General features: G+C 45.0%; 1 protein-coding gene across 5 annotated transcripts; it reads right to left on the bottom strand.

The window, feature by feature from the left end:
• Positions 1 to 12,354: 12,354 nt before the first annotated feature.
• On the bottom strand, positions 12,355 to 55,972 carry LOC120491247 (cadherin-like protein 26). 5 transcript variants are annotated; one of them, XM_089124176.1, is made up of 17 exons: positions 55,874 to 55,972; positions 51,300 to 51,416; positions 51,042 to 51,188; positions 50,786 to 50,930; positions 48,396 to 48,574; positions 48,128 to 48,259; positions 46,027 to 46,209; positions 45,598 to 45,917; positions 45,346 to 45,488; positions 38,543 to 38,767; positions 34,425 to 34,646; positions 33,252 to 33,370; positions 20,875 to 20,988; positions 13,567 to 13,653; positions 13,446 to 13,481; positions 13,279 to 13,359; positions 12,355 to 13,097 (listed from the first exon to the last, which is right to left on the bottom strand). In XM_089124176.1, the coding sequence occupies exons 1-17, from the start codon at positions 55,907 to 55,909 to the stop codon at positions 12,900 to 12,902; spliced, it is 2,484 nt and encodes an 827-aa protein (XP_088980302.1). In that variant the 5' UTR covers positions 55,910 to 55,972; the 3' UTR covers positions 12,355 to 12,899. The 5 variants fall into 5 exon arrangements, with proteins under 5 accessions (XP_088980302.1, XP_088980303.1, XP_088980304.1 ...); XM_089124177.1 differs by having other exon boundaries at positions 13,279 to 13,356; XM_089124178.1 differs by lacking the exon at positions 20,875 to 20,988.
• Positions 55,973 to 72,089: the final 16,117 nt, after the last annotated feature.

Raw genomic sequence — 72,089 nt, 5'->3', positions numbered from 1 at the left:
CGTCGACACAACGACTACAGACTCCCGCTACACTTCTATTTGCAAAGGATTACTTACCTGCTAGCTGCAAGCCTCATCCGCTCCTCATCCGCTCCTCATCCGCTCCTGGTCCCCGGTCTTCTTCTGGTCATCTGTCCGCTGCCCCAGCTCTTCCATCTTCCATTCCTGCTCAAGATAAGAGAGACTGTTTCCCCGCTCCATTACTGAACTTTCTCTAATATACTCACCTGCTATTTGACCATATCTCCTGTCTCAATAAACCTGGCTTATACTCACCCATCAGTGTCCTTCTAGACTAGTCTGTGACAACAGTATGTTTTACATATACATAGAAACGTATTTTTTCAATGACCAAAATATCCTGCAAGTACAAACTAAAATCTTTAAAAGTACAAAGCAAAATTCTACAAGTACAAAGCAAAATTCTACAAGTACAAAACAGAATTCTACAAGTAATAAGAACTGTCACGTGACTTTTGGCACTATTTTTCTGCGTCCAGGCAGAATCAGATTTTCTCACAAATGCAGTTGAGCAACTTCCTCTAAGAATATAAGAATATTAGATGGCGCTAAGATAAGAGATCAATTTGCTCGCCTTTGCCCATGGGAAGATGAGCGGTGAACAGGTGTGTTTCTGTCTACTTTATCTATAATTAACCTTATTGAGGTTTTGGTAAATGTTTATTATATGGACAGAAATCCACATTAGCACTTAGTAGCACTATACTAATAAGGGAATAAAGGATAAGGGAATCTATAAGCTGAAAGCTCTGCCATCATGTTGCTTTTTACATTTTTGTAAAAATGTTTCATTTACTGAATGAGTTTATTTCTTTCGTTCTCCATAAATTAATGCGAACATTTCATTTAATTGAAAGGGTCCCACTTATTCATTAATTTAGTTGGAATTCAGTCAGCGTAACTGTTAATGTAATAAAATAATGAATGAACAAAACAAACAATATACAGTTGTTTCTTCCCTGTGACGTATTGCCCAAATTATTATTTTGGACAGACAAATGAAACCCTTCTTTCAATTAAATTAAATGTTTTCATTAATGTACTGAGAACGAAACGAAAGTAATAGATTCGTTCAGTGTACATAATCACTACTTTAGTCATTTCACACGCGTCTTATGTAGATTATTAATCCTGGCGCGTTCACTGCAAAAATCGCGAGTCAGCATTGTCAACTTCATGTTTTCAGCCGACACACTGACAAATAATACACTTGTTTATTAATAAACAATTAAAATATCTTCTTGCTATATTTTACATATGCACAATCTTTTGCCGGTTCTTTGTGACAGCTTTAAGGTGCTTTATTGGCAGTGACACCCTACATGTTACACGCGTCACCACCGCATCACCGCACCCACCAGAATAGGCCAGTTTAGTAAACAGGATTAGATGGCCACATTCCTACACTCATAAAAGGCAGTTCAATGTGGACGTAATCCCTCAGATTGAGTAATTTAATGGAATACGTTACAAATGACATTTTTGGGCATTTATGCTGTAACGAAATACGTTTTCCCAACACTATCTATACAGCTGAGGAAAATGAGCGGTGAACAGGTGTGTTTCTGTCTTACTTATTGAGGTTTTCTTTTGCAAAATGTTTATTATTTCTTGACAAAAATCCATATTACCGCTAGTAGGCTAGCTCTTCCCTCTAGGATAGGGGAATCTAAGCTGAAATCTATATCATATGTTGCTTTTAAAAAAATAATATTAATAATCTACATAAGACGCGTGTGAAATGACTAAATGTTCACTGAACGAATCTATTACTTTCATTCTCCATACATTAATGAGACCATTTAATTTAATTGAAAGGAGGGTTTCATTTGTCTGTCCAAAATAATAATTTGGGCAATACATCACAGGGAAGAAACAACTGTATATTGTTTGTTTTGTTCATTCATTATTTTATTACATTAACAGTTACGCTGACTGAATTCCAACTAAATTAATGAATAAGTGGGACCCTTTCAATGAAATGAAATGTTCTCATTAATTTATGGAGAACGAAAGAAATAGACTCATTCAGTAAATGAAACATTTTTGTAAAAAAAATGTAAAAAGCAACATGATGGCAGAGCTTTCAGCTTATACTGTAGATTCCCTTATTAGTATAGTGCTACTAAGTTACTACTAAGTGCTAATGTGGATTTCTGTCTATATAATAAACATTTACCAAAACCTCAATAAGGTTAATTATAGATAAAGTAGACAGAAACACACCTGTTCACCGCTCATCTTCCCATGGGCAAAGGCGAGTAAATTGATCTCTTATCTTAGCGCCATCCAACGCATTCTCATCCTTTAACGTCATATACAACGCTATATGACAAAACGGCGCTATACTACGCACATGGCACCCGTTATCGTTAATATAACGCGCTGTGAGGGCTAAGTTTAGGTGTGGGGTAGGCTGTGCGTGTCATATTCACGCTAAAGGATTTATAACGTCTTGGGTTTGCGTGTTATATTAACGATAAAGGGTGCCATGTGCGTAGTATAGCACTGTTCCCTTTCGTAGTCACTTCGAGTTACGTCAGAAGTGACGGAGATTGGGGGTTTCGCATAGAAAGCCAATCCTCTTCGAGTATTTAAAAACGAGCCAATGGCATGCAATGCCTTGGGGCTCCGGAATTTTGCATAGCGTACTCCGCCCTACTCCGTGAGTATAAAAGGAGGAAGTGAACGCAACCGCAGTATGTTTTCGCTTCGGAGCCAAGAGAACTCTTCACTCCTGAAAGCCATTCTCACTGTTCAAGACCCTTCGAGACGAGCGTCCTCTTCAGTGTTGGTGTGACGGCGGTACCCAGCGAGACTCTGCATTGCCTGCGATCTGAGCAGTGGTCTGCCAGACTTTGCGCTTCTCCCTGGTCGCCTCAGCGCTGAAAGAGTGAATTTCCTCCTCTCTTTAAGTGAAAGAGCTGCACGCGGCACGTCTTTTTAAATACGACTCGCCCGTGTTCTTCTGGGTGCGTTCGTCTCATGTCATTCTCTGATGGTCGCGATCGCTGCTCTGTGTGTGCCTGGGCTTCAGCATGCAGAGCAGCGTTCGTGGATGTTTCATGTTCCTTCTGAATGGGAACATGAGCATCTCTACACTGTGATCGAGACTCAATGATCTGATAGTGAGAGTCCCCGTGTCCGTTACTCGTTCTGCTTCTTAAAATAGAAGCTGTTCGACTCGCGGATAGGGTGATATGACGGTGAATGTGTGACAAAAAACCCCGACGTTAGTTTCTCGGGTCACACCCACCGCTCAGTGTTAGAGCCAGTGAGCGCTGTATCGCTTCAGACGTCTGCCTCTCTGAGGTACCGTCTGTTTCGCTCGGCGCTCCAGAGAATGATGCGATGACGATCGCAGCATCACAAGGCGGGCTTGACTCCTCGGGAAGTGAGGATGCGGCCGCGTTGCCTTCCCTCGGGAGCGTCGGCGTCGCCGTGTCTGATCCCGCGATGATGGCCGTGCTATCTCGGGCCTCCGTGAGCATCGGGTGGGGGTGGAACTCCGCCCTATCCCGATCTCTCGCGGCTGGATAATTGGTTTTTGGGTTTTGGCCCGCCTTACGGCCACGGCCAACCCCAATTTCCTTTTTTTTCCCCGAGTTGCATGCGGAACTGACACGCACTAAAAAATAAATAAATAAATAAATAAAAATAATTTTAAAAAAAAAAGCGTGCTTCAGTTCCCCGCCCTTCCTCCCCTCTGCGATGCGGCTGTCTGTGGGTACGCTGGGGCTCCCCCGGTCAACCGGCGGTTGCTCTCAGATGCCCCTCCAAAGCCTATGGGTTCTCGTCGTCTATGGCGGCGCGATTCTGTAGAGCGGCGGGACAGGCAGCCTCCGCCCTGCATATGATGAGCACCTACAAAGCTAGCTGCTCAGGAATGTGCACGAGGAGGTGACGGACCAAGCGAGCTGCGAGCCTGCCGCCTACCTTGTCCTTAAACGGGTCACGGAGGCGGTCGCTCGCTCCCTTGGTCAGGTGATGCCCACCGCTGTGGTCCAGGAGCATCATAATGTTCGGCGGTGCGGTCCAGGACTTTGCCCAGCACTTCTCGACCGCCTAGGAGCAGACGAAGGCGGTTTCTCTGCCCCGACGGCCAGCTGCTGCCTCCAACCAGCACCGTCTCGGACGCCTCCGCCAGCTCGCCGCCGAGGACGCCCCCCTGCGGCTCCCTTCCCTCCCACGCGGCCCCAGCAGCAGCCTTCAGCCGGTTCGCGTCGCGGAGGAGGCCACAGGTAAGCGTCCCCCCCCCCTCAGGCCGTGTGCCCCGCTAAACGCCAGGCGAAGCGATGTTCCTGAGGCGGGCCACTCAGTGATAGTGTCATGGTTTTTCTCAGGAGGCGGTGGCAGGGCCCCTCCTTCCCCGGTGGAGGGCCGGTGGAGAATCTTTTGTTCTAGCTAGCTCCCTGAGCTGGTTGAGGAAAAGCTGACACTGTCATTGAGCACACAGACTGGAATGAGCGCGCACGACGTCCAGTGCGTCGCCCCGTTCATTCCTCTCTGTCTCGGAGGGCGCGGAAGGGTGCGTGTGTCGTCCCCGGGCTACGCCAATCCCTTCCCCCTCTGTCGCCAGACCCCCGGCAGAACAGACCCCCGTGGAACGCTCTGCCTTCCCTGGTCTCTTCTGTCGGGGAGCGGGTTTCGACGGTGCATCCGGACGGGGTAACTCCTGCACGCATGCCAGTCGACCCGCCTCGCTGCCCCTCCGGGGGGACGTCTGGGGTTCGCATGACCCCGTTGGCTCACTTCCTGGAAGCCTGGCTAGCGCTTCCCGGGTATCCCGCTGGGTCATCAGAACGATCAGATTCGGCTACGCGATCCAGTTCGCACAGTCTCTTCCCCGCTTCAGGGGAGTTCGCTCCACGATGGTTGGTGGCAATGCCCCAGTCTTGAGAGCGGAGATTGCGACCCTGCTGGCGAAGGGTGCAATCGAGACGGTCCCTCCAGCCGAGGTGAGGTCCGGGCTTTACAGCCCCTACTTCATTGTCCCCAAAAAAGACCGGTGGGTTACGACCGATCCTGGACCTGCGCATTTTGAACCGTTCTCTCCATCGATTACCGTTCAAAATGCTCAAGGCCAAACGCATTTTCGAATGTGTTCGGTATCAGGATTGGTTTGCAGGGATCAACCTGAAGGACGCGTACTTCCATGTCTCCATTCTCCCTCGACACAGACCGTTTCTTCGGTTTGCCTTCGAGGGCCAGGCATACCAGTACGCCGTTCTCCCATTCGGGTTAGCTCTGTCCCCTCGCGTCTTCACGAAGATCGTCGAGGCAGCCCTTGTTCCCCTTCGCGAACACGGGGTTCGCATCCTGAACTATCTCGACGACTGGCTGATACTAGCACACTCTCGAGCTCAGGTTTGCGAACACAGAGACCTGGTGCTACGGCACCTAGCCCGTCTGGGCCTTCGGGTCAACCGGGAAAAGAGCAAACTTTGCCCCGTGCAGAGGATCTCTTTTCTCGGCATGGAGATAGACTCGGTCGCCATGTCCGCGCAGCTCACGAACGAGCGCGCGCACTCACTGCTGGCTTGTCTTCGACAGTTCGAGGGCAAGAGTGCGGTTCCACTGAAACTATTTCAGGGGCTCCTGGGGCATATGGCATCCGCGGTACGCCGCTCGGTTTGTTCATATGAGACCGCTTCAAGCTGTGGCTTCGCGATCGAGTCCCGAGGTGGGCATGGCATCGCGGCTCGCTCCGAGTTCCAGTGACTCCGACGTGCCGCCGAACCTTCTTCCCGTGGTCGAACCTCAGCTTTTTACGGACAGGGGTCCCTATTCAGTGAGTTTTCAGGCATCTCGTTGTCTCCACGGATGCGTCTACCACGGGTTGGGGTGCCATGTGCAATGGGCATGCAGCCGTCGGTTCCTGGACAGGAGCCCAGCGCCTCATGCACATCAATTGCCTCGAGCTGTTGGCAGTACGGCTCGCCCTGCACCGCTTCCGAGCGTGCTCAAGGGCCAGCATGTGCTTGTCCGCTCAGACAACACTACGGCGGTAGCGTACATCAACCACCAGGGGGGGGTCTACGCTCGCGCCGGTTGTCGCAGCTCGCCCGCCACCTCTTGATATGGAGTCAGAAGCACCTGAGGTCCCTTCGTGCAGTTACATTCCTGGAGACCGGAACTGGGCAGCCGACGAGCATCTCCGGCGAATGGAGACTCCATCCCCAGTCGGTCCAGCTGATTTGGGACCAGTTCGGGGAGGCACAGATAGACCTGTTCGCCTCTCGGGACTCATCCCACTGCGCCCAGTTTATTCTCTGACCCGCGGCTCTCTCGGCTCGGATGCGCTGGTTCTCCGAACTCATGCTCCTCGCGACAGCACCTCCTTGGCCTATTCCTCTGAGACCGGACCTACTCTCTCAGAGACGGGGCATTCTGTGGCACCCTCGTCCCGATCTTTGGAGGCTGCACGTGTGGCTCCTGGACGAGACGAGGCAGGTTTGAGTTCGCTGCCACCTGTGGTGGCGGCAACCATCACTTCCGCAAGAGCGTCGTCCACGAGACACCTTTATGCGTTGAAGTGGAACCTCTTCGTCAATTGGTGTTCTTCTCGCTGAGAAGACCCCCGGAGATGTTCGATCGGAGTCGTGCTTCCTTCCTGCAAGAGGGGTTGGAGCGTAGGCTGTCGCCCTCCACCCTTTGGATTTATGTCGCGGCCATTGCCGCGTCTCATGATGCAGTGAAAGGTAAGTCTATGGGAAGCATGACCTGGTCATCAGGTTCCTGAGGGGAGCGAGGGGGCTAAATCCGCCTCCCTCCCCTCCTGCCCTCTGGGGACCTCTCAGTAGACCTGGGTGCTCTGCAGAGGCCTCCCCTGGAGCCTTTGCAGTCGGTGAGTTTTTGCCCTGTCCTATGTAGACAGCACTCCTGATTGCATTGGTCTCCATCAGGAGAGTAAGGGACCTGCACGCACTCTCTGTTGACGAAGTGTGCCTGGAGTTCGGGCCGGCTTACTCTCACGTATTCCTGAGACCCCTGCCTGGATATATGCCCAAGGTTCCTACCACTCCCCTCCGGGACCTGGTGGTGAACCTGCAAGCGCTGCCCCTGGAGGAGGCAGACCCAGCCTTGGCTCTGTCCGGTACGTGCTCTCCGCACATATGTCGACAGAACGCAGTGTTTCAGGACCTCAGACCAGCTCTTTGTCTGTCATGGGGGGAGCCAGAAGGGAAGGGCTCTCTCAAAGCAACGGCTGTCCCACTGAAAGAGTGGACGCCATCGCTTTGTCTTACCAGCAGCTAGGCCGGCCGTGCCCCCTTGGTGTGACGGTCCATTCCACTCGGAGTGTGGCCTCCTCTTGGGCTCTAGCGCACGGCGCCTCGCTAACAGACATCTGCAGAGCTGCAGGCTGGGCGACACCCAACACCTTCGCCAGATTCTATAATCTGCGAATTGAGCCGGTATCCTCTCACATACTCGTTCGGCCAGTTCTGGATCCGCTCAGATGTCTTCGCTTGCTCGCCACTCCACTCCCCGGACTGGATAAGTGCGATATCTCCTCAGTTCTTCCATTGAAGTCTTGAGTCCTCCAGCACCGACGATGCGGGCACCACTGCTGTTGCTCTGGATGCTGGCTAGGTGCCTCCATGCGTACGGTTCCCCTTGGTAACCGTCTCATGTGTATTATCCACTGTAAGCCTCTCTGAACATGTGTCTTCCCTTGGCAAGCCATCTGCCACCCCTGGAGTTGAATTTTAGTAGCCACCTGCGGTTGGTGCTCCAGTGTTTCCATATGCGTTCCTATGTGGCCATATGTGTATTCGTAAGTCCTCCCTTCGGTCGGCAGCTGGTAGCATGTCCCTCCCGGGATATGTTTCCCAGTGTACCTTGGTAATCCTGTGTCAAAGTGGGATCCCCAAAAAAAAAAAAAAAAGGTAAGGCAGGGGTCCAGACTTTCGCAGGGCACTGGAAGACAGCTTGAAGATGGCGTGATGGCACAGACCCCCAATCTCCGTCACTTCTGACGTAACTCGAAGTGACTACGAAAGGGAACGTCTCGGTTACGTATGTAACCCTCGTTCCCTGAGTAGGGAACGGAGACGTTACGTCTCTCTGCCACTTCTGCTGTATCGCTGGGTAGACGCCGAGTTCAGTCTTGGCTCCTCAGCGAAGACATACTGCGGTTGCGTTCACTTCCTCCTTTTATACTCACGGAGTAGGGCGGAGTACGCTATGCAAAATTCCGCAGCCCCAAGGCATTGCATGCCATTGGCTCGTTTTTAAATACTCGAAGAGGATTGGCTTTCTATGCGAAACCCCCAATCTCCGTCACTTCTGACGTAACGTCTCCGTTCCCTACTCAGGGAACGAGGGTTACATACGTAACCGAGACGTTTTTGCATATAGCGTTCTATATGACGTTAAAGGATGAGAACGGGCTGCGCCATCTACTGTTCTAGAAGAGGAAGTTGCTTAACTGCATTTGTGAGAAAATCTGATTCTGCCTGGATGCGGAAAAATAGTGCCAAAAGTCACGTGACAGTTTTTCAGAATTTTGTTTTGTACTTGTATACAGTAGCGGTTCTAGGCACGGGCGAACCGGGCAGTCGCCCGGGGCGGCATTTTTTCACGTCACATGGGGGGCGGCACGAGCAGTTAAAAAAAATCCTCTGTGCCGCGAAGTTTTTCTATTTTTTTATCATTTCGATTCAATTATTGGCAATGGCGCCCTGCTTGCTGAGAAGGTGCCGTGCGCAGAAGCGATGTCAAGGGGATCTCCTGATTAGTTCACGTATCGCGTCTTTTGCGCGCTCGAGGTTGTTATTTCAAATCCTCTATGTTTCAAATAGGCGCACGGGAAGCGCGCTCATTATGCGCTCACTGGAAGCGCGCTCATAAACTTTAGAGTATGGACGTGCACCCAAACACTTGGGTGTTTTTTCTCTTCTCCGTAAATAAATCTTTCAGCAGAGCTACAGCAAGCGTTTTTCTGTGGTGGAAATACATTAGCTACTAAAACGTCATTGTGGAGAGCGCAGGGTAATGAGTGCATGGTTCTATTGAAACGACAGCCATGGGAAAATCGGTACGAATTTTACTCTTAAAAGAAAAGCTATACTGTGCATTATAAATGTCAGGAATGTTATTGACTCATTCTTTTTATAGAGATGATTTAAATGCTGAAATATGAGGTTGATCTTTTTATAAAACCTTTTTGTTAACCTTTTTTTAAGTTTAGTAGGTAAGATAAAAGACACTCCTTAAAAACAAATCTTTAATGTTATTAACTTGGTGAATTGATTTCACTGTGTATTAGGCTTTTTGAACAAGATTCTCTGTATGTGATCATTTTGGTCACTATATTATCTAATAATTGTCATAATGATCAACTAAAATCAACTTTAATTATGTGTTTTTACAGTAGCCTATAATATGCAATTTTTTTTATTTGGGGGGGAGGGGGGGGGGGGGCGCTCGAAGGGGGTCTCGCCCTGGGTGTAATTCAAAGTAGAACCGCCACTGCTTGTATAATTTTGTTTTGCACTTGTAGAATTTTGTTTTGTACTTTTAAAGATTTTAGTTTGTACTTGCAGGATATTTTTGTCATTGAAGAAATACGTTTATGTATATGTAAAACATACTGTATTTGTTTGATAGGTACGTTTTTTATTTGCAGAACAATATGCATTAGTTTGTGAATGATGTTTTGTATTTACAAACCACACTGAGTTTGTTTGTGAATCATTGGGTGTGAGTAAAACACGTTTTGTTTGTGTGTGAGGTTTCGGCACATAATTCGCTCCATATATATAGCCTGCCCTACATACAGTTAGGGTGAAATACATGACTTAAAATGTGATATTGCCTGCACAGCTCTTGCGGTTCGTTTGGTCATGCACCACAAGGTGTCACTGTGGCCTCAAAGCTTCAGAACTGCCACTCTGAGCTCGATTGCTGAGGTCTGAGTTAAAACACGCCCCCCTCATTAACATACGGAGAAAGAAATGTTGGAATAAATAAATGTGGAAATGATGAAATGTGGAAATAAATAAATATAGAAATAAAGAAATGTGAAAATAAAGAAATGTAGACATAAAAACAAATACTGAAATAAATGTGGAAATAAATAAAAGTTGAAATAAATAAATGAATTAATGTATAAATTAATAAATAAATAAATGTTTAAAAAAATACAATTATGAATAAATATGGAAATAAAAGTATAAATACTCATTTATTAAAGTCTATGCCAGGGTACTGGAGAGGAGAATACGGCCGATAGTGGAACCTCGGATTCAGGAGGAACAGTGCGGTTTTCGTCCAGGACGTGGAACACTGGACCAACTCTATATTCTCTACAGGGTGCTGGAGGGTTCATGGGAGTTTTCCCAACCAGTCCACATGTGTTTTGTGGATTTGGAGAAGGCATTCGACTGTGTTCCCCGAGGCGGCCTGTGGAGGGTGCTCCGGGAATATGGGATCCGGGGTCCTTTGCTAAGGGCTGTCCGGTCCCTGTATGACCGAAGCAGGAGCTTGGTTCGCATTGCCGGTAGTAAGTCAGACTTCTTCCCGGTGCATGTTGGACTCCGGCAGGGCTGCCCTTTGTCGCCAGTTCTGTTCATAATTTTTATGGACAGAATTTCTAGGCACAGCCAGGGGCCGGAGGGTGTCAGGTTTAGGGACCACACGATTTCGTCTATGCTCTTCGCGGATGATGTTGTCGTGTTGGCCCCTTCATACCAGGACCTTCAGCATGCACTGGATGGTTTGCAGCCGACTGTGAAGCGGCTGGGGTGAAAATCAGCACCTCCAAATCCGAGGCCATGGTCCTCAGCCGGAAAAGGGTGGCTTGCCCACTTCAGGTTGGTGGAGAGATCCTTCCTCAAGTGGAGGAGTTTAAGTATCTTGGGGTTTTGTTCACGAGTGAGGGAAGGATGGAACGGGAGATTGACAGACGGATCGGTGCAGCTTCAGCAGTAATGCGGTCGATGTACCGGTCTGTTGTGATGAAGAAGGAGCTGAGCCGTAAGGCAAAGCTCTCGATTTACCGGTCAATCTACGTTCCTACTCTCACCTATGGTCATGAGCTTTGGGTCATGACCGAAAGGACAAGATCCCGGATACAGGCGGCCGAAATGAGCTTTCTCCGCATGGTGGCTGGGCGATCCCTTAGAGATAGGGTGAGAAGCTTGGTCACTCGGGAGGAGCTCAGAGTAGAGCCGCTGATCCTCCACATCGAGAAGGGTCAGCTGTGGAGGGCTCGGGCATCGGTTCCGGATGCCTCCTGGACGCCTCCCTGGGGAGGTGTTCCGGGCACGTCCCACTGGGCGGAGGCCCCGGGGAAGACCTAGGACACGCTGGAGAGACTATGTCTCCCGGCTGGCCTGGGAACGCCTCGGTATCCCCCCAGAAGAGCTGGAGGAAGTGTCTAGGGAGAGGGAAGTTTTGGCATCTCTGCTTAGACTGCTGCCCCCGCGACCCGGCCCCGGATGAGCGGAAGAAGATGGTATGGTATGGTATGGTATACTCATTTATTTGCACTTTTTTTTACATTTCTTTGTATATTTATTTATGTATTTATTCCTATTTTTGCTTTTTTACATTTCTTCGTACATTTATTTATGTATTTATTTATTTTTAATTTAGTCAGCTTTAGCATTCCATACTGGGACTGCTGTATATTCTTAGGTTTCCAGAAATCAATTTTTTCTAGTACCAATCAGCGAAAAGAGGGAGTGGCTGAGAACGATCACGTTGATGTAGCGCGTCAGTTTGAGTTCAGTAATGGCAGTGGAGAAAGACGTGAGAAAAGTTATTCGCTCCGTTGTTGGATAAGAAACTGCCGAATATACAGAATTTAAAGCCGGATTGTTGTCGTCTCACCTCTTGTTGCACAATGGAGGACCACGTGAAGGAGGCAGAAAGGTTGGAAGTTTGTGCTGGGCAGCTCGGTGCGCACGATGACCGTGACATTTTGGACGGACGCTTTAACCTGGTGTTCGGAAGCCCCAAGTCCTGGCTGCTAGTATTGTTGAAGATCCGCTCAGGAGTCATTTCAGTAGCTCATATTCCCAACAGTAAATTTACTGATTCTTGTGATGAATAGGACATTTTGAGCCCCTTTTTGTACTTGTGCAGGAGGTTGTTGTGTCAGTTTTACATTGTAAATCATACAAATTGGTTGTGATTTTTTTTTTTTTTTTTTAATAATTGTCATAAATAAAAATGTGAAAACCCATACTTTGAAGACCATAATTTGATTTTCAGTTGTAGATGTCAATGGTTAATTTGTTTTAATAAAAGAAAAATGCTATATAAAAATGTACAAACATACTTTGAAGACCATAATTAAGGTAATTAAAAAACAATAAGACGTAATATGAAAAATTGTTGTTTATTACGATAGAGACAGATCATTCAGCATTTGCAGCAGATCAGAAAACGACCACAGTGGCGTATTTGTAATGATTAGACACAGCTTTGACTGTTGAATAAATACATCACTGTCCTTCGTGTCAAATATACATTTTGAATTAATAATTGTTCCTAGATTAACAAAACCTGCAGCTCTCGGTGACTGAAATCCTATTGTAAACATAATCCTCTGATCATTCGGACTTGTTGTTTCCAGCCGTTTCGGCGCATGACATACGTCATGACCACACGTTAGCGATTAGCTATGGCAGATCCTGAGTGACTTTGGGCAGATCCAATAGTTTTGAACTTTAATAGTGAATCCGCCTACAAGGAAGTAAACGTTTCTCAAAGGAGGCCAGACTCTATGTACAAATGAAATGTACTAGAGTCTGGTTGAACCAGGCTATTATCTTCCAATATTCTGTATCAATATTTTTGATTTCATGTTTTCATTGAGTATCTTGTTTTCAAAAGATCTGCTACACTTCTTGAGATAACTGTTAACTTTACATTAGGTCAGGTCTGGACATTTTTGCTAGTTGAATGAACCTGTTGTCCAGATTAAGCATCTCTGGATGAAATTCATTCTCTGGAATAGAGAGGGCATCCAGTTCGGCATTTTCCATAGCTTGTCCTTCATCTGCGTAGCAGTGCGGCTCATAAACAACAAACTTCTCATCACGGGTTTGGAGGGCAAGTAGTTTCTAAAGAGAAGAAGCGGGGAAGGAAAGCGCAATGAAAATGGTTGACCATCCTGTCAAACATTTGGACATGTTTCTTATGCTCTAAAGTTTCTAAATGCTTCTAAATTATTAATGAAAAAGAATGAGTAGATTTATCCAATCCTCTGATTTGTAGTGTATGTTTAAAGAAGCATAAAATCACCTTGTTGATCACAACAACAAGGTTGTTGCTCAGGGAAGCCACATTGCCGTAAAAAGCCCTTGATTTGATACTCGATCGCTGCTTAAAAAAAACACAGATTATGATGTAAGAAAGGCTGAGCTGATTTTTGCATATGGTATTAATTATTACTGTCACTTAATTCTTACATTGAAATTTTCCCTGTATGAACTTCTTGTGGAACTCTAGAAAACAGACATAGCAGAAACAGTCCATCACAAAACCAATGACATGACCAAAACTTTGGAAACTTGTGGTTGTAATACTCACTCTATGTATTGAACGTCTGAACATCTGGTCGGTGAAGACTGGCTGGGTAGCCACCTGTTTTTTATGTATCACCTGGATATTTTGAAGCTGATGTAAAAGATCATTAAAAAAAAGTTACATCTCCTGTATAATAGCAAACAGCATGTAAAATTTAACTTTAAAGGAGTAGAAATAAAATTGAACTGCATTTAATTGTATTTTGGATTGAATATTTCAGTTTGAACTACTCATGAACAAATAATTGTCAGGGGCTGGTTGAAGCAGGCAAGGAAGCAGGATCGACATGCAGCAATTTTATTAAACAAATGTAGAGAATCAAGGCGAATCAAACACAACTTAATCAAATTAATCTCTCATGGGATTAATTCACATGGCTTCAACACTCCAAGTTCAGGAGCCCACATTCCAGAGTCACAGAACGGCGCCGAGGGTTTGCTTTAGGGGATAATAAAACCCCCTCAGGAGACTTTTTATTGCCCTGCAGGCCCGAGAGATGGGCACTAATTTTGATTTGAATTTGATTTTAAAGAACAAGAAATTGCAAAATTGAGATTCTACCTTTCTAAACAGATCATTTCTAATGATTTCTAGATTTATTTTTGTAATAATTCTGATTGCATAATTTTCATAATTTCTACATTTCTCTTTGAGATCTAATCACTTTATGTGAATGAGTCTTTGAAATTGGAGAACTCTGAAAGTAGAAATTTGAAAGTTATTATCCCTTTTGCAAAAATAGTGTTAGACTCAGATTTGCTCATTATTGTCATTGCGTTTTATACTTTCTTCTTGTTGGTTATAAACTTAACCACTATATTGGAATAATTCATTTGCGTGACGCTTCAATAGGAGACATTACCATCTCCATACGAGTTTCAAATAAACCAGAGACAACCGTCTTTTACAAAGTTTATTTGGGTGTTTAGTTGTTCATCAACTATCAATTCTATACTCGTAGTAGATCTAAAGGTAGCGGGATCCAACCTCCTTGCTTCATTTCCTCCTCATCACGTCTTTCCTGTTCTGTCCTGCTTTATTCCATCTAATTTTGCACATCGGGAACAAACCTGGAAGAACCATCAACCAACTCTAAAAAGAGACAAAGATAATCTTTCCCAACAAATAGATTATTAGGTATTTGATTTTTAATCAAACCCTCTTGTGTTCTTCTCACTCTCCCTGCATTTGTAAACGCAATTTAAACTTTGACATCTTATCCAAGATTAATTAACAGAGACAAGTGTTGAGCAAACTCCGCCTTCAAAGCATCCCTGCTGTAAGCCCTGCTGTAAGCGGTCCAACCGAAGGTGTGTGTGTCAATCCTGTCAAACTCAGAAAAGAGGTATCAGCATTATTGTTGTATTATTTTTCATCGCAAACATAATCAAAAATATTGTTTACCTTTCTGGAAACAGATTGTCATTGATAGAAACATTTATGAGAAATTAATACTTTCCCTAGTTAATAATTTCCTTTTTGTTTCGTTTCTCTCTCATTTGAAATTGGTTGTTAACTTTTCTCTCTTCTTCTCTTACTCAGTTGAGCGAAGTCCTCACCTCACGAGTTGAAACCAGCTTTCCAGTGATAGAAAATATTCACAAAAAAATATTTTCTCCCATTGAAACAAAAAGCTTTTTCCATTTGAGATTTGTTTTAACCTCTTTCTTTTTCTTTCCTTTACCCAGTTGAGTGACGAGATCTTCACATCCCTAGCCTCACTGTGTACACTTAGACCAACATTTAGTCATCACGACACTTCACTATTGGTGCACACTTACTGAAACTACACTCAGCCGTGCAACCACATATAGGCTTATACCACACAGATCTGTGTCAGTCTCTTCACCAAGCGTGCCAACATGTCATGGACGACAAACCCCACTGCCCAACGGGAAGATGTGGACGCCTGGCTCAGAGGCATTACAGACTGCCTCACACCAAAGACAATTGAACTGTTATTATTTTTAATAATAATCATAATTCTGAGAAGATTCCTGACACATGATTCAAGCCAAAACCAAAACCATGTGGAACTAACCAAAATAACCTGTTCCCTAAGCAATGCCTTCACAGCCCAGCTAAAGCTAAGCTACAAGCACGTCACCAACCTTCAGGAGGAGCTGACGCGTGCCCAAAGCCGCATAGACAAGCTGGAAGTGAAAGTCCAGGACGACCTCAAGACCACCGAGTTCCTGAGAGAGCTGATGCACACTCAACACTGCAAAGACCAGCTCAAAGCGTCCGACGAAGCGGAGCATGAAACAAAGACCCAAGTTGACAAGCTCCAAGAAGCCCTTGCAGTCACTGAACGTAACAAACAAGAGTTAAAGACTGTCCAGAAGCACCTGGAAAACCAACTCCAGTCTGCTGAACATCAGCTAGAGAAAGCCAAAGCTGACATTGAAAGTAAGAACTCTAAACTCACTGCTCTGGAAGACCACCTGCAAAGGTGCAGTCCTGAAATTGACCATCTGACCCACAGCGAGACGACGCCAACGACGAGCTCTACGCGGTCAGAAATGAACTCCAACATGTCTTTACACAGAAACCAGAGCCAAGAAGGGAGAGACCTCCTCCAGCATCATCCCTGCTGAGCAGAACAGAGTCCTCCATCCAAGAACTGTCATCCTACGGAAGAAGTGAATGGCCACACCCCAAAACGTCACCGGCCTTCACCACAGAACTCTTCCCTGTCGGCCACAGCATCCAAGCCTACCTCCAAGATATCGACTTCCTCCTAGAGGTGAGACCCCATATGACTGACAAAGACATTTTATACCTCCTCAGATCCACATCCAGTCAAGAGGTACGAAGCGTCCTAGACCGACAACCTGCTCATGTCAAGTCAAACTACCAGCTGCTACGTGAGATCCTGATTAAAGAATTTACAAGTCCAGAGTCAGAACACGGTGTGTTAGTCGCCTTGGAAACCAAACAAGGTCGTCAAGAGACTCCCCAAGCCTATTATCACCGTTTCCGACAAGCCTACTTCGGTGCACATAGCAAACCTGAATCTGAAGAGGATCTGAACTTCAAAACCCTCTTCCTGAGAAACCTGCACCCAGGACTGAGTCGTCATCTCAGCATCATGGCCTGCCCAGTCACCATGACGCTTCAACAGCTACGTGACCTGACACACAAGGCCTACATCAAACAAAAGATGACTTCAAAGAAAGGTTTGAAAACATCCACAGTGTCAAACTCCAGCAGCCAAGACACAAGCCTTGCACTGGAAGACACCAGTGGCATAACAACTCCACAGTCCTTCATCAGGAGCACAGAGAATGCTACTCCCATGCCGATGACAGCTACCACTCCAACTACGTGGAAAAGTCACGGGACCAGCCACGCTTCTCAGAAGGAAACAACTGGAATCAACGAGTGCATCCAAAAGCATTCTATGTGGGTAAGCGACAACGAAACCCACCTCCACACCACACTGAGTGTGCTCAAGAACACGACAGTCTCCCCTCAGAAGACAAGGAGCAACTACTGAGTCGACTGCAACTGTTCTTCAAAGACAAGCTGAACACAGAAGACCAGTGATCACCTTGCACACCTTCCTGAGACATCCACCTGTTCTACAACAACACAGAACAAAGTGGCCTCTCACAGTCAACCACTGACAAACACCCAGAGGTACCAGAAAACACCATCCTGGTTACCCATCACACCACAAACTCCAAATTCAAGAACCATCTATGTGCTGCCGCAACACCAGTAAGCACAGAAGTCAGACTGTCTGTCACAACCAGAAGGCATCACAAGTGGAATGTAACAAGGAGACCACGTTTTGCACTACAGCTTCACGCATCCGTGCCAAACCACCTCCCAATGTCTGCCAGAGAACTTCCTGCCTTACTGGACTGACCCCCAGCAGATCACAGAAGATCCCTTTCCAAGGCAAAGATGTGACAAGCTCATCAAAGCTAAGCCATCAAGCAAAGGGGGGAGCAAAACAGACTGAGACAGATCGACTAGACCAATTCAGCTCAGTCAAGCCATCCGACTCGCCTTACTTTCATTTCTTTCCTTTTTCGTAAAAGTCTCGTTTCAAAGTTAAGTTTGCAACGCGCTTCGAATTGGAAAAGACTCTCATTCGCTTGCTAATCACACGTGACCAGCGGCGGAACTTCCATCCCTGCACTTCAAAGACAACCCGCCACGAGGACCCGGGGAACCGCCCTTCGACGCGACGCAGACAAAGGAAATTCCCTCAGCCACTACAAAGCGCAAGTACTCCAGGCTCTAACTGAACTGGTGCTTTAATGTTAATTGAATAACCTCTCTAAGAAATGAAGGTTCAAATTAATGCTTGGTGGTCCTTTCAGGTGATGTCTTACGTGCATATAGAAAGTTAAAACTTTCTCTCACTCTTTCCAACTCACTCTTTCCTTTTCGCGACTGTATGAATGTGTGTGTGTGCGTGATTAGGTTTAGACCTTAGTTTTGTGTTTAGAAGAGCTAATAAAGTCTTCCATATATTTGAAAAGATAAATCTTCTTGTGTCGTGTTTGCACATTTAATGTCTTGTACTGTTCGATCTAAAGTTACCTTGCTAAGACATAGTGTTTCACTATAGATTTGGTTATAATTACGGCCCGTTCAAATGAATTCTAAGCGAGACATTTGCTCGGTTCAGTGATTCGGTTCCATAGATTCATTGAAAATCAATGAATCATTTCCCTTTGAGCTAAATTGGCCTTCGGCCCCCTTAAATACATTTTATGTATATTATTAAATGTTGCATTTGCTACACAAACTAGAATAATCTTATCCACAAGTTTCCTACAGTGTTGGGCAAGTTACTTTTAAAAAGTAATTAGTTACAGTTACTAGCTTCTTCTTCCAAAAAGTAACTAAATTAGTAACTCAGTTACAAATTTTAAAAAGTAATTAGTTACCCACTTAACTGTCACCGTCCCACAGGTGGGACGTTTGCCACTATATTTTTAAAACAATAATATCTTAGTAAATACCTTAAATAATATTGACAAACTATATATCATTTGAAAGCTTACAATCTCTAGTTTCCATATTTGGTGACTGATTTTCAAAATATATTACAGAGGAGCCATAATTTATCAATATAAAACAAGAATATTTTCATACTCATAAGGCGTGTTCAGACCTTTATTTTAAAATAGCAGTAAACATGAAAAATCATGAAAAAATGGTAGATACCTCAGTTTGTTTTCATGCCAAAAGTTCAAACGATAGAATCCATTCAATTATTTTGGAAAAAAAAGGTCTGAAAAGTTTGAAATATCAAGAAAAAAATAATAAATTCACCATTTGTGACGCGGCAGCTAGCTACGACTTACATGCGTGTTCTTTGTATGTGTTTCTTAGAGGTTCAATTCATATCAAAATCTGCCAAACTTTCCATGCTAGTTCTGAATAGGATCTCTACTTCAGAAATTGTATGAAAATTGTGAAAATAATGGTTCATATCACTCAAAACACGAATGGAAATGCAGGCGCCCTTATATGGGCAGTAATGGAGTCTGATTGTGCCCTAGTGAAAAAGTTTGGTACTGCGCTCAAACAAAATCTCACTGAAAGCTCATTTTTTGATATATCAACCTAAAATTTGAAACACAACTTGTTCAGATTTTTGGCTTTGATCTTTCTGCCATTTTAGAGTAGCCCAGGTTTTGAAAATATATATTTTATTAAAAATATGAATAATTAATATTTTTACATTGTACATTTCCATAAACTTAAACTTCTATAACTTTTTTTCTGTTTCACTTTCTTAATTTTTTTCACTTCTACAAAAATCTGCCAAATGTCTTCTTTAAAACAAGACCAATCATATGTCTATATTCCAAAGCATTCTTGAATTACAACCATTTAAGTTCGAAATGTGCATTTTCATGTCTATTCAAAAAAGGGGGGGTGACAGTTAACAGGTTAAGAAATTAACTATTGCGTTACTTTCAAGTAAAATTAAATTTTAAATGCTCAAATGTGACCCCACCTCTACCCCTATTTAACAGAACTTAAAACACATGTGCATGTTTAATTATTTATGAAAAATCTTAATTTTATAATGAAATGGACACTTAATACAATACATTAACAGAAACATGAAACATTGTACACACATCTAAAAAAAATGTTACTGTGGGACAAAGAGAGACTAGCCTCCAATCAAATGCCATGTATGTAGATATTATGATTATATTGTGGATCAATGCAAACAACACAATAGATGTTTTGGAACTTTTGATATTTATTGCCCCTCAACAGGCCACAACTGGGCAAAATTAAATTAAGTTTGTTAAGCTGTTGAGTTATATGTTCTCATTAACTATATTCTTTTATGTTTCTTACTGTTTTTTTGTTTTTACTTTATGCTATTGACTGTTACTAAAAATGTGCAAGAGTTCATTGTGCGCATGTGTGAACAAATGGGGACTTTTATTTTGACTTGTGTTCCTTCCTTGAATGTCGTACTGCTGCTCCCTCGCTCACTGATGTTATCCCAGTGCATTGAGATGAAAACTAACAAATAAATAACACTGAGAAATTGTATCTGGATTGTTCTTTAGAGGATGGATGAACGCAACATTTTGTGTATGGACATGACGGACGGAAATGAAAACTTAACGTAAACAATATACCATTTAGAGAAGGCTACTTTTGGATTATTCGGGCTCGTCGGCATACCTGTCTCTCGTTGACTGACTGGCTTGTGTTATTCCTTGTGTGTCCTGTCCGACTATGCGTTATGATGGGTCTTTCGCAATTCATGAGCATTTAGCCGATAGTGATGATGGGTCGTTCACAGAGGAGTGTAAGTGATGATGGAACGACTCGTACACGAATGAGCTTACTCTTTTATTTGAACGTCGGGAGCTGGCTCGCATATCTGAAGAGCCGACTCTATTTTTAAAAATTTAGCCAGTGAAGAGACGACTCAACGCCTGCGATATGTTATGGCGCCGTTTTATACATAAACAATATTTATAATTAATATTTATTTATATAAACAATATGAATGTAAGCCAGAGGAGAACTGGCCTCCGACTGAGCCTGGGTTCTCCCAAGGTTTTTTCTCCATCCAATCTGATGGAGTTTTGGTTCCTTGCCACTGTCGCCTTGCTTTTGGCTTGCTTTTGGACTGCTTAGTTGGGGTTATTTAATATTTAACAATATTATTGATCTGTGTTGTACTACTTTCATGTTATCACTGTGAAGCTGCTTTGATACAATCTGTATTGTGAAAAGCGCTATATAAATAAATGTGACTTGACTTGACTTGACTCTAAGTCAAACATGAAGAGTTTTATTGTTACTCACGGTTTGTGATGTGACCGTCTGGCTTGAATTTACATTTGTAGACACGTTGGAATAATCTGTTTGCGGAATGCCTATGATGGAAGGAACCTTTATGAAGACATCCTGATGATTTAACTTAAAACAAGACAACAATGAATGAGTGTTAGATAAATATGAATTACACTTTTCAATACTTTACACTTTACAATAAGGTTTGCATAAAGTTAATTTGGTAACATTTTATTTTACAGTGCTTTTTACAAATCACGTTACTGTAATCATTTTCTTCAAATAACAAGAACTATGCATAATTTCACTCTTTTAAAAAAAAATGGCACATCAAGTATACACCATACAGTACTTTTCAAAAGTTTGAGGTTAATTTTAAAGAAACGTCTCGGTTACTTATGTAACCCTTGTTCCCTGAGTAGGGAACTGAGACGTTACGTCGGATGACAGAGAATGGGGGTTTCGCCTAGAAAGCCAATCCTCTTCGAGTATTAAAAAATGAGCCAATGGCAATAAAATGCCATGGGTCTGCGGAATTTGCATAGCGTAACTCCGCCTCACCTCGTGAGAATAAAAGGAGGAAGCAAACGCAACCGCAGTTTGTCTTTGCTGAGGAGCCGAGACTGAACTCAGGCGTCTACCCAGCGGTACAGTGGAAGTGGCAGGGAGACGTAACGTCTCCGTTCCCTACTCAGGGAACGAGGGTTACATACGTAACCGAGACGTTCCCTTTCGTAGTCACTCTGAGTTACGTCGGATGATGGAGGTCACCCGTGTAATCACGCCACCTTCACAGCTGCCCTGTGAAAGTATGATCCCCTGTCGTGAAAACTAGCACGGACGAGGAGTCCTACTTTACACAGGAATACCAAGGTACACTGGGGAGCATATCCCAGAGGAAATATGCCGCAGTACGCCTACCCGTAGGGAGGACATACAGTGCTGCCGCTCCCACCACGCGCATCACGCGCTGTGCGTAAGGCATCAAGTGCTGAGGGGGCACCAAAAATATCCAAATGAAAAATCAATCTTCAAACTTCTTGTTATAATCAGATTCAGCGCATTCTTCATCTTCAATCCGTAGCGGCGCCGAGCAGAGGGCATGTCAGAAACAGCTGACAGGCTGTGTGTGTGTGTTCAGAGCCTCATTGGTCTGTCACCGCTCGTCAATGTCAGAATATTTGAGATGGCCAATCAAATCAAAGTAGGCGGGCTTTATGTTCACAGACGCTGAGCGCGAATTTTAACAGTGCAACTCGACACTTCAGTGTACGGTCAAGTGCGAGATAAGATGTAAGTATATATTTGACAGTTTTTTTGGTCATAAATGTTAAACGAATGACAAAAAATAATTAGGCAAACTAATATAGTTTTGTCTAATTTCGCCATGTTGAACTGAAAATAGGCCTATGTAACATGTTGTGACGATCAGCAGCCGTGGTGCCCTCGAGAGCCACTAGAGGGCACCCTCTCCCCATGTTTGTTTCCCCTGGACTCTTTGTGTTTCATTATGTTCAGCTGTGTTTCATCATTGGTTATTGAGTTCCTTATTTAAGCCTGAGTTTTCCCTGTGTCCCTTGCGAAGTCTTGTTACCCTGTAAGCGTACAATTCCGAGCGTTATTCCCTGTTCTGTGTCTCCGTGTTTCCCTGGACTCTTGACCCTTGCCTGTTTCCTGGACTGCTCTCGAACCTGTGCTGCCTGCCTCGACCATTGCCTGTTTAGACCACGAGTTTCTGGATTGCCCCTTTGTTTAAGTGTTTGCCAGTTTTCATGTCTGCTTGTGTTAATAAAGTGCTGCACATGGATCCGACCGTCTCTGTCCGTACGTTACAGAAGACTTCGCCAAACGAGGATCCAGCAGACTTTCAGCATCTATCCGCCGTGGTCAAGACCCGAGCTTCAATGCTAGCCTCTCATAGTTCTCAGCTGGCGAGACTAACTTCTCTCCTCGAGGAACTAGCAAGCTCCGTGCAGTCATGGTCTCCGCAGAGCACAAGCACTAATCAAGCCCAAGCTCCCGCTGCACCTGTTCCACCGCAACCCTGTGTGAGTACCGCATGCAGTAATTCCAGTACGCCGTTTCCCGAAAAGTTTAATGGCTCACCTGGAGCGTGTGAAGGATTTCTTCAGCAGTGCAGTTTATATATGAAACATCAGCCCCAGTTATACGCCTCGGATACCGACCGCGTTTCTTTCATCTGCTCACTGTTGACTGGAAAGGCTCTGGAGTGGGCAGGCACGTTTTGGGAACCAGGTCGGATGTCGTTTCCTCCTTTCAACGTGTTTACCGCCCTGTTCAGAAAGGCTTTTGAACTCCCCGCAGAAAAGGAGGGTCTCGAGGAACTGCTCTTTTCCCTGCGCCGGGGAGGTTCGTATGCGGCGGATTTCTCTCACTCCGCACGCCGCATAAGCCTCAGCTCGCTAAACTGTTTGATCCTCCCTTAAGGACCGTCAGAGGCGCTTCTAAGCATATCGTTCCTGCCAAAACCACTCATCATGTCGGACCCCTCGAGCCCGTATCCCGCACTGGCCCTGTTAAAAGTGCTGTTTCTAAGACAGCGGAGGTGTCGCGGGTCGAACCGGAGTTTGAGCGCGTGCCAGCCGACTCGAGTGAGTCAAGTGCCGAGCTGAGTGAATCAAGTGAGTCAAATACCGAGCTGAGTGAATCGAGTGCCGAGTCAAGTGAGTCAAGTGCTGAGCCGAGTGAATCAAGTGTGTCCAGTGTTGAATTCAGTCTGTCCAGTGAGTCTTCAGTTCAAGTAATTGAATCTCCTCTTCAAGTGAGCGCTGAATCTCCTCTTCAAGTGAGCGCTGAATCTCCTCTTCAAGTGAGCGCTGAATCTCCTCTTCTAGTGAGCGCTGAATCTCCTCTTCTAGTGAGCGCTGAATCTCCTCTTCTAGTGAGCGCTGAATCTCCTCTTCTAGTGAGCGCTGAATCTCCTCTTCTAGTGAGCGCTGAATCTCCTCTGCAAGTGAGCGCTGAATCTCCTCTTCAAGTGAGCGCTGAATCTCCTCTTCAAGTGAGCACTGAATCTCCTCTTCAAGTGAGCGCTGAATCTCCTCTTCAAGTGAGCGCTGAATCTCCTCTTCAAGTGAGCGCTGCATCTCCTCTTCAAGTGAGCGCTGCATCTCCTCTTCAAGTGAGCGCTGCATCTCCTCTTCAAGTGAGCGCTGCATCTCCAGTTCAAGTGAGTGAGTTGTCCAGCCCAGCGAGTGTGTCTAGCCCTGTGACGCGCCGCCGCAGGAGGAGAAGGAGGACTCGTTTGGTTCGCCAGGCCCCGGTGAGCGTGCCCAGACTCCTCGCTCTGCCGGCCCCGCCTCTGCGCCTCGCCCTGCCGGCCCCGCCTCTGCGCCTCGCCCTGCCGGCCCCGCCTCTGCGCCTCGCCCTGCCGGCCCCGCCTCTGCGCCTCGCCCTGCCGGCCCCGCCTCTGCGCCTCGCTCTGCCGGCCCCGCCTCTGCGCCTCGCTCTGCCTGCACCCTTCAAGCTCCGGGAGGCCTTTCCTGTACCAGTTCACCACCCAGAGGCTCCTCCCGTGAATTTCCCCAAGTATTTTTTGGGGGGGGCAGTAGGTACTCTGTGGGGGCCATGGAGGTGATCCTGACATGGACCTCTGAGTCCGTGAGGGCCATGGAGGCGAGGCTGTCATGGACCTCGCCTGTGTCTGCTCCGCCCTGGCCGCCATCACGTCCTGCTCCTTCCTGGTCACCCACGCTCCACGGCCCCAGGCCTCTCCATGTGCCTGGCCTCCTGCCTCTCCATGGGCCTGGCCCTCCATCCCAGCCCCCGTCGACCTCCCCCCGGAGCTCTTAGGAGCGTCTGGAAGCCGCTCCTTAGAGGGGGGGTTATGTGACGATCAGCAGCCGTGGTGCCCTCGAGAGCCACTAGAGGGCACCCTCTCCCCATGTTTGTTTCCCCTGGACTCTTTGTGTTTCATTATGTTCAGCTGTGTTTCATCATTGGTTATTGAGTTCCTTATTTAAGCCTGAGTTTTCCCTGTGTCCCTTGCGAAGTCTTGTTACCCTGTAAGCGTACAATTCCGAGCGTTATTCCCTGTTCTGTGTCTCCGTGTTTCCCTGGACTCTTGACCCTTGCCTGTTTCCTGGACTGCTCTCGAACCTGTGCTGCCTGCCTCGACCATTGCCTGTTTAGACCACGAGTTTCTGGATTGCCCCTTTGTTTAAGTGTTTGCCAGTTTTCATGTCTGCTTGTGTTAATAAAGTGCTGCACATGGATCCGACCGTCTCTGTCCGTACGTTACACATGTAGCCTAGTGTAATAGTTTAGGCCACTGTCATTGTGACGGACAAGCAACATGAACAAAGCCTTTTTCATCATGTTAGGCACAGGATTAATAATGAATGTGTGTGTACATATTGAGAATAAAATACAAATTGTTGCCTTTAGTAAATTAAAAAAGCCAACTTTAGGAAGGGAAGAGACCGGACAAGATAAAAACAAGGAGAAAAAGAGTGTGATGCTGATGAGGAGAGAAAAATAATCAGCTGCCCACTGACATGGTGTTAAAGCTGTTGTTATCGATTATTTATTTATTTATTTTTTTTTTTGCCTTCACAACATCTTAAAATGCACATCTGTAGTTCAGGGAAATCCAAAATTTTCTCGGGGAAACCCCGAACCCTCAACCAACCTGCCTCAAATTCGGGACAATAGTGATTATAAAACCATGAAACCAATCAGGTAATGAAACTAGTTAATAGTAAGCATTAGACCCTAAACTAAAGTGTAACTTTTTGATTTTTGATTTTTTTTTTTATAAATCGTTCCCCCTAAATGAAAATCTTAAATGAAAATGTTTTTTTTTTATGCTTAGGGCACCAAAATTATGCTTAGAGCACCAAAATGGCTAGCAGCGGCACTAAGGACATAGGAATACACATACGGCCCAGGGGGCTTCGTATGGAGGAACACTAGAGTCACCAACCCGAAGGGTGGCTAGAGTCTTAACTCCAGGGGTGGCAAAGTGGCTTGCCGAGGGAAGACACATGCTCAGAGAGGCTTACAGTGGAAATACACATGTGGGGGTTACTAGCAGGAACAATGCACACGGAGACACCTCGCCGACGCCCAGGCAACAGACACTGGCGTCAGCATCAACAGTGCTGAAGGAACTCAGGGCTTCAATAGAAGGCTCAGCTGAGAAAAAATCGCACTTATCCAGTCATGGAGTGGAATGGCGAGCAAGCGAAGACACCTGAGCGGGTCCAGTACTGGCCGGGTGAGCAAGTACAAGAGAGGACACAGGCTCCACTCGGAGATTATAGAATCTAGCGAATGTGTTGGGTGTCGCCCAGCCTGCAGCTCTGCAGATGTCTCCTAGCGAGGCGTCATGCGCTAGAGCCCAAGAGGAAGCCACACACCGGGTGGAATGGGCTGTCGCACCAAGGGGGCACGGTCGACCTAGCTGCTGGTAAGCCAAAGCAATGGTGTCCACTATCCAGTGAGACAACCTCTGCTTTGAAAGAGCCCTTCCTTTCTGGCTCCCACCATAACAAACAAAGAGCTAGTCTGAGGTCCTGAAACACTGCGTCCTGTCTACGTAAGCACGGAGGGGTGTATTGGACAGAGCAGTGCCAAGGCTGGGTCTGCCTCCTCCAGGGGCAGTGCTAGCAGGTTCACCACCTGGTCCCGGAAGGGAGTGGTAGGAACCTTGGACACATATCCAGGCTGGTGTCTCAGGATCACGTGAGAGTAGGCCGGCCCGAATTCCAGGCACGCTTCGTCAACGGAGAATGCGTGCAGGTCCCCTACCCTCTTGATGGAGGCCAGTGCAACCAGGAGCGCTGTCTTAAGAGACAGGAACTTAATCTCGACTGATTGCAGAGGCTCAAAAGAAGGCCTCTGCAGGGCGCTTAAAACCATCTTAAAAGAGACAGGAACTTAATCTCGACTGATTGCAGAGGCTCAAAAGGAGGCCTCTGCAGGGCGCTTAAAACCATTGAGAGGTCCCAAGAGGGTACAATCAATCTCCTTGCTCCTCTCAGTAACCTGATGTTTAGGTCGTGCTTCCCCAGGGACTTACCTTCAACTGCTTCGTGATATGCGGCAATGGCAGCCACATACACCTTCAGGGTGGAGGGAGACAGCCTTCGCTCCAACCCCTTCTTGCAGGAAGGAAAGCACGACACTGATCGAGCACTGATCGGGGGTCTTCTCGGCGAGAAGAACACCAGTTGACAAAGAGGTTCCACTTCAACGCATAGACGTGTCTCGTGGGCGACGCTCTAGCGGAAGTGATAGTAGCCGCCACTGCAGGTGGCAGGGTACTCAAACCTGCCTCGACCTGTCCAGGAGCCACGCATGTAGCCTCCAGAGATCGGGGCGAGGGTGCCACAGGAAGTCCTTCCTCAGAGGAATTGGCCAAGGAGGTGCTGTCACGAGGAGTATCAGTTCGGAGAACCAGGTCTTGGTGGGCCAGTATGGGGCGACCAAAACGACCTGCTCCTCGTCCTCCTTGATCTTGCACAGGGTACGTGCGAGAAGGCTCACTGGGGGAAACGCATATTTGCGTAGGCCCCGCGGCCAGCTGTGCGCCAGTGCGTCTGTGCCGAGCGTGCCCAGAGAGTAATACAGGGCGCAATGGAATGAGTTGTGGGAGGCAAACAGATCTATCTGTGCATCCCCGAACTGGTCCCATATTAGCTGGACCGACTGGGGATGGAGTCGCCATTCGCCAGAGACTGGACGGAGCTGAGACAGCTCGTCGGCTGCACAGTTCTGCTCTCCTGAAATGTGGATAGCACGAAGGGACCTCAGGTGCCTCTGACTCCATAAGAGGAGGTGGCGTGCGAGTTGCGACATACGACGAGAGCGTAGACCCCCCTGGTGGTTGATGTACGCTACTGTCGCGGTATTGTCTGAACAGACTAGTACATGTTGACCCATGAGCAACGCATGGAAGCGGTGCAGGGCAAGGCGTACTGCCAGCAACTCTAGGAAATTGACATGCATGAGGCGCTGAGGTCCGGTCCAGGAGCCCGCGGCTGCATGCCCATTGCACATGGCGCCCCAACCCGTGGCAGAGGTAAAAAGACAAAGGAGACAAAAATATGGCTGGAAACTCGCCCTAGGGGAACACCAGCCCATAGAAAGCTGAGGTTCCTCCACGGGGTGAAGGTCTGACGACAGGTCGGAGTCACTGGAACTCTGAGCGTACCGTGATGCCATGCCCACCTCGGGACCAGTGTTGTGCATGAATGCGTTCAATGAACGACCACTGAACTTGTTCATATTTTCACCGAACGCTGAACTGAACGAATCACTTTTCATACAATGAATGTGAACGAGAGCGGCGCTCACTCCGTCAGGAATGAACGAGCAGCACGAGCAGTTCACGCTCATTTGAAAAGTCAGGTTTTACCTCCAAACCGTGTTTTGAGTCGCCGAATCCAACCCCCGACGGTATTGTGGTGGAGACTTTGTCTATTATCACTGGGTATGTTAGACGAGGTCGAAGTATTCATAGTACGGATAGGGGGTAACGTGAAGGCAGGGTGGGGAGTCGCAATAGTGTGCATACTTGGCGCGCGAGGCAGATCTGGCCGTGCTCGAGCTGCTCGTATCATCACTTATGATCTGCGCTTTTCCATAGCGAGTGATCTTTTGAACTAAACAAGACTTATCTACTTGTGTTTGTGTGTCATATGAATAATAAATGCCCCATACATGGAATCAGAGTGCTTACTGTATGTAGTAAGTTAAGTTGTTCAGCTGCTAGCTGTTCATTTTCTTTAGACAAATATAACCAGGAAGATTGTTTTATTATAAATGAATGTAAATGGCATTTTCATCGTTTACTCACTGTTTACTTCCTTTTGAAGGTGTGAAAATGTGTTGGTTGAGTATTGCACATTGAGCAGGGTAAGCCCAAGCTAATTTTACATTATACACGACTACTTTGGTCTGGTTTACATAATTACTGCCGTTCAGAATATGATGAATTTTTGTCAGTAGACTGATCTTTTCCCCATGAACCTGAATATACCTTTTTAAAGTCCTGGGTAATTTGGTTCATGCTGGCTAAATAAAAGTTTCACTAAACATACAGTATAGCCTACCTTGAATGCACCTTATATTTTCCAATTTCTACATATCATGATTACACATTATTAAAGGGGTAAATATGAAGAGTTTGGTTCCAAAACGCTATAAATCCATTTTGATGAATTTGATTAAAACTGTGTTTTCTTTAGCAAGAAAATGGGAAGATGAAAACCACTATTTTCGGTTTCAAATTTTCACATAGCATTTGTAGGTTATAATAACAATAAAAAATGAAATCCAGGTTTTGATTTCCAAAGATTTATTATAAAAACAGATCGTTTTCCCCCCAAAATGCAATACATCCAATAATTTTTTTTTTCAAAATGCAATTAATCAAAATAAAATTTTATACACATTGAATTTCTTGTGCATACTATAAATCCATTGCTTAAATATAACAATATTCGGTAACATTTTAAGGGTTCATGTCATGAATTATCATGAATTCATGGATAAATAAATTATGTTCATATTAAATCATTAATGTTCATTAATTCATATTAATATCATCAGGAACTAACAACGTTTTTTTTAACAGTTCAACGTTTTTCATTCATGAATTCATGGATGAACAAAACCTTAATTAAAACATTAACTAAGACGAGCACATCATCATGAATTATGATTTATTAAGCATGAACGTTATGCATATCGCTGTTGTCAACCTTGGGACGTCGCCGCTGAACTTTTTTGACGGCGATCAGCTGTAAACTGGCTTGGTCCTGCTCGGTTTTCGTTGACTTTGAATAAAACAACTGAAAGTTTTCCAAAAGATCCTCTGGGGTCAGTGTGTCAGCGTGACAGAAGTTTGATGCTGTCGTGTGAGAACAAGCAACAGCTGGCATTTCCTCCTCCCGAGTCCATCTTCTTTCTCACGTAAATGATTCGATTTCGATGTCACGTTTACCCATGCAGGATGCCTTACCCTCCGCAGGTTCACCAATGCTGTCAAAATTATTCATTTTTTTGTTTGTTTGTTGATTGAAAGGACAAAATAGAGAAAACCTAGGAAGCCGGGTTAGTTAAAGCGCTGCCGTTACTGTTTACATTGCGTGGAATGGTGCGTTGTGATTGGTTTAGCGGATATGTGGCATTTTGCAGAAAAGGGAGACTGGCGTTTGTCGCGGTTTGGAAAGAAAGGGAGAAAACATTACATAATAACACGGCGGATATCCCATTTTACGTAAAATTAAACATTGTTTTGTATCTGGTCGGTATTGAAAAGTCAGATTTTTGCAGTAACTCATTTTTTTTTTAAATGGCGTTTATCGCGTTTTGGAACCAAACTCTTCATATATTCTCTATCTCAACATTATTTTTCTCCTGGCAATAATAATTGTCTCTTGTTTATTGGTACAATAATTTTGATTAGTTTTGGAGTGGCAGTGATTTGCAGCTGGTAATGGAAGGTAAAGAGGTTCCATTGAGTACGATAGTGGCCTATCTTAAAAAGAATTTAACAAATGAACATGAACTAGTATAGTATATATATATATAGTTCATTTTTATATATGTGAACTTAGTTCATTTTAAAAAAAAATTAACTATGAACGTGAACTAGTTCATTATCATCTGTGTGAACTGAACTTTGAGCTAGTTCTTTTTAAGTATGAACTGGCGCAACACTGCTCGGGACTCGATTGAGAAGCCACGGCTGAAGCGATCTCATATGAAGCAATCCGAGTGGCGTTGCTGCGGCTGCAGATGCCATATGCCCCAGGAGCCTCTGAAAAAGTTTCAGTGGGACCGTACTCTTGCCCTCGAAACTGTCGAAGACAAGTCAGCAGTGAGTGTGCGCGCTCGCTCGTAAGCTACGCGGACATGGCGACCGAGTCTATCTCCATACCGAGAAAAGAGATCCTCTGCACGGGGCAAAGTTTGCTCTTCTCCCAGTTGACCCGAAGGCCCAGACGGGCTAGGTGCCGGAGCACAAGGTCTCTGTGTTCGCAGACCTGATCTCGAGAGTGTAATAGGATTATCCAGTCGTCGAGATAATTCAGGACGCGAACCCCTTGTTCGCGAAGGGGAACAAGGGCCGCCTCGATAATCTTCGTAAAGACGGGAGGAGACAGAGCCAGCCCGAATGGGAGAACCGCGTACTGATGTGCCTGCCCCTCGAAAGCAAACCGAAGAAACGGTCTGTGTCGAGATAAGATGGAGACATGAAAGTAAGCGTCCTTCAGGTCTATTGCTGCAAACAAATCCTGGGGCCGAACACATTCGAAAATGCGTTTGGCCATGAGCATCTTGAACAGCCAGTGAAGGGTGTGGTTCAAAACGTGTGGGTCCAGAATCGGTCGTAACCCACCGGTTTTCTTGGGAACAATGAAGTAGGGGCTGTAAAACCCTGACCTCATCTCGGCTGGAGGGACAGCCTTCGCCAGCATTGCCACCGACCATCATAAAGGGGACTCCCCTGAAGCGAGGAGGAGACCATGCAAACTGAATTGCATAGCCGAGCCTGATAGTTCGGGCGACCCAATGGGACAGATTGGGGAGCTCTAACCAGGCCCCCAAAAACTGATCCAGTGGAATCATCCAAGCCACAGGCGTCCCCCCGGAGGGGCAGCGGGGCGGAGAGATCGGCACAGGCGAGGGTGGCATAGCGACCCTGCGCGCGTGCGTCAAGCTCCGCGCCCTGACAGAGGGAAGGACCAACGTTCCACGGGGGTCTGCTCTGCCAGGGGTCTGGCGATAGAGGGGGATGAGAGTGGTGTGGTCCCGACACGGCACGCACTGTCATCCGCGCCCTCAGAGGCAGAGGAGGATGAGAGTGGCGAGGCACGGGGGCGTCGCACACTGCCATCTGGCTCTGTGTGCTCAGTGATGGTGTCAATTCTTTCTTTAACCACATTAGGGTACTGCCCACCCTTAGCCTGGCGTTTAGCAGGGCGCGGTGGCTGAGGGGGCTGTGGCGCCAGGCGGAGGATTCCACTCTATCCCGATGCTCACGGCCGCCCGGGACAACATAGCCGTCATTTCGGGATACAACACGGGCAACGCTGGGACTTCCAAAGGAGGCAATGCAGCCGCATCATCACTTCCCAATGACTCTTGCTCACCTTGTGATGCAGCGATCGACATAGCGTCCTCCTCTGGAGCGGCGAATGAAACACGCGGGACCTCCGTAGAAAGCCCCGCCTGAATCACTGCGGCACTCGTGGGTTACAACACTGGAGAGGGGGGCGTGGTCTGAGGACGTGTCGTCGGATCACTCCACACCTTAACCCTCAGATCACCCTGTCCCCCAGCAGAACTACTAGCCCTGTTAGAGGAAGCAGAATGAGTCGTGGATGCGGGGACTCTCACTTTGAGATCATTGAGTCTAGATCTCGATGGTCATGTTCCCACAAAAGGAACATGAGTCATCCACGAGTGCTGCTTTTGCATGCTCAAAGCCCAGACACACAAAACAGCACTCGTGCCCATCAGAAGATGACAGATATCGACCGTAACCAGAAAAACACGGGCGAGACATCTTTAAAAAGACGCGCACCATGCAGCTCTTTCAGGAGAGCAAACTCTACAATGCTGAGGCGACCAGGGAGAAAACACAGAGTCTGGCTGACCGCAGCACAGACCGCAGGCAAAGTGAAGACTCGCTGGGTACCGCCGTCACACCAACACTGGAGAGTCGCTCGTCTCGAAGAGGTGAGTCACTTGTAAACTCAGATCTTGTGGCTTGTGGAGTGAAGAGATGCTCTTGGCTCAGAAGCGAAAACATACTGCGGTTGCGTTTGCTTCCTCCTTTTATACTCACGAGGTGAGGCGGAGTTACGCTATGCAAATTCTGCAGACCCATGGCATTTTCTTGCCATTGGCTCGTTTTTTAATACTCGAAGAGGATTGGCTTTCTAGGCGAAACCCCCATTCTCCGTCATCCGACGTAACTCGGAGTGACTACGAAAGGGAACTACTAATTTTATTCAGCAAGGACATATTAAATTGATGAAAAGTGACAAAGACCTTTACAATGTTATAACATATTTCTTACATTAAGGTTTTAACATTGATGTTTCTTGAGGATCAAATCGGCATATTAGAATGATTTCTGAAAGATTATGGGACACTAAAGACTAAGTAATGATGCTGAAAATTCAGCTTTGATCACAGGAATAAATTACATTGTAAATTACAGTATATAACAATATACAGAAATTACCATTAAATGAACAAATGCTGTAAAATAACTGTTCATTATTTCATGTTATTACATAATGTTGACATATATAACCTTGTTGTAAAGTGTTGCCTAAAACTGAATAAAATGCACCAATTCAAATATTACTGAAGGACCACTACTGTGGGTTGTGTAATGAAATTACCATGCAGTCTGTTCCTGGAGTTTCCATATTTGATTTGATGAGATGACCAATGGCATTGTCCATTTCAATCATTTTTTGATCTGCCTTGCAGGAGATCAGAAGGACCATTGAGCACATTGCTGAAAAAAGAGAGAATTTCTTTTTACTTTGGTCCAACCGTGGTTAGATTAACAGTGGAAGACTGCCAGAGATGGTTAGTCATAGTGGAAAGGTTGTGTTATCACATTCACAGCAATCAAACACACTCAGGAAAACCAGTGAGCATTCTTTAGATTAGGCCTAGAAATCACATAAAAACACAACACAAAGTTCTACCAATATTCACCTCAATACTGTTGGATATCCTCCTTACGAGAGACCCTGAATAACCAATGACTCCTTTAAGTCAGATAAATCCGTTCAGATAAATTATTTTAATAATTCATAAATTATTTTGATAATTATGTTGCCGAACAATCTCTGCACATTCGAGCAAGATCATTTTGTGAGAATGACAAAGCAGACCTTGGTAAACTGTAGCATATATGGATTCCAGTATGTCATTGATTAGAGTCATGTGCGACTGGATCAACATGAGATTCTCATAAGTGTACATTAGTGCACATACTTTTCCACTATGAGGTAACACTTTATTCGATAGTCCACTTTAGACATTCTACTATAAGTAACTTTTCAACTACATGTCAACTAACTGTCATTAACTGTCAACTACTAACACTTTATTTTGTTGGTCCCCCAACAGACATTCAACTGACTATAAGTAACTGGGCGACTACAAGTAAACTTATTCTCCTAACCCAAAGCCTAACCATAACCTAACAGTCTACTGACAGTCTACTATTATATACTAATACTCTAATGACAGTTAGTTGAAAAGTTACTTATAATTAGTACAACGTCTAAAGTGATTATCGAAATAAAGTGTAACCCACTATGATTCACCATCTTTGGCGGTCTGGAACAATAAAATAGAAGTGTATTTCTCAAACGTCAATAAAAACCAGCCTCTACAGGTTTCCACAGCATTTTCATTGTTGTTTTACCACACCTTTAATGGTTGGATTGACTTGTACAGAAGGATGGGTTTTTAATCCAAGAAAACTGTTTGCGAAATCCTTTCATTAACTATTAGAACTATTAATACCATCAAAACATTTTAAATCACTGCATTACCAATGAAGACCAGAACTGTAAGACCAACGATCCAGGCTGCAGAACGTCCCATTTGAGCCATCCGAGCCATCCTGACATGGCAGTTGGAAGCGATAGAGCAGTCACACACTGTGACAGACAGGTTTTGGATGGAGGACAATCCCTGCTGGTCTAATATTTTGATCTGGAGGAGGTGATGACCTGAATACACACTGTGTTCTTTTACAAGACTCACTGTTGTGCCTTCAAGAGAAAAAGATGTGTTAGTATTACTGCTAGAAGATACAAAATTACAACCTCAAAGAGGTGGTGGAAGAGCGCTGTCTTTCTAAAGGGGCTTTTACACTCGTTTGCTGCGGTCTGAGCGTGTTTGTTCACGGCATCCCCCGCAGCGTTGATCTGGTTTCACACTCAACTTGATTCTATAAAACCCTGATGCGTTTGCATGCAAACTTGCACGGCGCATGATATAAAACAGAACATGGGTCAATGTTGTGTTTTTTATCAATTCGCTACTATTTTGCGCAGTGGAGTGAACAATAGACGTTTACTGTGCGTGTCTCACATAAGGTGGCCTCCTGCTGCTTGCAAACCAGACTGATCTCATGAAGTAGCGTGTGTATGCCACGCCAATTCGTATTTCCATTTTTGGCGTGCTATCAGGACGCATAATCGCCTTTCAGCGTGTTTATGAACGCCGTTGACTTAACGTTATATAAATATATGACTTACCTCAACCCCGTCCCTAAACCTAACCGTCACTGGGGTTAATGGCATTTATGACTGTTCCCTCACCATCCTAGGTAAAAAAAAAGATATGACTTACCTCAACCACATCCCTAAACTTAACCGTCACTGGGGTTAATGGCATTTATGACTGGAGATTTGACTGCGTGTTCAGACACGCGGAATGACGCGGACGTTAATGGCGTAGACATACACGCATACACGCGGATACACGCGGATAGCTCAAAATGCGTAGAGATAACACGCCACCTGACTCGAAAGTGGCGTGTATGTTTACGCAAAAGTCATGATGTCATGTTGTGCAAACAGACTCTTTTGAGGAGACAGTGGATTTGAAAATCTGTTGCCCTGATTCCACACGCAATGCACTGAGTACACTGCAGGCTCACTCTCGCTCGTATCCAAGGTAAATCATCAACACTATCATCCCTTACAAATTTTACTGAATACATCACAATAAGCTAAAACGTATGCAGGTGAATTTGCTTCCTGAACATGTGCGCACCATATTGCTTTCCATGTAGTCCATGTTGCTTTCACATTCACGCGAACCACGGCACGGTTTGTGAGTAAAGGCGGGCATACACTGCGATTTTCGTCCGATTTTGAGCCGAATTCTGACTCGTGCGACTCATTTTCGTGTCGGACCAATTTTCAGCTTTGTCGTGCGCCGTTTGTCGTGCAGTGTTCGTGCAGTGTACAGGGAGAAACGAGAGGCGATTAACCTCTCACGATCGACAATCGGATGGTCGGATGAATTTCTGGCATGTCAGAAATTTTGGTCGCTCCTCGTGACTATATCGCACAGTTGAAGCAAAGCTACGAACCGATTGCCCTAAACTCAGTGTTTTTTCCCTCACTGCACCTGCGCGAAAACAGAAGTTTAACCATTTCATCTGCAGCAAAAATAAAATTAAAATAAAAACGAGCTACAAATTACTGTTGCTTACCTCCAGTTCGTGTTGCAAAATGGATAATATTACCCACCGTCTTCAAGCCACCTGATATGTAACACCTCTTTTATTATTTTGTCAAACAATGTTTTTGAAATAAACCTGTTTTTAATTTTCATTGATGATTAATTATGGCAATGTTCGGACATATTATAGACTGTTAATAGTTATTTTATATGTATATAATTCATTGTAATCGACCTAAATGTTTTAGACAATTTTTAATGAGGAATAAGATTAATATTTTATTATCCTCACAGCACGTTGGTTATGTGCTGTGAAAATATTGCGTGGCAAATTAATTATAATAGCGGATTAATTTAATAGTAAAATTAGCCTATAGGCCTCCCCTAATAATGATAATATAATAATAATAATAATAATTAAATGCATAAATTGAAAATACTAAATCATCTTGCCTTTAAAAAAGTGATCCTGAAGACCTTAATTGGTTTGATTAGATTTGGAGATGAACTGTGCAGGACAGTCGATCGGCAGGAGCAGGATTGGGCACCCTTGCTCTAATAATGCCTCAACCCCATTGAGGCATTATTAGATTGAGACATTATTAGAGTCTGACAATACCTCTCTCAATCCAGAGATATTGTCAAAACAAGTATCTGCTATCATAGCAGATGCTTGTTTTGACAATATCTCTGGATACATACACGTAAATAGGCGCAATCCAGGGGGTTATCGCAGATATTACACGTATAGTGTGAACAGTGAAGTCGCAGCTCGACAATCGGACCGTACAGTGTGAGCACATAAATCCTGAACTTTGGCTTTGCATCGCATGCGATTTACTCGTTCAGTGTGAGTAGGTGCCTTGCAGAAATCGCACAGACATCGCACAGTGTATGCCCGCCTTAACCGAACTCAGACCACCTCCTCTAGGTAGTCTCGGGTTTGGTACGCCAATGTGCACCCAAGTCCCATGACAGCATTCACATGCGATAGCGATTTTTCAAGCGAATTGTGCCCCGTTCCGAACTAAACTGCCAGTGTGACAGAGATCTCTTGCATAACAGCCCGTTCTCATCCTTTAGCGTCACATAGAACGCTATATGACAAAACAGCGCTATACTACGCACATGGCACCCTTTATCGTTAATATTCACACAAACCCAAGGCGTCATAAATCCTTTAGCGTAATATCAGACTACCCTACCCCACACGTAAACCTAACCATCACAGCGCGTGTAATTTTTACAATAACGGGTGCCATGTGCGTAGTATAGCGCCGTTTTGTCATATAGCGTTCTATATGATGCTAAAGGATGAGAATGCGTTGGGCATTATTAGAGCAAGGGTGCCCAATCCTGCTCCTGCCGATCGACTGTCCTGCACAGTTCATCTCCAAATCTAATCAAACCAATTAAGGTCTTCAGGATCACTTTTTTAAAGGCAAGTTTGATTAGAGTTGAAGATGAACTGTACAGGACAGTCAATCAGCAGGATCAGGGGCCTCATTTATAAAACTGTACGTTGGATTTACGTCAGAAGTGGCGTACGGATGAAACATAGGACGTGCCTACATACAGAAATATTCGGATTTATAAAAATGTACGCAAGCAGATCCTACGCAGTTTTCCGTTAATAAATCAATTCTAAATGTAGCGCAGCTTTTGCAGCTTCATGTCACACCCATAATTGCCCATAAATAGTCAGTGAAACGCCCACAATTTAATATTCATCGATTGCGAAATCATGGCAGACACAGAGAAAAACCGAGAAATGTAACTTCTTGTGCGTCATTACGCATTGTGATGGCATCATGGCATTTTATTACCATCCATTTGATTGCATCTGACAAGCTATAGATGTGTTATGAGGATGAATTGCTAGCACACCAATATAAACCACAGTAAACCTCTCTTGTATTGCAGAACATATTTCACTTTTCTTTTTGCAAATATGTGTTAATTTGCATTTCTGTTGTAATCTTCGTTTGATTTTGTTTGTATTACTGGTGAAAAAAACGGGTGTTTGAGTAGACTGTCAATTGTAAGACTTGCTTTGTGACATCTTCATGTTTTTTATGAGGCGCAATATTGCCATTTCTTTTGGTCTACAGTTTCACACACTTTCACGTGTTTCTTCCATCTGCCATTTCTCATTTCACCCATTTTTGTGCGTACACCTGGGTGGGAGTTTGCGTGAAGGACCGCACATTTTCCCGTCAAGTTTGCTTTTTATAAATACCAATCATTGCGTAGAGAGCAGCGTACGCCGCCTTTTGTGCGTGGGCAACGTTTATAAATGAGGCCCCTGGATTGGGCACCCCTGACCTAGAGTAACATAACATAACACTGTTCTTATTTATTTTAAATGACAACTTATTTTACTTCTGGGATGTTTTTTCCAGATTGAAACAGGACATTCAGTGAGGAATAGTGTAGGGTGGATTGTGATGAGTGAAGTAGATGGTGGTATTACCATGGGTTGGTTCAACTCTCCATTTGTCCTTAACATCTCCTAAAAGCTCATAGTGGAAAGGTGAACTATGTGGAGGAAGGTCCAGGTCTACAGCTTTGATGTTGGCCACTGTGGGCTCTTTATCCAGACATATGTTGACTGTGTTCACTTCTAGCATTGGTACGTTATCATTTTCATCATTCAGGTGAATAAATAGAGTTCCAGTCCCTGTCAGCGGTGGGACACCTGCCAATCGGAGACAAACAGAAAAATTAATTTGGAGTACAAAACATGATAATGTTGTCATACATGTTCATTCATGAGTTTAGCTTTCTTCATGATGAAAAGAGGACAGTTGTTTCACCCTAATATTTCTGACACTGACTGCTATAGAATGTCTTGCAATTGGTGGCAGACTTCATGCCATTATCGTAAGTATGGTTACACAAGACTAACTGGATAGATAATTTTTCCATGCATTTTCCGCTAGATGGATTTTAATGTTGGACCCTGTGTGGTTAATTATTTCATTAAATTCAATTTGTAAATCATTTTGTAAATAAAATCACTTATTTGTCCAGGTATACTTTAAGTATTAAGTTAAGTGTGTTATGCTCACCAAGGCTACGTTTATTCGATAAGAAATGCAGTAAAAGAAATGCCGTTGTGCTGCCTAATATTTTTTTTTTGGAAACGGTGATAACTTTTTCAGGATTCTTTGCTGAAAAGTTCAAAAGAACAGCATTTATTTGAAATATAATTTTTTTGTAACAAAAAAAAATATTTTGGGGGGGGGGCACGTGACTATGACTGGCTGAGGACGTGTTTTCGCTGAGCTCCCGCTCCCACACAACATTAAAAAACTTTCTTGCAACTTACTACACCCCTCTTAGCTTAAAATAGCAACTAAATAAGTGGCAACAAACTAATGAACTTTGCTGGTGATTAACCATGTCGAAACAGACGAAAATTCAGTCAAGGAAGTTGACAAATACTCCAGCTGCTAATGCTAGCTCTGCTAGCGACTCTACCAATTTACAAGACGATGGGCCTCTGCCTATTGTGGACACCGCGACTCTGATCCGCGAGGTAACCCAAAGTTTTACCAAGGCCATGGACGAAAAGCTCTCTAAATTCTCAGAGACTCTAGAAAAAATCTCCTCAACTTTGGAGAGCCAGTCCAAACGCATCACCGCGGCGGAGCAGTGAGTTTCGGATGTGGAAGACACAATGGCCGGACTGGAGCTAAGAGTTGCCGAAGCAGAGAAGAAAATTAAGATAATGGCAGAAAACCTGGATGATATGGAGAACCGGAGCAGGCGGGACAATATCCGTGTCCTCAATCTGGAAGAGGGCACGGAGGGGAAACGTCCTATACAGTTCTTTGAATCTTGGCTGCCGACTGTACTCGGATTAGAGGGTAGCCCCGGTACTAAAAGTTGTATTAAGATCGACCGGGCACATCGCAGCTTGGGACTACAGGGAGCGCGTCCACGTCCGGTGATTATTAAGCTACACAATTCCAGAGACAAACCCAGGATAATGGCAGCACTGAGGGGAAAGCCGAACCTGGAGTACGAGGGCAAAAAGATATTTATTCATCAAGACCTGTCTACTGCGGTCCGTGAGAAACGTCGCGCCTTCAATAGCGTATGTCAAGCCCTCATTGACAAAGGTATCCGTTTCAACATGCGATTCCCAGCTACACTCACCGTGAACCACAACGGTACGGAGCACAAATTTGAAACACGAAGAGCTGCAGAAAACTTTCTCAATACGCTGGAATAGAGTCAGAAGATGACTCCGGGCTGTGATTCTCATCTGCTGGTTCGCTAAGGACTGAGTAAGTTTTATATATATAATTAATAATTCGTTACATTTATATAGCGCTTTTCTGGACACTCAAAGCGCTTCACATAGAAGGGGGGATCTCCTCAACCACCACCAATGTGCAGCATCCACCTGGATGATGCGACGGCAGCCATATTGCGCCAGAACGCTCACCACACACCAGCTTACTGGTGGAGAGGAGACAGTGATGAAGCCAATTGGTGTATATGGGGATGATTAGGAGGCCATGATAGACAGAGGCTACTGGGCAAATTTGGCCAGGATGCCGGGGTTACACCCCTGCTCTTACGAAAGACATCCTGGGATATACAGAAGACTATATATTCTAAAACTATTACCACAGCAAACTAAAACAGTTTGCATGAGAATTTAAATGGGTTCGGAGCCGAGTTGGTTCAACTATGTTTCGTCCTAGAGATACGAGGGATTTGATGTTACCAGTAATATTGTTGCTACAGGATCTTTTTGCTGATCTGACTTATCAGAATAATAATGTGCTCGCAAACTTTATGTTGTGGGGGTGGGAGTGAGATATGGAAACTGTTTTGTTTTCCAGAAGCGATTACTTCTTTTCAGCAGCATGTGCTCTTACAACACTACCCATTGGGTAGCTTTTTGTTTTTGTTCTGACGTTCTCCCATTTGTTCGAGATGGGCAAGTTTATCCCAGCACAATGTATCTGTCCAACAAGTGTGACGTGCAATATGTGTTTTTTTTTTGGTTGTTTTTTTAACCGTTCTATATGTTTTATCTACCCTAAATGGATTCATTGCTCTTATTTGCTACTCTTTAAGTCCATGTCATGAGTAACACAAAAATTATTACACTAAATGTCAAAGGTATCAATCATGTGGTGAAGCGGCGGAAAATTCTTTCTATGCTCAAAAAAGATAATGTACAAGTGGCATTATTACAAGAGACCCACCTCACTGATCTGGAACACTTAAAATTAAAGCGAGATTGGGTCGGTCAAATTTATTATTCTTCATTTAACTCAAAGAGTAGAGGAGTGGCAATACTTATCCATAAAAATCTTACATTTACACTTGATAAAGTCATTCAAGATACTGAAGGAAGGTATGTTGCTGTCACTGGGTGTCTATATGGAGAACGTGTTCTTATAGGAAGCGTCTATACCCCCAATACATTTGATAGCTTGTTTTATTCTAAATTATTGGCTGACATCTCCTCAATTTGCCCTCCATATGTCATACTTGGAGGAGATTTTAACTGCGTGTTGGCCCCAGAAATGGACCACAGCCCACCTAAAACTTTACCCCCCACCAAAATGGCTCAAGCTACAAAGGAGCTCTGTTCAGATCTGGTTTTATTTGATGCATGGAGGGTAATTAATCCGCAAGAAAAAGACTTCATATTTTTTTCTCGCCCTCATCACTCTTTTTCAAGAATTGATTATTTTCTTGTCTCGAGGTTAACCCTGGACAAGACTATAAACTGTTCTATCAATCCATGTGCCCTCTCAGACCACTCATCGGTCTTTATAGAACTCAGGCCACCTTACTATAACCCCCTATCTAGACGCTGGCGCTTAAATATTTCTCTTTTAAGTGACCCTGCATTTTTAACATATTTGGAATCACAATGGGACATTTTCATCTCAACAAATGATTCACCTGAGATCTCTCCGTCTACTCTGTGGGAAACAGGCAAGGCCTTCATGAGGGGAGCCATAATTTCCTATACTGCTGCAAAGAGAAAAAGTATGCTGGCAAAACAAATAGAACTTGAGCAACAAATTAAAGCTCTGGATAGGGACCTCAAGACCACAGCCTCATTATCTATACTTAAAAAATTAGAAGCAGCCCGCTCTGCCCTAGACCAACTTTTGTCTCAAAAAGCAGAATCTGCCATCTTTTTTGCTAAGCATAGATTATTCGAATCTGGCAATAAAACTGGGAGGCTCCTGGCTCGACTAGCCAGGGGCCAGACAGGGCCTCATGTTATTCCATCGGTTAGGGACAGTAAAGGCACAGAGCATTTCGAAACCAAAACCATATGCAAAATTTTTAAGGATTTTTATCAAGAACTATATTCCTCCGAATGCCAAAACACTCCAGAGCAGAGGAAAAGATTTTTTGATAGAATACATCTTCCCACTCTAACTGAAGATTGTAGAAATGACTTATGTAGACCAATTACAGCACAAGAAGTTGCAGAGACCATTAAATCACTACAGAGTGGGAAAGCCCCGGGTCCGGATGGATTCGGGCCTGAATTTTATAAAAAGATGATTAAGCTGGTGGTTGGACCCCTGACTAGCATGTTTACTGAATCATTTGAAAGAGGCACGCTTCCACCAACTTTAAATCTGGCCCACATCTCTTTGATTTTAAAAAAAGATAAGCCTTCTGATTGTTGCAGGTCTTATAGACCAATAAGTTTGCTTGGTGTTGACTGTAAAATATTATCAAAACTCCTGGCTAGAAGGCTGGAGGAGATGCTACCTGTTTTAGTCAGACCAGACCAGACTGGTTTTGTAAAAAATAGATATTCTTTCTCAAATGTTCGAAGGCTCCTAAACATAATACAATTTTCGCATAGCACTAAGAAGAGGGTTCTGGCGGTCTCTTTAGACGCTGAAAAAGCATTTGACCGGGTGGAGTGGGAGTACCTTGATGTTCTTGATAAATTTGGGCTGGGCTCAGATTTTATTCAGTGGGTTAAGCTTCTATACAGGTCTCCCACCGCCCGGGTCATGGTAAATGGCTTGGTGTCTGACATTTTCCCCTTGAGTAGAGGTACGCGTCAGGGTTGTCCCCTCTCACCGCTTTTATTTGCACTTGCTCTCGAGCCACTTGCTGAGACTATTAGGAATCACAATGGACTATCCGGTGTAACTTTAGGAGATATTGAATACAAAATATCGCTTTATGCTGACGACATATTACTGTTTATCACTAAACCAGAGAATTCTATACCCGCTCTGGTAGCAATTATAGATCAATTTGGCCAAATTTCAGGATACAAAATTAACTATGACAAATCAGAGGCCCTGCCACTGGGTGACTTTGGAGACCGTGCATCTCTTGTTAATTTTCCATTTAGATGGTCGAGTACTGGCTTTGTTTACCTGGGCGTCAGAGTATCGGCTAAGGTTGAAGAATTGTATAAATTGAATTTTAAGCCTACTTTGACAGCAGTTAAACGTGATCTTGAAAGATGGTTCGATCTTCCTCTGTCATGGATGGGCAGGATCAGCCTGATAAAGATGAATGTGCTTCCCAGAATGTTATATCCAATGCAAATGCTACCACTTGGATCACTAGAAAGGCATTTTTAGGTATAGAAAGAGCTCTCTCAAAGTTCATATGGCACGGAAAGAGACCTAGATTAAAGATGAAAACTTTACAATTACCCATTAATAGAGGGGGTCAAGCCCTTCCCAATTTTTTGTATTATAACTGGGCTTGTCACGCACGCATAATATCAGGCTGGCTCAATCAATTTCTCCATCAGGAGGGAACCTCAGTGGATGCCTGGTGCTGTGCCCCTTTCTCCCCTATCAGTCTTATTTCAATTAACAAAGGTGAAATCATGGCAGAGGTTAAAAATAATCCCATCATGCTTAACACTCTAAAGACTTGGCGTGATATCACTAAACATGTTGGTCGGAGAGGTTTTTCATTAGCATTACAACCTATAACCCAAAATAAAGCTTTCCCTCCTGGTGTGGGGAAAAGTATTTTCAATTTTTGGTACTCAAAGGGGCTTCGATTCATGGGTAATTTATTTGAAAATAATAATTTTATGTCATTTTCACAACTTCAAAATAAATACCAAATACCACACAACCACTTTTTTGGTTTTCTTCAGGTTAGACACTTTATACAGTCCAGTCTTGTACTCCCAACAAACCAGTCAATAGAGAGTCCACTTGATGACCCCCTCCTTACTTTTAATTTTCAATTGCTTCCAATAATAGAAAATTTATCTCACTTTTTTATGGAAAACTGTACTCTCTTAATTGTGACAATGTTAACAAAACTAGGGAATCATGGGAGAAGGATTTGGAGATGGATCTTGATATTGATATCTGGTTAGATGCATTTGAATCTGTTAAGAATCTGTTTATGTGTAATAGACTTAGAGAGAGTCAGTACAGGATATTGCACAGATTGCAGCGCACTCCTCATTTTCTAAACAAGATCAACCCTCAAGTTTCTCCCTTCTGTAGGAAATGTAAGAAAGAAGTAGGGACTTACTATCATTGTATTTGGCAGTGTCCCTTAATACTCAGGTATTGGAAGAATATTTCTCAGGAGCTAAGTTCAATTTTTCACAAAACGGTTAAATCAGAACCAGTCTTGCTCCTTCTGAATCTACATCTAGAGCAGCTCTCTCTATCTGCAGGGCAACGGGTGTTGATGGGTAAACTCCTACTTCTAGCAAGGCGTTGTGTTTTGTTCCAGTGGATTGAGGAAAAACCTCCCTCGGTCACACAGTGGTATAGAGAAATATTTAAGGTTTTTCCTCTGGAACGCCTCAGTGCCATATTAAGGGGCAATGCCAATTTGTTTTATAATGTTTGGCAACCTTTTCTTGACCACCTTCCTAGTGATCTTGCTAATTTGCTGCAGGACAGGAGACCACATTTTGTCTTCACCAAGAAGTTATAAATTCTTTTGAATAGTTTTTTTATTTTTTATTTTTTATTATTATTATTTTTTTTATATATATATATATATTTTTTTTTTTTGTATATGTATGTGTTTTGTTGTAAACAATAATGTACATTATGTCATGGAACTTGATGTGCAATCTATGTGTGTGAATAATTTTACCCCTGTTTTGTATGTTGGTAACAGCTGGGCTTGTTTGTTTATTGTTTGTATAAAATCAATAAAAAAAAAGTAAAAAAAAAAAATATATATATATTTTCTGTCGAGTTGGATTAATTGAATGTATCTTTTGCTGAATAAAAATAAGAATTTCTATAAAAACCATCATCTTACCATCATCCACAGCATATAGGGTTGCTCTATAGGTGCCATTTATCCCAAATGGCGACTCTCTGTCCAGAATTTTATTCGTGGATACTAGTCCAGTCTTTGCATCAACAGTTATCCACCCATCAATATCTTCACCTTTAACGAATCTGAGAAATGAAGAAACACTAGATGAATTCACCTTTGTTTATCTGTGATCCTGTACCTCCAATAAACTACAGTGGCATTAGTTTTATACATATTATTAGCATCTCGTACTTAAATGTGTTTATATGGCTTCCATCCATGTCTTTAGCAGTGAAGGTTGCAAGACTTGTTCCTGCTGCTATGTTCTCCATTATGTGAACGTGTTTAACAGAGGGTGTAAATACTGGAGGGTCGTTGACATCTTCAACATAAATGGTTACTGGAATGGTATTATAGAGGTTTTCAACACTCATGCCAGAGTTTTGAGGTATTTTGTTGAGCTCCCACATAGCATTCGGCACTTGCTTTTTGACCTTACATGAAAAGTAAGGAATTTCGTTCTGCACACTGATGGATAGATTTTGGTATGATTGCTCCTCATAGTCCATTTGCTAGGTGTTGGAATGTAGGAATGAGCCAAAAAATAAAGATAGTTTAGAGAGGTGTCAACATGAATGTATGCATAATATATTTCTTACATCAACAAAACAGTTTGCCTACCTTAACAACTGTTAAAATCCCCTCGTTTGTATTAGGGTCTGTTTCAATTTTGAATTGCTCCCTTTTATCTCCATGGATAGTGTATTTGGCTTTCCAGGCTTTTGAACCACGTTTGTCTTTGTCTGTTACTTGCAGTCGCAGAACTTCAACTTCAGTTTCCCGCTCCTTGACCTTCCCAGGTCCCTGAAACACAAGTGAAATATTTGGTTACGTTTTATATAACAACCTGTATTAAAATATATATATATATATATATTTAACAAGAATATCACAAGCATTAAAACTTGAAAACTTCAATGTCCAATGTGAAACGAATTGGTTACCTAATGTAACCTCGGTTCTCTCTAGATGAGGGAATGAGTATTGCGTAAGTTTAGCTTACGCTACGGGAAAGATTCATCTTCTCGAGATATTATCCTTAATTTTGTATCTATTGTCAACAGAGTGCAGCAGCTAGCAGACCTAGAGAAGGCTGTCTAGGGTGCTCATTGGCTGCCCTGCGGCAACTGCAGCAGCCTACCACTAAGCCCGACGTGACGCCACGTCCAATGAAGGGCGTGCATGCCCTCAACGCGCCCTAGCCCTTGGAATGGGCGTGGCTTAGCGTATATAAGCAGGGCTCGGAGGCTGAATCTCTGGTTTTCATCGACTGAAACGAAATAGCGCTCGTGGCACGAGCATGGCAGGTTACGCAATACGAGAGATCCTCTCATAAGTGAACGTATCGGTTACCATATAACGTAATCTCGATTCTCTCTAGATGAGGGAACGAGTATTGTGTAACCTGCCGTGCTCCCTGACCGGGCAGAGGAGATTAACATCGCTCTCACTATCAGATGCTGGCAGAGCCCATAGGGAAATGACCTGAAATGAGCCAATCACTTATCCATATCTAGGTTTGAGGATAACTTTAGTCATTTGGTCCAAACGCAAGACACGCAGCACTGACAAGCGTGTAAGTCCCCCGCACCTTTTACTGATGACAGTGTGATCAGAAAAATGGTTTTCAATAATAGGTATTTTAAATCCACAGAGTCTAAAGGTTCAAAGGCGTATGCTTTCAGGGCCTCCAGAACCAAATCCCACATAGGAACTAAAGGGGGACGCGGGGGATTCATTCTCCTGGCTCCTCTAAGGAAGTGGATGACAAGCTCATTGCTTCCTATTGAATGGCCGTGCGTAGATTCTGAGAAGACTGCAATGGCTGCCACATAGACTTTAAGCATGGAATGGGACCTTCCCTCGTCCAGCAGCATTAGAAGAGTGGAGCCTCACGGAGAAAGGTGCATTCCACGATTAAGCAAGCTCCGAGTGAAGCTCTGGGAGGAAGGGCACAGGCCTGGCTGAGGGCACTTAATGGCTCCTTAGGCGGTGACCACTTAAGACGAGTCAATGGCCTGTGAAAGGAGGCGAATCAGCTCAGCGTCCACTCCCGTGTGGGTCCTGCCAGATTCCTGGATCCAGGAGGAGGCGGAGTGATTGGAACTCAACCAATCCTCGCTGTCCGTAGCCAGAATGGAACAGCTGTCTTCTGCGACGAGTCCTTCCGCCTCATCATCAGATGAGACGGCACAGTGGGCCAGTGGCTGCGCATCGGTGAGGGGGGACGGAGAAGGCGAGGGTGAGGCTTGAGGGAGGGACTCCGGTGAGCGATTCGCAACGGCTACAGGCTCCGGCGGCCTTTGAGAACGGCGCTTCTACCAGCGCGGTCCTACAAAGGGTGGAGAGACAGCTTCGGTGGTAACAGCTTCGAGTCGAGCCCACAGGGTTGAATCTTCTCAGAATTCAGCGATGCGGAGAGCTTCACTGATAAATGCTAAGCCACGCCTATTCTGGCAGGCTAGGATGCGTTGAGGGCGCGAGCGCCCTTCATTGGACGTGACGTCACATCTGGCTCAGTGGTAGGCTGCTGCAGTTGCCGCAGGGCAGCCAATGAGCACGCTAGATAGCCTGCTCTAGGTCTGCTAGCTGCTGCACTGCGTTGAAAATAGATACAAATTTAAGGATGATTTTTGGCTTCAATATCTCGAGAAGATGAATCTTTTCCATAAGGTAAGCTAAACTTACACAATATGGGAGAACCTCTAATAAGAGAACCTACTGTTTTGCCAGAGAACCCTGGAAGATTGTTGTTTTCGTCGAAAATATTGATTATCACTGTACTTGTACTTGACAATTGTATCTTTTCCCCTTTGTCCTTTGCTTCAACCAGGATTGTATATGTCTGAGCTTTCTGGAAAAGATTAATTAAGTAGATTTCTTTTGTAGGAATGAATACATATTAATAAAGCACAAATAGGAATGCATATTATCTGAATGAAATGTAACAGGTAAATAATTATTACCAATGAAAGAAATTAGTTTCATACCTCATAGTCCAAACACCCTCTAAAATAAACTGTCCCATATTTTTGTCCTTTTTGCTGCTGAATATAAAATTCAACATTATCTTGTTTTGGTGTGAAAGACTTTATTGTTAAATCAAATGTTCCATTGTTTGTACTTGAATCATCTCCATCAGTTGCCAGTACTCTCAGTACTTCTTTACCTAGGAAAAAAATGTGTTACATGAATGTAAAGTAATTTCTTCACCCTCCAAGTATTTATTTGATATTGAAGGATATTTCACCTAGACCTTATTTAATCTCTTATGTTGTTTCACACCTGTATGCTGTTATTAATGTTGTACTACAGAATCCAATCCTATCTGGACATGATTTCACATTGTATTTATATTGTCTCATACAATTGGATACAATCGTACAATTACATCTGTAATGACATCTAGACGCCTAAATTTAACTGTTGACCCCTTAAACCTACCCATACTTCCAAACCTTAAAAATGCACTTACCTAAAGGATTATTAGGAACACCTGTTCAATTTCTCATTAATTCATTTATCGAATCAACCAATCACATGGCAGTTGCCTCAATACATTTAGGGGTGTGGTCCTGGTAAAGACAATCTCCTGAACTCCAGACTGAATGTCAGAATGGGAAAGAAAGGTGATTTAAGCAATTTTGAGCATGGCATGGTTGTTGGTGGCAGACGGGCCGGTCTGAGTATTTCACAATCTGCTCCGTTACTGGGATTTACAGGCACAACCATTTCTAGGGTTTACAAACAATGGTGTGAAAAGGGAAAAACATCCAGTTTTTCGGCAGTCATGTGGGCAAAAATGCCTTGTTGATGCTAGAGGTCAGAGAAGAATGGGCCGACTGGTTCAAGCTGATAGAAGAGTAACTTTGACTGAAACCACTCGTTACAACCGAGGTATGCAGCAAAACATTTGTGAAGCCACAACATGCACAACCTTGAAGTGGATGGGCTACAACAAGAGAAGACCCCTTTGGAGACCACTCATCTCCACTACAGATAGGAAAAAGAGGCTACAATTTTCAAGAGCTCACCAAAATTGGACAGTTGAAGACTGGGAAAATGTTGCCTGGTCTGATGAGTCTCAATTTCTGTTGAGACGTTCAGATGGCAGAGCCAGAATTTGGCGTAAACAGAATGAGAACATGGATCCATCATGCCTTGTTACCACTGTGCAGGCTGGTGGTGGTGGTGTGATGGTGTGGGGGACGTTTTCTTGGCACACCTTACTACCAATTGGGCATCGCCACAGCCTACCTAAGCATTGTTTTTGACCATGTCCATCCATTTATGGTCACCATGTACCTATCCTCTGATGGCTACTTCCAGCAGGATAATGCACCATGTCACAAAACTCAAATCATTTCAAATTGGTTTCTTTAACATGACAATGAGTTCACTAAACTAAAATAGCAACCACAGTCACCAGATCTCAAGCCAATAGAGCATCTTTGGGATGTGGTGGAATGGGAGCTTCATGCCCTGGATGTGCATCCTACAATTCTCCATCAACTGCAAGATACTATAATATCAATGTGGGCCAATATTTCTAAAGAATGCTTTCAGCAACTTGTTAAATCAATGCCACATAGAATTAAGGCAGTTCTGAAGGCGAAAGGGGGTCAACCACAGTATTAGTATGGTGTCCCTAATAATCCTTTGGGGGAGTGTGTATATATATATATATATATATATACAGTATATATATATATATATATATATATATATATATATATATGAAGAGTTCAGATGCAAAAGCCTCTAAATGCCATTTGAAATTTTCTTCTTTAATGATGATTTTTATCAAACTTGTATATTTAAGTTCAGTAATTTCACTTAAATAACAATTAGTAGGTAATTATTATTACCATTTAAGTGAAATCACTGAACTTAAATATACAAGCTTGATAAAAATGATCATTCTAGAAGAAAATTTCAAATGGCACTTAGAGGCTTTTGCATCTGAACTCTTCATATATATTGGGGTCTGCAAAAACATTGACAGTTTTTTTGGTAACACTTTACAATAAGGTTACAGTAAAGGTGATTAGTTAACATTAGGTAACTGCATTAGTTAGCATGAACTAATAATGAACTGCACTAACATGAACAAACAATAAACAGCTTTGTTTTTATTAAATAACATTAACAAAGTCTAACAAATACAGCAACAAATGAATTGCTTATGGTTGGTTAATGTTATGGTAAATGGACAGCATTTATATTAATGTTAGTTAACATATTAATGTTAGTTAATTCATTAACTAATGAACCTTATTGTAAAGTGTTACCATTTTTTATGCTTTGTTGTGGGTGAACTATTCATTAAATTTGAAAATTTCATTAATAAATTAGTGAAGTGCAAACTATACTGGGTTACCTTGAGGTTCTGACTCATTTACAGCCACTTGATAGACTGTCTGCTGAAATTCTGGAGCGTGATCATTTATGTCCAATATTTTGATATGAACCCCGAGCCTTGTTTCCACTTCAGTGTTTGAGTTGTTTATTGCTTCAAATGTCGACTGTAATTGAGTCCAGTGCATGTCAATATACAAGCCTTTTTTTGCAGTGTATTTACATGAACTTCAATGCTATTATGAAATTGAGTGATTTGTTTATTAGGGAGTACTTACTTTGAGAACTTTAAATCTTTCAAAGTCAACCTTTCCATGTACTAAAACATATCCTTCTTTATCAATATTGAGAATACCCTTTGGCTCTAAATCCACACCCTGACCCTTAAGCACGTATCTGACTAAATAAGACCTTTCAAGTTCAATCTGAAACACAAACAACATGCACACACATCACACTTAAGCAGTACTTGTACACATATGTAATGTGAAAAACATTATACAAATTAATTGGAACTGAACGACAAAACCGCTCACCTTGCCTAGTATATATGGAAATGGACCAGGGTTTTCTTCCTCAATAGTGAAAGAGTCAATGATCCATGCACGCTTCTGTCTGCCCCTGTCAGCCCACACACACACGGTCCAGATAAACTGAGATAAAAAGAAGTCATAAGTAATGTTACGGAAGTCATGTCAATGCGTGAATCTCACAAATTCCCAGTAGCACCTCATTGCAGTAGGCCTACACGAGATCCAGGAGGTGGAGATGGGTAGGATTAGGGGCTAGGGATCAGGAGGCGGGTAGGTTTAGGTATATGTAAGGTGGGAGGAGTTGGATCTGAATACAAGGCCTCTCCCCTGATTTCGTGTTCTGCAGTGAGGACCATCTCCGAATTCTGGCCATAAAATGTCCTATTTCACCTACATTTTCATTTCCTTCAGTGCTGGGGATTACAAATTGTAGTCCATCACTAAATACAATTTACTTTTGACCTAACTTTTTTATCACATTTATACATTTAAGTGAAATCCTTTATCATGTTGATAAAAAAAAAAATTAAATACAAAAAATACAAAGAGAAAGAAAAATTATAAAATGTTTTGTTTTCAACAACTGGAAGTGCATTTCACATTACATTATGTCAGGGTTTCCCAAACTAGGGTTTGTGAAGAAAATGCAGGGGGCTCGTAAACTGATGATAAGTTAATGACAAATTAAATCTTAAACATGTTAAATTAAAATTAAACAATAAAAATAAAGCACTATTTAAAAAAATATCATATTTTATTTTATTTAATTACTTTTTTTTGCTTCTCGAATGTCCATTTAATTATAGTCACCTGACTAGAGGTCGGTCTGTGTTTATTCTGTAAAACTGGAAGACTTTCTGAACATGTATAAGCTTTATGCATGAATTTAAGCATATTATGAATTTACTGTCATTTTGTGAATATTAAGTAATCATGTAATCAATAAAAAAGTTACTGGTATTTTAAAATGCATATTCTAATCCTCTACAAGGATTTCATTTTTGGAATTTGATTACATACAGTAAACCTTAACGCAAATACATCTCTCTCTCTCTTAACTTACAATTCAAACCATTCTTAAAGTGCATGCTTATGTTAATGTGTCATGATATCAAAGACATACAGGAATGAAAGACACTTTCACCACAACCAATAGTAGTAACATGTATCCAAGTCAAAACTAATTAATTAACTAACATTTAACCTACAGTTCTTACAAAGACACATGGCAAAGGATCACATCAGCTAATCATTCAATGGACACCAAAGATTAAACATACAGTATGCGATTTTTGGCCACCAGGGACCACTTATTTTAAATAATAACAAAAGACGTACTTTGATGACGTCGGGAAAGAGCGTGGGCTCACGGGAGTTGTTGTCGCTGTCAATGACAACCAGCTCAGCTCATGGCATGATATCATCGTTTCACTAAATATACTGATATACGGCATCTCTCTGTAGATTTAGCTTGTCAAGAAGCTTTAAATGCAACCCCAATGTTTACCTGTGTCATGCTTTTTCTCCTGTCCCAAACCCTTCTCGGGTCATACTTTTCACCCGTATGTTTGAGCTTTACTGAGCTGGCTGTAGCAGCAGAATGTGCAGGCAAAGCGTAATCGTGGTCCATAACTATAATACAGACGAATATAAATATTTATATTACGCCCCTTCAATGAATGACCTATTTTAGAACATTTCTCATATATAGGGCGCACCGGATTATAAAGCACACAAGATACTGCAGTCAAACGTTTGACTGGGTTTGCGTCATGCATCCACTATGTGCTAAAGGCTAAAGGGAATGTAATGAGTACGCGGCGCCGGAGGTGAGGCGTTTATTTTTTTAGCATGAGCGCGCTGAAGCGGGCACGTACATTTGCAGCCTGACTCATATGAGTATTCAATGTGCGCGGCTCGCTAACAGCAACATTTGGCTGTTTTGAATGAGACGACCCGGTTACTGTGAACGGGGAGCGCTTTATGCGCGAGCAGCACCGGGGACAGTGTCTGTTAAGAGTGAGGGCTCGTGAGCAGGCACGTGATTTACACACATAAAAATACGTACTACTTTTTTTTTCTTCGTCATTTTCTTTGCTTTATTGGCGGTAGTCTAGTGTTCCCCTTTGTGTTTGGCGGTTTCGCCGGGTTCCGCAAGGAAGTTAGAGAAAATAGAGGAGTCAAAGGTTATATGACGCCATAGACGGGCGACGAAACGGAAATAAAGAAACGTCCCGTGTCTTCGAATTAAACTATAAATTTCTCCATATTTGAAAGTTGGTGGAAACTGTCCGTATAATGTAAGTACACATCTAATAGAAACATATAACATAGATACAGTTATTTTTGCTATTTTTAAAGCAGAAAAAATACATATTGTGGCTTTAATTGGCTAATTGTACATAAACCTGGATTTCAACTGACTTTATACAGTGTGATAGACTTCTGCAACATGAACACTATCTGTCTTGGAATATATGAGCAGAGGAACATGAGCCGGCGTGATGGCTTGCAGTACACGATGATATAGCTGTATCTTATGGAAGCTTGTTTCCGCCATAGAATGAAAAATATAAAAGGTGATTGCGACCTTTTATCTCACAATTCTGACTTTTTTCCTCACAATTGCGAGATTACTTCTCGCAATTCTGACATTATTTCTCAGAATTGCGAGATATGAAGTCAGAATTGCGAGATATAAAGTCAGAATTGCGAGTTATAAAGTAAGAATTGCGAGTTATAAAGTCAGAATTGCGAGTTATAAAGTCAGAATTGCGAGATATAAAGTCGCATTGGCGTGTTATAAAGTCAGAAATGCATGATATAAAGTCAGAATTGTGAGCTGTAAAGTCAGAATTGTGAGATTTAAACTCTGAGGGGGAAAAAAGTTAGTCTTTTTGTGAAAAAAAAGTTAGTCTTTTTAGTTAGTCAGAATTGTGAGATAAAAAGTCGCACTTATGTCTTTTTTTCTCAGAATTGCGACTTTATATCTCTCAATTCTGACTTTATATCTCGCAATTCTGACTTTATATCACGCAATTCTGACTTTATATCTCGCAATTCTGACTTTATATTACGCAATTGCGACTTTATATCATGCAATTCTGACTATATCTCGCAATTCTGACTTTATATCACGCAATTCTGACTTTATATCTCACAATTCTGACTTTATAACTCGCAATCGCGACTTTATATCATGCAATTCTGACTTTATATCTCGCAATTCTGACTTTATATCTCGCAATTCTGACTTTATAACTCGCAATTCTGAGAAATAAAGTCAGAATTACGAGATATAAACTCGCAATTGTGAGAAAAAAATTCAGAATTTTGAGATAAAAAGTCACAATTATTTATTTTTTATTATTTATTTTACTGTTATGGCGCCGTTTTATACATGAACAATATTTATATTTAATATTTATTTATATATAAACAATATGAATGTAAGCCAGAGGAGAACTGGCCCCCGACTGAGCCTGGGTTTTCCCAAGGTTTTTTCTCCATCCAATCTGATGGAGTTTTGGTTCCTTGCCACTGTCGCCTTGCTTTTGGCTTGCTTTTGGCTTGCTTAGTTGGGGTTATTCAATATTTAACAATATTATTTATCTGTGTTGTACTACTTTCATGTTATCACTGTGAAGCTGCTTTGATACAATCTGTATTGTGAAAAGCGCTATATAAATAAATGTGACTTGACTTGACTTGACTATTTTATTTTTATATTCAGTGACCGAAACAAGCTTCCATAGTATCTCATCACACAGGCCTTCACTGAAAAAAAAAATGGAGTAGGATTTACTTGAAAAAAGCTAGGCAACTTTTTTTCATTTAGAAAATGCTAGTAAATTTACAAAGATTTGCCAAGTAAAAACCTAAACATATTTATCAGTAGATTTAATTAGAAATCTTTAAGTTAAATTTACTTGGAATATGGAATTAAGTAAACTTTACAGAAAATACGCAATTTTAACTTGGCTAGTAAAAGGTTGATTAACATATGGCATGATATAAATTACTTAAAGATGATCTAAGTAAAGCACATACTATAAATGACTAATACAATTCAATATTTGTTGTTTTTGGGAAATGTAATGCAAAAGGAAAGGAAATTTCAACTAAATCGATATTAAGCATCATGTGAATGCAAAGACCTCAATACTTGGTAGACAATGGCAGTAACATTTGATGGGTCGTTTTTGTGTTTGAATGTGTAATTTTGAGCAAAAAAATTACTTGAAATGTCACAAAACGGCAATTTACTAATACTGACAACAAAATTCAATGATAAAACAGTGTAAATACAGCTGGAAACCAGTAAAAAATGAACCTCATTAATTATTCAAGGTCCAGTATGGGAACCCCAGTATCAGAAAGGTTGAGTAATTTTTACTTAATTTTATTGAGTTGATATTTACACTTTCATTTCTACTCACTTGAATTAAGTACTGATATGGAATTTACTTAGTTTTTTAAATTCTTGCCTGAACTAACTTTTTCATGTAAATTACATTGTTTTTTGTCAGTAGTATTTACTTCACCAAAAAAATCATTTTTTACAGTGTTGAACTCACCAGCACCAGGAGCAAACTAACAGAAAGGGTCTTCATGTTGAAGCAGATCGTCAAGCAATCCAGTGTGAATGAGTTCCCTTCTTTCTCATAGAGCAATAGTATTCACTGCTCAAATAACAGATGGGAGAGGGGAGGAGATATTCAGATCAGGGAAGGCAGGGACTGGCTCAGTGCTATTTTACTCTGTTATTTGATACAATGTTATTTATTTGTGTGTGTGTGTGTGTGTGTGTGTGTGTGTGTGTGTGTGTGTGTGTGTGTGTGTGTGTGTGTGTGTGTGTGTGTGTGTGTGTGTGTGTGTGTGTGTGTGTGTGTGTGTTTTATTAGTTTTATTGAAGTTTAGCTTATTTAGTTTTAGTTATTTTAGCCCTTTTCTTAAACTAAACCAAAATGAGAAAAATTGCTTTGGCAACTATGGCTGAAATAAAATACGCTTAATTATAATGTTATGTTGACATGCAGTAGAAAAAATACACATCATATCCAAAAATAAAGAATTCCTTCCATAGTTTCAGTTGAATCATGGCCACATTGTACTAATTCATTTCCCCCCTTTTTTTATTTAGTCAAATTAGTACAAAGTGACAGATTCATAATTCATGCTTCGTAATCCAACAACAATCTCGTCAACAGTAACATTGAACTCAAATACTAAAGCAAAGCATGCATGTTAAATGCCTATATTAATGTTTTAACCTCTGCACGTCTTAATTTCTTGATTTCACCATGAACAAACGCTAAACAAAATTAGCTATAATATGAAAGTAGATATTTCACTGAAGTGACAATTTTATTTAGTTTAATTTACTTTATTTTACTTACGATAATGACAAATTTGAAAGAAAAAATGCTTTTAAGATATGCATAATATTGTCTGTTATTTCATAAAAAAATAAAATAAAATAAAAAACACTGGAAAAAAATGTATAAAACCCTCTTTTTTAGTATATTACACAGTATTAATTAGAAAAATGTGCTGTTGTAACCTTGGGGAGCTGCTTAATTACCAGTCTTTGGAAACATTGTTGAACACTAAATGACGAAAACGTTCTGATGCAAGGCACACCTAATTCCACAAAACAGGCAGACAATGTTATCAGAGGGTGTCATCCGAGAACTTGGCTGCAATTTTCCTGCGCATCACTGCATGGTTCCTGAGAACTGAACAGGCTTGGCAAGTTAACACACGTTAAGTGAGTCTATTTTGTTTGTTGTAATTTTTGTATTTTTTGTTATTTGTCTAGGGACTACGGATGTAAATTAGCCCTGTGGCTATAATCCGGCATGTTTACGTCTGTTTTGTTGTCTCAATTCAGAAGTTCATTAATGTGCATTGTCCCTATCAAATAAATAAATAAATTAAATTAAATTATTATTTGTATTTTACAAATATTACCTTAGCAGTCCTTATTTGGTCAACTGTGTGATGTTACAGTATGTCAGTTGCTGAAATGTAACATTATTAAAAAAAACATGGATATTGCTATGTTTGTAACAAGTTAGCTTAAAGGGGAAATATTTATAATCAATCATAACTTGTTATGATTGATTATGAATATTTGGGTCAGTTACTTGGATTTGCATTTGTAGCCATTGCATCTTGGAAAAGGAGTGTCAAACTGTCAAACATTGAAGTTGCATTAGTTTTCTTCTCCGTTGGATGAAGAAGATATTATGAACTTGCATGGATAGTTCGACTATGTTCTGCATGAAAGTTTTCTTTCACATGGCTGAGCACATGCAGATTGTGACCTGCCGGCAGAGAGGCTACGCAGGCAATCAAGGAGTGAGGAAGTCGGAAGAGTTTGTTGCCCATTCAGTGTTGGTAAAGTTGCAGCTTTCTTCTGAGTTGGATTGAAGAAATAATGTCTGACTCTGTTGGGAGAGTGAAGGCATAGCAGGCTGTGGTCACAGCATGGCCCCTGGTGGGGGGTTCCCACAGACATGAACATACCTGTCAAGCATCCTGTTTTTTCCAGGAAAGTCCTGTATTTTACCCTTCTTTCCCGCCATCCTCCCGTATTAGTATTTTCCCATAAATCTTCTGTAGTTTAACCTGCATTATTAAAAAATAATAATACCCCGGTCCCGGGCGGAGTAAAATAAAAACAAACAAAAAAAAACCATACAAACATACAACAGGTACTTTAGGTGGCAGTTATCGTGAGGTTAGTGTGTGAGGTCAGATCAGATTGTGAGTGACAATGCGAGGAAAACAAAAAAAGCGTGGACTGGAGGCACAAAAACATGCCCAGGTGATGTCAGCATTCGTGACGAGAAATGCCACCGATGCAGACCAGGTCACCCGTGCAGAGGTAAAAATGCCAATGCTGTGTGCCAAAAACAACATTTCATTCTCCTTTCACGACGACTTCAAACAAGTGTGTAGCTGACATGTTCCTGGACTCTGCTATTGCACGGAAATACTCAAAGGGAAAAACTAAGGCTATTTTTCTAGCCTTATTAGCCTTATTTTTCTTAAGGCTAATTCCTCAAAGGTAAGTTGGCATGGCATGCATGTTGTAGGCTAACTTACTAGTTAATTACTGGATACTCAACAGGTGCCATAGCAGCAGAACTAGAGGATGAGTTGGTCAAAACATGCCGATCTCAGCACCTTTCACTGATGTGGGACGAATCGAACAACAGAAAAACAGACCAAGAATTCGTCATCTTGACTAGACTCTACGATGAGGCCACTCTGTAGGTCGCTACAAGATTCCTGGAGATGCCTATATGCAATGTAGGAAATGCAGAAATTGTGAAGCATTAAAGGCACACTACGTATTTTTTCAACCTTTATAATATCTTACCAAAACCCTTGAGATGGTACATCGACTTACAATAGTTTGAATGACACATCTGCCATAGCCTGACAGTGTCTATATCGCTTTTACCTGCACTATTTAACTTTGCATAAATAAAAAATGATAAAACACTGGTGTGGACGGAGATCGTATTTGTTTTAATTCTCCGTTTTTAAACTAAAACGTGTGGACGGGGCCTTACAGTCAGCTCAGGCCGACGGTGTTTTCAGTGCAGTAAATGTGTCCGCTGTCCCCAACCCACATTCACTCAAAGACATGTTAAGCCCCACGGGGCTCACCACGCTTGCGCTCTCTCAGCAGACTGCTATAAGGGAGTCGAGCGCGTAAGGCTTCCTGATTTACAGTAAACACTGCAAGCACACACACAATCTAAAGACACGGGAGGCTGACCGGTTGACTGTTTGTTGACTTTTGCGACAGTGCTGCAGCGCTTGTGGCCTCTAGGGACGCTAGTGGCTACTACGCCTATTATAAGAGTTTATATTCAGACTATTTTATCCCAGGGTCGACTCGGATGCGGAGTTGCCCAGTGGAATTGAGGAAAATGCAGAAGTTAAGGAGTGTGAGTTTTCAGATTTTGTTACAACTACACGTTTTTTTTAATTTTTTATTTTTTTAAGAAACAAAGCAAATACAAACAAATCAGGAACAATGTCCAATCTTACTACAAACTTACAGTGCTTAGAAAAGAGAAAAAAGAAAAATAATAATAAATAAATCAATAAATCATCTTAAAAGAACAGAAGAACATGGAGCATGTCATGGAAAAAATGACATTTACATATTCAAAAGAAATTAAATTAAAAGGGCAATTATTTAATAAGATTGTTTACAAAAGAAGCAAGTTTCTCAGCTTTCTTGTTATTAATAAATAACAAAGAGTTATAAAAAAAATAGCTCATTTGTCCAATGAGCAATGTCAGGAATTATCTTGTAAAAACAACATTTCATTCATAAATGTTGTTTTTACAAGATAATTCCTGACATTCCTGAAAATCATTGTGATCCTTACGAAAAAATACCGAATTTTATATCATTAATTCTTAAATTCATCATCTGAAATCCTTTGGAGACGAACAATTGTTGATCCAGATCTTTGGGTTCAGCTTCACAGAAGTTACAATTTCCTACATACATTTTAAATGTTTGTTTTAATAAGTCTTTAGTCATATAGATCTTATTTATAATTTTGAATTGAATTTCTTTTATCTTTGGCAGGACAGAGAATTTACATTTATTTAAGTATTTACATATGATCTTTTTTATTATCTCCTTTTCAAAGTCTTTAAAGTCCCTGTAAAGGCAATTCTACCAAAAAGTTCTAAACGCATTATAAATGTTACACATGTATTGCTAAAACATATTACAAAGACTGTAAACTGTGAAGTACTGAAATGTGCAGTTAGACCCTTAAACAGTTCCCTTTCGTAGTCACTTCGAGTTACGTCAGAAGTGACGGAGATTGGGGGATTTCGCATGAAAGCCAATCCTCTTCAAGTATTTAACAACGAGCCAATGGCATGCAATGCCTTGGGGCTGCGGAAATTTGCATAGCGTACTCCGCCCTACTCCGTGAGTATAAAAGGAGGAAGTGAACGCAACCGCAGTATGTTTTCGCTTCGGAGCCAAGAGAATTCTTCACTCCTCAAGCCATTCTCACTGATTCAAGACTCTTCGAGACGAGCGTCCTCTTCAGTGTTGGTGTGACGGCGGTACCCAGCGAGACTCTGCATTGCCTGCGATCTGAGCAGTGGTCTGCCAGACTTTGCGCTTCTCCCTGGTCGCCTCAGCGCTGAAAGAGTGAATTTCCTCCTCTCTAAGTGAAAGAGCTGCACGCGGCACGTCTTTTTAAAGACGACTCGCCCGTGTTCTTCTGGGTGCGTTCGTTTCATGTCATTTTCTGATGGCCGCGATCGCTGCTCTGTGTGCCTGGGCTTTCAGCATGCAGTAGCAGCGTTCGTGGATGACTCATGTTATGAGCATCTCTACACTGTGATCTAGACTCAATGATCTGATAAAGTGAGAGTCCCCGTGTCCGTTACTCGTTCTGCTTCTAAAAATAGAAGCTCTTCGACTCGCGGACAGGGTGATGTGACGGTGAATGTGTGGAAATATATATATATATATAAATAAATAAAATTAAAAAAACACCGACGCTAGTTCCTCGGGGGCACACCCACCGCTCCAGTGTTAGAGCCAGTGAGAGCTGTATCGTTTCAGACGTCTGCCTCTTTGCAGGTACCGTCTGTTTCGTTCGGCGCTCCAGAGGATGATGCAATGACGATCGCAGCATCACAAGGCGGGCTTGACTCCTCGGGAAGTGAGGATGCGGCCGCGTTGCCTCCCTCGGGAGCGTCAGCGTCGCCGTGTCTGATCCCGCGATGATGGCCATGCTATCTCGGGCCTCCGTGAGCATCGGGTGGGGGTAGAACTCCGCCCTATCCCGATCTCTCGCGGATGGTTAATTGGTTTTTGTGTAACGCTGCCGCCTCACGGCCACGGCCAACCCCAATTTCCTTTTTCCCCGAGTTGCATGCGGAACTGACACGGACTTAAAAAAAAAAAAAAAAAAAACGAGAGCGTGCTTCAGTTCCCCGCCCTTCCTCCCCTCGGCGATGCGGCTGTCTGTGGGTACGCTGGGGCTCCCCCGGTGGAACGCTCTGTTGCGATGCAGCTGCGTCCGCAGGGCGTGTCCACCCGCGGTTGCTCTTAGATGCCCCTCCAAAGCCTATGGGTTCTCGTCGTCTATGGCGGCGCGATTCTGTAGAGTGGCGGGACAGGCAGCCTCCGCCCTGCATATGATGAGCACCTGCTAGCTGCTCAGGAATGTGCATGAGGAGAGGACGGACCAAGCGAGTTGCGAGCCTGCCGCCTACCTTGCTCTTAAACGGGTCACGGAAGTGGTCGCTCGCTCCCTTGGTCAGGTGATGCCCACCGCTGTGGTCCAGGAGTATCATCCAAATGTTCGGCGGTGCGGTCCAGGACTTTGCCCAGCACTTCTCGACCGCCTAGGAGTGGACGAATGCGGTTTCTCTGCCCCGACGGCCAGCTGCTGCCTCCAACCAGCCGTCGGCTCAGACGCCTCCGCACGCTCGCCGCCGAGGACGCCCCCCTGCGGCTCCCTTCCCTCCCACGTGGCCCCAGCAGCAGCCTTCAGCCGGTTCGCGTCGCGGAACGATCAGATTCGGCTATGCGACTTAGTTCGCGAAGTCTCCTCCCCGCTTTAGGGGAGTTCGCTGCACGGTGGTCGGTGGCTATGCCCCGGTCACGAGAGCGGAGATTGCGACCCTGCTGGCGAAGGGTGCAATCGAGACGGTCCCTCCAGCCGAGGTGAGGTCCGGGTCTACAGCCCATACTTCACTGTCCCCAGAAGACCGGTGGGTTACGGCCGATCCTGGATATGCGCATTTTGAACCGTACTCTCCTTCGACTACCGTTCAAAATGCTCACAGCCAAACGCATTTTCGAATGCGTTCGGCCTCAGGATTGGTTTGCAGCGATCGACCTGAAGGACGCGTACTTCACGTCTCCATATTGCCTCGACACAGACCGTTCTCGGTTTGCCTTGAGGCCAGGCATCAGTACACGAGCGAGCGCGCGCACTCACTGCTGACTTGTCTTCGACTGTTCGAGGGCAAGAGTGCGGTTCCACTGAAACTGTTTCAGAGGCTCCTGGGGCATATGGCATCCGAGGCCGCGGCAATGCCGCTCGGTTTGCTTCATATGAGACCGCTTCAGGTGTGGCTTCGCGATCGAGTCCCGAGGTGGGCATGGCATCTCAGCTCGCTCCGAGTTCCAGTGACTCCAGCGTGCCGCCGAACCTTCTTCCCGTGGTCGAACCTCAGCTTTTACGGACCGGCGTCCCTATTCAGCGAGTTTCCAGGCATCTCGTTGTCGCCACGGATGCATCTACCACGGGTTGGGGTGCCATGTGCAATGGGCATGCAGCCGCGGGTTCCTGGACAGGACCCCAGCGCCTCATGCACATCAATTGCCTCGAGCTGCTGGCAGTACGTCTGGCCCTGCACCGCTTTCGAGCGTTGCTCAGGGGTCAGCATGTGCTTGTCCATTCAGACAACACCACGACAGTAGCGTACATCAACCACCAGGGGGGTCTACGCTCACGCCGGTTGTCGCAGCTCGCCCACCACCTCTTGTTATGGAGTCAGAAGCACCTGAGGTCCCTTCGTGCAGTACTCATTCCAGGACACCGGAACCTGGCAGCCGACAAGCTGTCACGGGTCCGTCCTATCTCCGGCGAATGGCGACTCCATCCCCAGACGGTCCAGCTGATTTGGGACCAGTTCCGGTAGGCACAGATAGATCTGTTCGCCTCCCGGGACTCATCCCACTGCGCCCAGTTTTATTCCCTGACTGAGGCTACGCTCGGCTCAGATGCACTGGCGCACAGCTGGCCGCGGGGTCCACGCAAGTTGCGTTTTCCCCAGTGAGCCTTCTTGCACGGGTGTTGTGCAAGATCAAGGAGGACGAGGAGCAGGTCTTGCTGGTAGCCCCCTATTGGCCCACCAAGACGTGGTTCTCCGAACTCATGCTCCTCGCGACAGCACCTCCTTGGCCTATTCCTCTGAGACAAGATCTACTCACTCAGAGACGGGGCACTCCGTGGCACCCTCGCCCTGATCCTGGAGGCTACACATGTGGCTCCAGGACGGGACGGGGCAGGTTTGAGTTCGTTGCCACCTGCGGTGGCGGCAACCGTCACTTCCGCTAGAGCGTCGTCCACGAGACACCTGTACGCGTTGAAGTGGAACCTCTTCGTCAGCTGGTGCTCTTCTCACGGACAAGACCCCCGGAGATGTTCGATCGGAGTCGTGCTTTCCTTCCTGCAAGAAGGGTTGGAGCGTAGGCTGTCGCCCTCCACCCTTTGGGTTTATGTCGTATATGCCATTGCCGCGTCTCATGATGCAGTGAAAGGTAAGTCTATGGGAAGCATGACCTGGTCATCAGGTTCCTGAGGGGAGCGAGGGGGCTAAATCCTCCTCCCTCCCCTCGTGCCCTCTGGGGACCTCTCAGTAGATCTAGGTGCTCTGCAGAGGCCTCCCCTGGAGCCTTTGCAGTCGGTAGAGTTTTTGCCCTGTCCTATGTAGACAGCACTCCTGATTGCATTGGTCTCCATCAGGAGAGTAAGGGACCTGCACGCACTCTCCGTTGACGAAGTGTGCCTGGAGTTCGGGCCGGCTTACTCTCACGTATTCCTGAGACCCCGGCCTGGATTTATGCCCAAGGTTCCTACCACTCCCTTCCGGAACCTGGTGGTGAACCTGCAAGCGCTGCCCCTGGAGGAGGCAGTCCCAGCCTTGGCACTGCTCTGTCCGGTACGTGCTCTCCGCACCTACGTTGACAGGACGCGGTGTTCAGGACCTCAGACCAGCTCTTGTCTGTCATGGGGGGAGCCAGAAGGGAAGGGCTCTCTCAAAGCAACGGCTGTCCCACTGGTTAGTGGATGCCATTGCTTTGTCTCACCAGCAGCAAGGCCGTCAGTGCCCCCTTGGTGTGACGGCCCATTCCACTCGGAGTGTGGCCTCCTCTTGGGGTCTAGCGCATGGCGCCTCGCTAACAGACAATTGCAGAGCTGCAGGCTGGGCGACACCAAACACCTTTGCAAGATTCTTATCTGCGAATTGAGCCAATGTCCTCTCACGTGCTCGCTTCCGCCAGTACTGGACCCGCTCAGGTGTCTTCGCTTGCTCGCCACTCCACTTCTCGGACTGGATAAGTGCGATATTCCCTCAGTGTCTTCCATTGAAGCCTTGAGTCCTCCAGCACCGATGATGGCGTGATGGCACAGACCCCCAATCTCCGTCACTTCTGACGTAACTCGAAGTGACTACGAAAGGGAACGTCTCGGTTACGGATGTAACCCTCGTTCCCTGAGTAGGGAACGGAGACGTTACGTCTCCCTGCCACTTCTGCTGTACCGCTGGGTAGACGCCGAGTTCAGTCTTGGCTCCTCAGCGAAGACATACTGCGGTTGCGTTCACTTCCTCCTTTTATACTCACGGAGTAGGGCGGAGTACGCTATGCAAATTTCCGCAGCCCCAAGGCATTGCATGCCATTGGCTCGTTGTTAAATACTCGAAGAGGATTGGCTTTCATGCGAAATCCCCCAATCTCCGTCACTTCTGACGTAACGTCTCCGTTCCCTACTCAGGGAACGAGGGTTACATCCGTAACCAAGACGTTTTTCACCATTGCAATTATACGGATTGTTTGTGCGGGGCTAAAACAGGGCTCGATGACGCACTGGAGCCCAAGAGCTCTTGGAGACGCCCCTATTTGATGACGCACAGAGTCTGATCTCTTCCCTAACACACAATAACACTCCCAGAGCACATTCGCATTCACCGCTCAATCGCGAGTGAATGTCAGTACAATTAGTTACTACAGCTGAGCCTACAGTTTTCTAGCTAGCGATGCCTTCAACATAGAAATGCATAGGCTACTACCTGAATGAGATCATGTACAAAACAGATCGGTATCTTTATTTAAATTCCCTAAAAACGATCACATCAAGAAGAGGTTTTTAGAGAGCCAACCTTGATGAAGAGCTGAGGATCACCGCCAACATCCGCCTCTGTAGTGATCATTTTACACAGGATCGTTTTATAAACTTTCCAGTGACAACTGGGATTCACTGATAATCCGCTGTTGCTGGTGAACGGGGCCGGACCGACTATCTCCCGCCTCAGCGTTCATTCTCCCGTCCCGAAAGCAGTATCAGCTAATATCACTGTCGACTCTAGCTTTCCCCCGAGTGGGCGTGGTTTCCACGCAGCCAGCGGACACGCCCCCAGGGTTTGAGAACAGAGATAACGTCTCGGTTACGTATGTAACCCTCGTTCCCTGAGTAGGGAACGGAGACGTTACGTCAGAAGTGACGGAGATTGGGGGTTTCGCATAGAAAGCCAATCCTCTTCGAGTATTAAAACACGAGCCAATGGCATGCAATGCCTTGGGGCTGCGGAAATTTGCATAGCGTACTCCGCCCTACTCCGTGAGTATAAAAGGAGGAAGTGAACGCAACCGCAGTATGTCTTCGCTGAGGAGCCAAGACTGAACTCGGCCTCTACCCAGCGATACAGCAGAAGTGGCAGGGAGACGTAACGTCTCCGTTCCCTACTCAGGGAACGAGGGTTACATACGTAACCGAGACGTTCCCTTTCGTAGTCACTTCGAGTTACGTCAGAAGTGACGGAGATTGGGGGTCTGTGCCATCACGCCATCTTCAAGCTGTCTTCCAGTGCCCTGCGAAAGACTGAACCCCCGAGCCTTACCTCTTTTTTTTTTTTTTTTTGGGGATCCGACTTTGACACAGGATTACCAAGGTACACTGGGAAACATATCCCGAAGGGGACATGCTACCAGCTGCCTACCGAAGGGAGGACTTAAGAATACACATATGGCCACATAGGAACGCATATGGAACACTGGAGTACCAACCGCAGGTGGCTCTGATTTAAACTCCAGGGGTGGCAGATGGCTTGCCAAGGGAAGACACATGCTCAGAGAGGCTTACAGTGGATAATACACATGAGACGGTTACCATGGGGAACCGTGCGCATGGAGGCACCTAGCTAGCATCCAGAGCAACGCAGTGGTGCCCGCATCGTCGGTGCTGGAGGACTCAAGACTTCAATGGAAGAACTGAGGAAATATCGCACTTATCCAGTCCGGGGAGTGGAGTGGCGAGCAAGCGAAGACACCTGAGCGGATCCAGAACTGGCCGAAACGAGTACGTGAGAGGATACCGGCTCAATTCGCAGATTATAGAATCTGGCGAAGGTGTTGGGTGTCGCCCAGCCTGCAGCTCTGCAGATGTCTGTTAGCGAGGCGCCGTGCGCTAAAGCCCAAGAGGAGGCTACACTCCGAGTGGAATGGGCCGTCACACCAAGGGGGCACGGAAGGCCTTGCTGCTGGTAAGACAAAGCAATGGCATCCACTATCCAGTGGGACAGCCGTTGCTTTGAGAGAGCCCTTCCCTTCTGGCTCCCCCCATGACAGACAAAGAGCTGGTCTGAGGTCCTGAAACACTGCGTTCTGTCGACATAGGTGCGGAGAGCACGTACCGGACAGAGCAGTGCCAAGGCTGGGTCTGCCTCCTCCAGGGGCAGCGCTTGCAGGTTCACCACCAGGTCCCGGAGGGGAGTGGTAGGAACCTTGGGCATATATCCAGGCCGGGGTCTCAGGAATACGTGAGAGTAAGCCGGCCCGAACTCCAGGCACACTTCGTCAACAGAGAGTGCGTGCAGGTCCCTTACTCTCCTGATGGATACCAATGCAATCAGGAGTGCTGTCACATAGGACAGGGCAAAAACTCTACCGACTGCAAAGGCTCCAGGGGAGGCCTCTGCAGAGCACCCAGGTCTACTGAGAGGTCCCCAGAGGGCAGGAGGGGAGGGAGGCGGACTTAGCCCCCTCACTCCCCTCAGGAACCTGATGACCAGGTCATGCTTCCCATAGACTTACCTTTCACTGCATCATGAGACGCGGCAATGGCCGCGACATAAATCCAAAGGGTGGAGGGCGACAGCCTGCGCTCCAACCCCTCTTGCAGGAAGGAAGCATGACTCCGATCGAACATCTCCGGGGGTCTTCTCAGCGAGAAGAACACCAATTGACGAAGAGGTTTCACTTCAACGCATAAAGGTGTCACGAGGACGACGCTCTTGCGGAAGTGATGGTTGCCGCCACCGCAGGTGGCAGCGAACTCAAACCTGCCTCGTCCCGTCCTGGAGCCACACGTGCAGCCTCCAAGATCGGGACGAGGGTGCCACAGAGTGCCCCGTCTCTGAGAGAGTAGGTCCGGTCTCAGAGGAATAGGCCAAGGAGGTGCTGTCGCGAGGAGCAAGAGTTCGGAGAACCACGTCTTGGTGAGCCAGTAGGGGGCTACCAGCAAGACCTGCTCCTCGTCCTCCTTGATCTTGCACAACACCCGTGCAAGGAGGCTCACTGGGGGAACGCACACTTGCGTGGGCCCCGTGGCCAGCTGTGCGCCAGCGCATCCGAGCCGAGCCGCGGGTCAGAGAATAAACTGGGCGCAGTGGGACGAGTCCCGAGAGGCGAACAGGTCTAACTGTGCCTCCCCGAACTGGTCCCAAATCAGCTGGACCGACTGGGGATGGAGTCGCCATTCGCCGGAGATGGGACGGGCCCGGGACAGCTCGCGGCTGCCCGGTTCCGGTCTCCAGGAATGTAACTGCACGAAGGGACCTCAGGTGCTTCTGACTCCATATCAAGAGGTGGCGGGCGAGCTGCGACAACCGGCGCGAGCGTAGACCCCCCCTGGTGGTTGATGTACGCTACTGCCGTAGTGTTGTCTGAGCGGACAAGCACATGCTGGCCCTAGAGCACGCTCGGAAGCGGTGCCGGGCGAGCCGTACTGCCAACAGCTCGAGGCAATTGATGTGCATGAGGCGCTGGGCTCCTGTCCAGGAACCGGCGGCTGCATGCCCATTGCACATGGCACCCCAACCCGTGGTAGACGCATCCGTGGAGACAACGAGATGCCTGGAAACTCGCTGAATAGGGACCCTGTCCGTAAAAAGCTGAGGTTCGACCACAGGAAGAAGGATCGGCGGCACGTCGGAGTCACTGGAACTCGGAGCGAGCCGCGATGCCATGCCCACCTCGGGACTCGATCGCGAAGCCACAGCTGAAGCGGTCTCATATGAAGCAAACCGAGCGGCGTTGCCGCGGCCGCGGATGCCATATGCCCCAGGAGCCTCTGAAATAGTTTCAGTGGAACCGCACTCTTGCCCTCGAACTGTCGAAGACAAGCCAGCAGTGAGTGCGCGCGCTCGTTCGTGAGCTGCGCGGACATGGCGACCGAGTCTATCTCCATGCCGAGAAAAGAGATCCTCTGCACGGGGCAAAGTTTGCTCTTTTCCCGGTTGACCCGAAGGCCCAGACGGGCTAGGTGCCGTAGCACCAGGTCTCTGTGTTCGCAAACCTGAGCTCGAGAGTGTGCTAGTAACAGCCAGTCGTCGAGATAGTTCAGGATGCGAACCCCGTGTTCGCGAAGGGGAACAAGGGCTGCCTCGACGATCTTCGTGAAGACGCGAGGGGACAGAGCTAACCCGAATGGGAGAACGGCGTACTGGTATGCCTGGCCCTCGAAGGCAAACCGAAGAAACGGTCTGTGTCGAGGGAGAATGGAGACATGGAAGTACGCGTCCTTCAGGTCGATCGCTGCAAACCAATCCTGATACCGAACACATTCGAAAATGCGTTTGGCCGTGAGCATTTTGAACGGTAGTCGATGGAGAGAACGGTTCAAAATGCGCAGGTCCAGGATCGGTCGTAACCCACCGGTCTTTCTTGGGGACAATGAAGTAGGGGCTGTAAAGCCCGGACCTCACCTCGGCTGGAGGGACCGTCTCGATTGCACCCTTCGCCAGCAGGGTCGCAATCTCCGCTCTCAAGACTGGGGCATTGCCACCAACCATCGTGGAGCGAACTCCCCTGAAGCGGGGAAGAGACCGTGCGAACTGAATCGCGTAGCCGAATCCGATCGTTCTGATGACCCAGCGGGAACCCCCCGGGAAGCGCTAGCCAGGCTTCCAGGAAGTGAGCCAACGGGGTCATGCGAACCACAGACGTCCCCCCGGAGGGGCAGCGAGGCGGGTCGACCGGCATGCGTGCAGGAGTTACCCCGTCCGGATGCACCGTCGAAACCCGCTCCCCGACAGAAGAGACCAGGGAAGGCAGAGCGTTCCACGGGGGTCTGTTCTGCCGGGGGTCTGGCGACAGAGGGGGAAGGGATTGGCGTAGCCCGGGGACGACACACGCACCCTTCCGCGCCCTCCGAGACAGAGAGGAATGAACGGGGCGACGCACTGGACGTCGTGCGCGCTCATTCCAGTCTGTGTGCTCAATGACAGTGTCAGCTTTTCCTCAACCAGCTCAGGGAGCTAGCTAGAACAAAAGATTCTCCACCGGCCCTCCACCGGGGAAGGAGGGGCCCTGCCACCGCCTCCTGAGAAAAACCATGACACTATCACTGAGCGGCCCGCCTCAGGAACATCGCTTCGCCTGGCGTCTAGCGGGGCACGCGGCCTGAGGGGGGGCTCTTTTCTTGGGACGCTTACCTGTGGCCTCCTCCGCGACGCGAACCGGCTGAAGGCTGCTGCTGGGGCCGCGTGGGAGGGAAGGGAGCCGCAGGGGGGCGTCCTCGGCGGCGAGCTGGCGGAGGCGTCCGAGCCGACGGCTGGTTGGAGGCAGCAGCTGGCCGTCGGGGCAGAGAAACCGCCTTCGTCTGCTCCTAGGCGGTCGAGAAGTGCTGGGCAAAGTCCTGGACCGCACCGCCGAACATTATGATGCTCCTGGACCACAGCGGTGGGCATCACCTGACCAAGGGAGCGAGCGACCGCCTCCGTGACCCGTTTAAGGACAAGGTAGGCGACAGGCTCGCAGCTCGCTTGGTCCGTCACCTCCTTGTGCACATTCCTGAGCAGCTAGCTTTGTAGGTGCTCATCATATGCAGGGCGGAGGCTGCCTGTCCCGCCGCTCTACAGAATCGCGCCGCCATAGACGACGAGAACCCATAGGCTTGGAGGGGCATCTGAGAGCAACCGCCGGTTGACCGGGGGAGCCCCAGCGTACCCACAGACAGCCGCATCGCCGAGGGGAGGAAGGGCGGGGAACTAAGCACGCTTTTTTATTTATTTATTTATTTATTTTTTTAGCGCGTGTCAGTTCCGCATGCAACTCGGGGAAAAAAGGAAATTGGGGTTGGCCGTGGCCGTAAGGCGGCAGCGTTACCCAAAAACCAATTATTCAGCCGCGAGAGATCGGGGAGGGGCGGAGTTCCACCCCCACCCGATGCTCACGGACGCCCGAGATAGCACGGCCATCATCGCGGGATCAGACACGGCGGCGCTGACGCTCCCGAGGGAGGCAACGCGGCCGCATCCTCACTTCCCGAGGAGTCAAGCCCGCCTAGTGATGCTGTGATCGACATCGCATCATCATCTGGAGCGCTGCCCGAAGCAGCCGGTGCCACCGAAGAAGCAACCGACTGAATCGAACTAACGCTCGCTGGCTCTCGCACTGAGGCGGGAGGTGTGGCCCGAGGAATCGTCGGGGCTTATCCCACACCATCACCGTAAATCACCAGGTCCCCGGGTCGACGGGCCCCCTATGGAGGAAACCGATCGAGCGGGGGGGACCGGGACTCTCACTCAAGTGAGATCATTGAGTCTCGACCTCAGTGTAGAGATGGTCATGTTCCCACAGAAGGAAAATGAGTCATCCACGAACGCTGCTGCTGCATGCTGAAATGCCCAGGCATACAAAGCAGCGATCGTGACCATCAGATGACGACAGAAATCAATCACACCCAGAAGAGCACGGGCGAACCGTCTTTAAAAAGACGTGCGCGTGCAGCTCTTTCAATGAGAGGAGGAAATTCACTCTTTCAGCGCTGAAGCGACCAGGGAGAAGCGCAAAGTCTGGCAGACCACTGCTCAGATCGCAGGCGATGCAGAATCTCGCTGGGTACCGCCGTCACACCAACACTGAAGAGGACGCTCGTCTCGAAGAGTCTTGAACAGTGCTTTCAGGAGTGAAGAGGTTCTCTTGGCTCCGAAGCGAAAACATACTGCGGTTGCGTTCACTTCCTCCTTTTATACTCACGGAGTAGGGCGGAGTACGCTATGCAAATTTCCGCAGCCCCAAGGCATTGCATGCCATTGGCTCGTGTTTTAATACTCGAAGAGGATTGGCTTTCTATGCGAAACCCCCAATCTCCGTCACTTCTGACGTAACTCGAAGTGACTACGAAAGGGAACTGCTCATTTTTTCAAGATTTTGATAGCTTATTTTATGTACTTACCGACTTTTTTTATCATTCAAATTTGGCTGGGTGGCTAATAACACATTTTTCTGTGGTGTGACAAACTCAGAACACATACTTAATTTAGACTTTACAGGGACTTTAAGAATATAATCTCTTTTAAGAGAACTTGTTTGGCAGTTAAGTAAACAATTCCTTGTTGTTACACTTGTAATTCAGAAAATTAATATCATTAATATACATTTACATTTAGTCATTTAGCAGACGCTTTTGTCCAAAGCGACTTACATCTGAGGACTAAATCAAACAAGTCATTGTTGAGAGGCAATAACAACACAAGAAGTGCTCCAAATACAAAGTTCAAAGATTGCTCAGAGTAGTATAAACCAGGCAAGTAAGGATTTTTTTATTATTATTATTAAAGTGCTCACGGAAGAGATGAGTTTTCAATTGTCTTTTAAATGTTGTCAGGGATTCTGCATTCCGGATGATGATGGGCAGATCATTCCACCAGCATGGGACCGTGATTGAGAATGTTCTTGAGAGGGATTTTGTGGCTATTTGTGATGGTACC

The sequence above is a fragment of the Pimephales promelas genome, chromosome 20 (assembly GCF_988280905.1).
Source record: "Pimephales promelas chromosome 20, fPimPro1.hap1.1, whole genome shotgun sequence".
NCBI lineage: Eukaryota > Metazoa > Chordata > Actinopteri > Cypriniformes > Leuciscidae > Pimephales > Pimephales promelas.
This window is presented reverse-complemented; position numbering and strand designations above follow the sequence as displayed.

Bases quoted from the DNA above. Each gene is read 5' to 3' on its own strand.
- LOC120491247 (XM_089124176.1), bottom strand. From the start codon at position 55,909: ATGAAGACCCTTTCTGTTAGTTTGCTCCTGGTGCTG. The intron at 13,482-13,566 runs GTGAGTATTACA...TCTGTTTTCTAG, and splicing joins TCAGACGTTCAATACATAGA to AGTTCCACAAGAAGTTCATA. The intron at 13,360-13,445 runs GTAAGAATTAAG...GTTTTTTTTAAG, and splicing joins CATACAGGGAAAATTTCAAT to CAGCGATCGAGTATCAAATC.